The following is a 72,089-nucleotide window of genomic DNA, read 5'->3' as shown; positions in this document are numbered from 1 at the left end:
ACAACAAGTGTTGGAAGGGTGTGAGAAAAGGGGACTCCAATACACTGCTGGTGGGAATCCAGACTGGTGCAACCAGTATGGAAAACAATATGGTGTTACCTCAAAAAATTTAAAATCGAACTGCCATTTGACCCAGTGATTTCACTTCTAGAAATATACCCTATGAAGCCTGAAACACCAATCAGAAAGAATATATGTACCCCCATGTTCATAGCAGCACTATTTACAATAGCTAAGATCTGGAAACAGCCCAAGTATCCATCAGTAGATGAATGGATACAAAAGCTGTGGTACATATACACAGTGGAGTACTATGCAGCTGTAAGAAAGAAAGATCTTTTATTCTTTGAGATGACATGGAGGAAATTGGAAAGTATTATTCTAAGTGAAACAAGCCAAGCAGAAAAAGACAAATACCACATGATCTCACTTTTTTGTGGAATATAATGAACCTAACAGTCTGAGGAATAGGGTAGACCCAGACACATGGAAGTAGGGTACAGACTGATAACCCTCAGAAGAGGGTGTTGTGGGGGGAGGGAAAAGATAAACCACAGAACTTATATGCATGTACGCATAACCAATGGACATGGACAACAAAGCCAGGAATAGGGTGAGGGGGAATGTGGAGGAGGGTGTCAATGTGGTAAAAAAGGAGAAACATTTGTAATAAAAATAAAATTAAAAGAAAAAAGTGTTCACAGATGTGGTTTCCAGGACTGAGCACTCTAAGGTAAGACAATGTTTAACAGAAGTAACAAAGTGAAAGAGCTGGAAGAGTAAGAATTGTGTGCAGAGTGGGACTTCCAGGTTAAGATTTCAGTCGTGGAGAAAAGTTAGGCAATTATAAAGCCCAGGATGTGGCATGGAATGCATGACTGATGTTGAGTGAAGGTGAAAGTCTTTGGAGACAGAAAGCCAAGATGGCACTGGATAAGATTTTCACATATTTTGGAATTTGAAATGGAACCCGAGGTGCAGATGAAAACCATGAGTCAGACACTAAAGGCTTCAGTGAATGAATGGGAGTTACCTGGAAGTCAGCAGATGACAGAGAGAAGGAGTAGAGGTTACTATAGACCAAATGACATCGTAGTAAGTGAACCTGTCCATAGCACCTAGAAGAAACAGGCAGAGGAAAAATCCCTTCAGTGACATTCTTCTCTAGCTTGCCTGCTTTCTCAGATGGAAGCTGATGAATGTAGTAGTTGCTCTCACTTCCTAAGGACTTCTTTGACCTCTCCCAGTTCTCCTGGAGCCCTACTCCAGTGGTTTCCCCTAATCTAGCATTCACAGCTCCTTGGAAATGTGTGCAAGCATGTGTACCTGTGTGCATGGTGTGTGAGGTTATGGTCATTCTCTTATACAGTTTTGTGTCCCTCTTTTGACTCATAGAAAGGATGATCCTTTGGGTCCAGAAGAGAAACAAAGTGCATGATGCACTGAGAAGTCAGCTACGTATACAAATGTAGTCAGGAGTATATGATGGACATAGACCAGCAATAAAGATCGAAAATGTGAGAAATTAGAGAATCACAAAGAGCAGCACAGAGACAAGAGATGTTCAGTCTCTACCCTGTTTAGAGAGACTTCCATCCTTGAGGTTCTGGATTCTCAGGACTTACTGGAGCCAGAACAAAATAAGTCTGCAGGAGTCACTCTTTCTGTTAATGGGGTCATGGGAGAAATGAAAGGATGAAGGGACAAAATAGTATGTATGGAAACAATTATCATGAGAGCCTCTCATTCCAAAAGTAACTGCTGTAAATATGGCAGGTTGTGTCCCTCTTGTTTCTACAGACTGTGAAATTATTGAGAGCAAAAAACTGTGGCTTATTATCTTTTCTTTGTCTTTAGAGGTCCCTACATTTTATTATAATGTTTTGAGGTGAGTATTTATCATTTTCTTGTAGGGATTAATTGAGCTTCCCAAATCTAAATATTGATGTCCTTTACATTTCTGGAAAATCTTTATTTATTTATTTATTATTTTTTAATTTATTTTTTTTCTTTTCTTTCTTTTTTTCTTTTTTTTTTATCCTCATCTGAGGACATTTTTTCATTTTTTTGTTCAGATAGAGTGGGAGGGAGAGAGAGAGAGAGAGAAACATCGACGTGAAGGGACACATCGAGTGGCTGCCTCCCGCACGACCGACCAGGGCCGGGGACAAACTGCAACCGAGGTACGTGCCCTTAGCGGGAACCGAACCCGGGTCTCTCTGGACCGCAGGCCGACGCTGTAACCGTTGAGCCAAACCAGCCAGGGCCAGTTCTGGAAAATCTTTAGCCCTCGTCTCTTTAAATATTTCAGCTATTCTTTCTGGAATGTCAGTAGCTGCAAAGACCTTTCACTCTGCCCTCCACTCTTCCTACTCTTGCTCTCACTTCTGGACAATTTTATTCCCCCCACAGATTCAGTCCTTCTCTCTTCAGCCATGCAAATCTGCTGTGTGATTCTTTCATTGGATTCCTTTAATGTTTGTCTTTTCAATTTCTTAAAGTTCTATTTTTTAAACGAATTAAAGCCAGGACTACTTGAAATTAAAATTTCTGCTCAAACTTTCTTCACACAACAAAAGTGGTGATAATTTGGACTAGAGGCTTAGCTGAAAGCTTGCTAATGGTTATGAATCCTCAGAGGAGGCGTCAAGTTCTAGACAGACAAGTTTCTTTGTTATCCTCTTCTGAGGAGAAAATTTATCTCTCATTCACCTTTACTCTCGGGGTTTGGTAGGCTGGGGTCCAAGCTGTACTCGGGGTTTAGGCTTCACCCCTGCCTCCTTCCACCCAGTCAGGCCATGAGATTGTCAAAAACTACTGATACCAAAGCTAACTTTGTCATTTACCTCCCAGTGTTCTTAATTTCACTTCAGATTTGGACTTTGTTCCTCAATTTTGTGCCAGATTGGTTAAGCATTTAAAAAATCATTTTCTGATGTTATAACTAGTATTTTTGTTATTTTGGCAGGAGCACCATTAGGGGATCTAACTGGAAAGGCTTTGAGTGCACTGTGAAGCAGGAAGAAGTCAATTCTCAGAGAGAAGAGACACCTGGATTTCCTTAGAGTGGCTGGTAAAAGTTTTGGGGGTAAGGGAGCAGAGGGAGTTTCCTAGGCTACTGAAGTCACTAGGACTCTAACCTGATGAGTGCGGAGGTACGATCAAAAGCTAAGATAATGGCCCTGGCCGGTTTGGCTCAGCTGTTGGAGCCTCGGCCTGTGGTACAGAGAGACCCAGGTTCGGTTCCCGCTAAGGGCACGTACCTCGGTTGCAGTTTGTCCCCGGCCCTGGTTGGGTCGTGTGGGTGGCAACCACTCGATGTGTCACTTTCACGTCGATGTTTCTCTCTCTCTCCCTCCCGCTCTATCTGAACAAAATATCGAAAAATGTCCTCGGGTGAGGATTAAAAAAAAAAGCTAAGATAACGGCGGAAAAGAGAAGGCTGGCTTGTGTTTATATTATAATGGATTAAAAAAATTGCTTCTCATTAGCAATTGATTGGGAGATCAGCCCTAGAGCATATAAATTAAATGCATTTTATGTGGTTAAATAAAATGTCCTTCTTTCATTAAAAATCAGAATATACCAAGCATAATTAATATGAAAACAAATGATCAATTTGAATCTTGTCTGTGAATTTAATTTTTATTCTTTTTTATTTATTGAAAAGGGAAAAGAAGAATAAAAACAAAAGGAACAAGAGTGGAAATTAAACTTACCTTGGCAGATAAAATAAAATGACACATTTTGGGGAAAAAGAAGAGAAAGTGAGTGACTGAGGTTATAAGGCAAAAAACAGGGAATGAGGACTCTATGGACAGAACATAAAAATGACATGTGAGTTTATGAGCAAAAAGAAAACAAACAGATAAATGTCAGATACTATAAACTAAGAGAAAATCACACAATAAAGAAGCTTGGAAAACTGAGAGACTAGCTGAAGAAAATACTACATAGACCCAATAAATATATAGAGATGAGGAAAAGAAAATTTAGAAACGGAAAGAGTTCAGAGGAGAGATGCGAGATGGAATCCGGAGAAAGGAGGTGCGTCCAGCTAGTGTGAGTGTCTCTGGGATTAGCTGTGAGAATGTTTATGCACATGTCCGAACACATGATTTCCTGCCTTGGGAAATGGCCTGGTTCTCTATCCACAGGGCCCTGAGTGCTTCTTCCTCGGTAGGATGTGATAACATGGGTAGAGCAGGAATAGAAACCTTCCCATGGGCAACAAAATGAACTTTAATAAACATTTGCTTAGAACTTTTTAATTTTTATAGGACTAGACTTCCTTTCAAAAATTTCTTTAAATTTTTAAAAAAGAATCCTTTAAATAACATGTAATAAGAATAAATATCTAAAAAAACAACAACTGTGTCCTTCTCTTTCATAGACTGTGAACCGGTATTGAGGCTCACTATGTTTGTATCCCTGTATAGGCAGGCCCCGCTGTAGCCCAGTTATGACACGTAATTACAAACCAGACAAACACATTTGACCCATTTATTTAAAGGCAAATAAAACATTTACAATATAATACTTGCATTAGTATAATATACTTAAAAGTACTTTGAGATATATCTTAAGCTTGCAAATAGACAAAAAATTTACTTGACCTTGGCTGGTTTGGCTCAGCAGTTAGAGCATTGGCCTGCAGACCAGAGTCACAGGTTTGATTCCCCGTCAAGGGCATGTGTCTTGGTTGTGGGTTTGATCCCTGACCCTGGTCAGGGTCATTTGGGAGGCAACCAATTGATGTGTCTCTCACATCAATGTTTTTCTCTCCCCCCCACCCCCGACTCTATCTGAAAAAAATCAATAGAAAAATATCCTCAGTTAAAGAGTAAAAAAAAAAATTACTTGGAGGATTTCCCACATACATTTCTTAATTTTTGAAAAATTTATATATCATTTAAAAAGTATGGAGATGATCTCCTCAAAAGGGACTTGAGCCCTGACCGGTTTGCTAGGCGGTTAGAGCATTGGCCTGCAGACCAGAGAGTCACGGGTTTGGTTCCCGCTAGGGGCGTGTACCTCAGTTGCAGTTTGTCCCCAGCCCTGGTTGGGTCGTGCAGGTGGCAACCACTCGATGTGTCCCTTTCATGTTGATGTTTCTCTCTCTCTCTCTCTCTCCCTCCCACTCTATCTGAACAAAATATCAAAAAAAAAAAAAAAAATGGGGGGGACTTGAATTTAAAATGGTAACTTTACCAAACGTCTAACTCCCTCAGCCTTTAAAATGACTGGCCAGTGTGGCTCAGTGGTTGAGCATCAACCCATGCACCAAGAGATTGCTGGCTCGATTCCTGGTCAGGACACATGTCCGGGTTGTGCGCCTGATCCCCAGTGGGGGGTATGCAGGAGGCAGCCAATTGATGTTCTCTCTCATTAATGTTTCTCTCTCTCTCTCTCTTTCAAATCAATAAAGGGAAAAAATTTTTTTAATGACCAATGGATTATTTAACAACAACAAAAATAATAATAATAAAGAAAAAAAAAGAAACCCTTTACCAGGGCAGGTAAATGTGGAATAGTAACAGCCACTCTTCAGAAACTGGGAGATTTCTAATCCATGTAAATCAAGTACAAAAATAATGAAGTATAAACCTAATCTACCACCTCATAGAAAAGTATGGGGAATAAGAGGAGAAGCTCTCAAAGAAAAATTTTTTTATTAATTAATTTATTTATTTTTGTTACAGATGTTTCTCCTTTTCCCCCCCACTGATTCCCCCTCCCCCTCTCTCTCTGTCCTGTCCCCAGCTTTGTTGTCCATGTCCACTGTTCATGCATACATGCATATAAGTTCTGTGGTTTATCTCTCCCCTACCACCCCCTCTTCTGGGGATTGTCAGTCTATACCCCACTTCCACGTTTCTGGGACTACTCCATTCCTCAGACTGTTATGTTCATTACATTCCACAAATAAGTGAGATCATATGATACTTGTCTTTCTCTGTTTGGCTTATTTCACTTAGAATAATACTTTTCCAGGTCCCTCCATGTAGTGCTCATCATCTGGGAAGCCCAGGGACCTTATTTGGTGCCAAAGCCACAGTGGATATGATACATCATCTAGTTTCCACATGTCCTGGTTTATCATGCACAGAAAAATAGTGCCCTATCTTAGTTAATTTCCAGTTGCCAATCAAAACAGAGAAAATAGTATTTTCAAAGAAATAATATGCACCTCTAAATGTATCCCTTTCCTCTCCTTTTGCACCCAAAATATTCCAAGAGGGAACTATATCATAGTCTGATGGACCTCATGCTAAGTATAGCCCTTCTTTAAAGATGGAGTAAATGGAAAAAAAAAAAGGTCATTTGGAGCTTATAAAAATACATTTCAATTCACAAGAGAAGTATAGGTATTTTCTTCTTAAAAGGAATGCAAAAAAAAAAAAAAACAGTAGAAATTTTTAGAAAATGTTTTTTTTCATTTCTTTCCATAAATATGTACAGTTGTTACAAGCTGTCAGAGGGGTGGGAGTTACAGGGCTGGGTGCAAAAGGTGAAGGCACTTAAGCAAAACAAGCAAACAAACAAAACCTCATTGACACAGACAACTGTCTGGTGCTTGCCAAAGGGGGAAGGTTGGTGGAGGTAAAGAGGGAAAAGGGGGGATACTGGCGATGGAAGGAGACTTGACTTGGGATGGTGAACACACAGTACAAAATACAGATGATGGATTACAGAATCATACACCTGAAACCTATATAATTTTATTAACCAGTGCCACCCCAATAAATTCAATGAAAAAAAAGAATAGATTAATAACTATCAAAAGATAAATGCAGCTGGGGAGGAGAGAATGGGAAAGTTGTTGCATAGGCAGAGTTTCAGTTTTGTAAGATGAAAACAATTCCGGAGATTGGTTGCACAAAGAGAATGTATTTAACATGTTGAACTGTAAACTTATAAATGGTTAAGATGGAAAAAAAATTAGAAATAATATGCAGAAAACATTCAATTTACCAACCAAATTATATCTATTTAAAATCATCTAAAAACATATCTTTTTATTAATTCTCTCCCTCCTTGTACTTAAACATATGGCAGCATTTGGAATAAAGTGTGTGGGTTCAAATATTGTCTCTTTAAATTCCATCAGCCTAGTGTTCTTCAAAATGCTTAGTACCTTCATCTATAACAATAAGGAAAAAGTATTCTAAGGTATTTGTTCTTGGAGCAGTTAATATGAACATTAAATGGAGTAAAACATAAAAAATGCCTGTCCCATAGGGAATACTAAATATGCAGTAGGCAGTTAGACAGGCATAAGCAGAGCAGGAATGATGGGCCAGGTGCAGCCGGTCACCAGTGCAGAGAGCCTGGGGCGCCTAGCAAAGGGCAAAACTACAAGCCCTTGCATGACCACTCCCTTAAGCGTTAACCCCTGGAGTTGACATCTAGACTTCAGCTGTGTTCCAGCACCAGGCCCAGAGAAGCAGCAAAATCAGGCAGGATGACTCCGTGGCTAATGTCAGGACCAGCTGCAATGACTAAAGATCCCCTCCCCTAGTGCCAACCAGTCCGTGGAAACCACGACCCTGAGGAGACTGGGGGAGGTGGGGGGGGGGCATGAATATTCTATTGAGACCTTCTTTGAGACCTCAGATAAAAGCCCTCAGGAAAGAGGACCCAGCATGGCTCTCTCCATGGAGTAGGCCTGTGCCTTTCCCCACCCCCTTCCTTCCCCTGGGTGAGTTTCTCTCTCTCTCTCTCCCTCCCTCTCCACAACCCCCCCCCCCCCCAAGCTCCAAGGGCCCTTCTTTTGTCTCTGCAACTTGTTTCCTGAGCCCATTACTTCTCTGGCTCACTTATTCTACCCTCTGGGGCTTTCTAAATAAACTTTCTCTCATAATTTGAGTCTTGGCTCTGAATTCTTCTCTTACCCAGAACTCAAGTATGGAGGTTCCTGAATGGAGGTCCGGCCTAACTTCTTGCTAATGCCTGGTACTGGTTTTCTGCTACTAACAAATGCATTTTAGTTTATCTTCCCTTATCTTACCTTCTTCTTTCTCTCTTCCTTCTTTCCATCAGCCCTTTCTAATTACAGTACTGGTTCATTTTTCACGTTCACGTTATAGTTAAATTTCTTTAGTATACATTTTAAATTTCCGCATTTGCTAACATCCTTTGCATTCTCTACTTAGTAACTTGCTCTCTACTTTGAAGCCCTATCATTTGTTAAATTACTCTCTGCCCAGATCCTGACCAAACCTACTTCTGTTCTTTGTACTTGCCCCCTTTTGACTTCCTGTTGTCTCTCACACCAAAAGCTCATATTTCTCCTTCTCAAAGTGTTTCTTGGCATTATAGGTGCTATCCTGGATCTTGTACCTCCAACTGTAGTTCCACATCAAATTTTTAAACAGTAGCGCACCCAGGAAATGACAAAGAATTGTGGGAGGAAGCATACAATTAGTCAATTATTTAGTCTGGAATGTTCAGTGTAGTGGTTAAGTGCTCAGAGTCTGGGACCAGACTTCGGTTGAAAACATAGCTCTACTACTTCTTTAGTGTGAGCTCGTCAAGTTGTTTCGTTCCTTTGGCCCCCATTTGCTTCAATTTCCTTGAATTCCAAACATTTAAAGAAAATAATGAATGCAATGCAATTAGCACACTGCCTAGTACATAATAGTAGCTAACATTTATGGAACACACTACATGTTAAATCGTATTAACTTAAGGATCTTCCAAATGAGTGATGTGAATTAAGGAAAGCACAGATGAATGACATTACTGAAAATTAATTACTTTGTGTTTATCTTTTAGTACCATACTTTTCCACAGAAACTCCTTTTATAAATAAATTTATTGATTTTAGAAAGAAAAAGGGAGAGAGAGAGAGAGAGAGAGAGAAACATTGATTTGTTGTTCCACTTATTAATGCATTTATTTGTTGATTCTTACATGTGCCCTGATTGGGGATTGAACCTGAAACCTTGGCATATCGGGACGATGCTCTAACCAACTGAGCTACCTGGCCAGGGCACAACTTCTTTCTTTTATTCAGAATCTTGTAAAGTTTCTAACAAAAATTGAATTTTTGTGATTGAGATTCAGAAACAGTAGTACATTTTCAAATATTTATGAACAGAAAAAAAGAATTCTATCTCAGAATGGTCATTTAAATATACCCATTTTAAATCTGAAAACATGTCTAAAAATTATATTTATTGGAATGGATATTATAACAACATGCTGTGATGGAGGTAGCAGGTGAGGTTTTGAGTATGAATGTTTTCTTACTTCCTGCATGTTGAATATTTTATTTTATATCACCTGTTATCAACAAGTGAAAAATTATCTGGCAAGTGTTAATTAAAACTCTCTTGACCTTCAATTTATCTATCGGTAAGGCAGGTCTTTCTGTGGTTTATGTCACTTTCATTACAAGGCTAAAGCTTTAAATTTTAATATTTGGCATTCATACCTTTGTCAAAATTCATTTTAACTCAACATAAACATGTAATTTGCATGTTGATTAACTGCCACAATTTCCTCTGGAACAATCTCAGGTTGGAAGTGCACATAAATCACAACTGAAAAGATTTCTATTAATTCCAAAACTACATCTGAAATAATTTTTTATTTTTCTGAAGAAAATCTGTACCCAGTATGAAAATTATACATTTTATTTATCCGTGCAATCTATAGTTGGTGTTTTAATGATACATTTATTTATACATGAAACAGCTTTCCAAATGAAGGACTATCGATTTATAAATTATCTAGCCAGAGTAATGTGCAAAATTCATGTGATCAAATTAAACAGACTGGCTGTGGGAGGCAGTTAATGAACTGACCCTGACTTCACCTTCTGCAAGGCAGGCGAGGGAGCTCTTCACCTAACCCCCCAGGAGAAAATCAGGTGTGAGAAGCCAACCCAGTCAGAAGAAACACCCCACAAGTTCAAGTAGCATCACGGCAATGCCATTATTTCCAGACCTTGAGAAACATGATTAGACCTAACACAGCTGGGGGCAGTAGGACCTTTCACAACCGTGTCGAGGTTTTCAGAGATTCCAAGTAGCTTTCAAAGGAATACTAAAGTTAAAGTGTCCATTCAGAACTTAAAAAAAAAAAAAAAAAAAAAAAAAAAAAAAAAGAGGGTTTTCCACTCCGTAAGCTTCCATGTATACTCCCAGCCTACCATCTGGAGTGTGCTAGAGTCAAACTAGACCAGCTGGGCGAGTGCCTTCCGACTAGATGCCCTGGTCATTAGGGATGCTGGGTGGCAGCCTTCATTCCCAGGTGAGCTTCTAGAAGGTGGAGGATGTGCAACGCTGAAAATAAAGTAGATTTTGACTTCAGACTCTGGATTCGTCCCTTGACATGTCCTTTAAGCGTTCAGAAATAGAAAATATAAGTTTGTGATCTTTGAAGGGTTGAAGCTTTGAACTGCCACCGCTCCCTTTAAAGAATGTTTCTGGGCCCTGCCCAGTGTGGCTCAGCGGTTAGAGCGTTGGTCCACGGACTAGAGAGTCCCGGGTTTGGTTCCCGCTAAGGGCACGTACCTCGGTTGCAGTTTGTCTCCAGCCTCAGTTGGGGTTGTGTGGGTGGCAACCAGTCGATGTGTCTCTCTCACATCAATGTTTCTCTCTCTCTTCCTCCCTCTCTCCCTCCTGCTCTATCTGAAGATAAATGCAAAAAATAAAATAAAATAAATGTCCTTGGGTAAGGATAAAAATAATAATAATAATGTTTTTAGGTCTATGTTTTGGGAACTCAACAGTTAGAATCCTGCATTCTTTTAGTTCTGCTTTAATCTGTACTATGATTGTCATGAGCCTCGTATCTTTACTTAGAGCATTCTCAGTAGCATGGAAGCATGTATTTGTTTTAGTTAACAATGAGTGAGGATTGCATACTCCCAGGTCTTAAGAGCAGGTATCTACAGAATAACTATATTGATAACATGTAGGCCTATTTTTAATAGAACTATTTGCTTTAATTCTGTCTTTCTGAGTTAGTTTTACGTGTTATACATTATAGAGGCTTGGAGGTACTCATCTTATCACCCCAGTCACTGTCATTAGTGACCAAAGTGGAAGCATTATGTTCTAGCTTTTAGCAAGTCAATGGGTATTTCTTTGTTTCAGCAAAGGGCTGAAAATAAAAACTAGGGTGATACCCATAAGTGATAGGATAAATTAAATAGTTCACATTAAACTTTTTCTCAGAAATAAAACACATCTGCAAACAGAGGTTATCATATTGAAAATACATATTTCAATAGGTTTCTAATGTTCATAGAATAGTGCAGAGTAGATATACTTTCAAGAAAAGTGGAAACCAAATGGCATTTTATTGGCAGATTGAAATCCAGCTATTCTTCAAGAGCAGTCTTCAGCAGGGAGGCAGTGTGGGCCCTAGGTGGGAAAGCAGGAGCGGGAGGTCGCCCGGGTCCTTGGGCCTACCACTGATTAGCTGTCACAGGGCAATGTTTACTTCCTGCTGAGCCTCAGGCGATAGAGTTGTCAAATGTTCAGGATGGAGCACAGCAGATGGAATAGTCATTTGATAAGTTAAAATTATCCACACATATGGTATTGATTAGAAAAAAATGAAAGCATATATAGGGTGCCCCATAAAATGTATTTTTGTGGTTTTTTTTTTTTTTTTTATCTTCATCCGAGTTCATTTTTTCCATTTTTGGTTCAGATAGAGTGGGAGGGAGAGTGAGGAAGAGAGAGAGAGAGAGAAACATGGATGTGAAAGGGACACATAGAGTGTTTGCCACCCGCACGACCCAACGAGGGTCAGGGACGAACTGCAACTGAGGTACGTGCCCTTAGCGGGAACCAAACCTGGGTCTCTCTGGACCACAGGCTGACACGCTAACCACTGAGCCAAACCAGCCAGGGCCCATAAAGTGTACACACAAAAAATGTATAATTATAAAGCCAGTGTTTATTAGAATACATTTTATTTTCAAAATGTAATAGAATCTACAGATACCCTGTATACATTTTTTGGACACCGTATATTTTATATATATGTATCTATGTCTATACATATAACTATAAAGACATTAATCTCTAGATGATCTATCTATGTATCTCCACTTCACGTCACAGCTGCACGTTTATGGAACGGACTCCTTTTTCTCTTCATAATGCTCATGGTATAATATACTCACTGTCGGCCTCCCTGCCTTTTTCTTTCTTTCTTTCTTTTAAAATTTTTTTCTTTATTGATTTTACGGAGAGAGGAAGGGAGAGGTAGAGAATAGAAACATTGAGGAGAGAGAACATCGATTGGCTGCCTCCTGCATGCCCCCCAACCGGGGTTCAGGCCCACAACCTGGGCATGTGCCCTGACTGGGAATTGAACCGGCGACCTGTTGGTGCATGGGTCAGTGCTCGACTACTGAGCTACACTGGCCATGCCTTCCTGCCCTTTTTTTACAGTTACATCCACAAAGGCCCTGGTTGTGTCGCTCAGGACCTCAACACTATTGCTTGTTCATTTGATGGGTCAATGCAATACTCAGAGCCTCAGTGTCTTCATTTCTAAAGTGGGTAAAACAATGTCCACATTGTCCCAATAGGATGGTAATGTCATCAACACAAAGATATAAGGTTTTAGTGACAAATGGCTAGGAACTTTATGGAAAAACAAGCAACAGTTTCATAAAGCGGGCTTACACAGCGAGGTTTCGGAGACGGGTATGGCTTCTCATGTTCCCCTGGCATTCTAGCGGAACGATGCAGCTTGGATAGCATAGCCTGAATGGAGTGAGGGTTCCTCTGGGTTGGAGAAGCTTCCTTTGCCATTTTCAAACTTTTAACATAGTCTGCTATTGGTATTAGGCAGGCTGTTCTGGAGACCCTGGCTACTGCCTCACTAGGTGCAAGTCACCAGTGCAAAACAAAATTAGTACCTTCCTCCTTCCTGAGTGGAGGTGGGATAAAGTGAAGTTCTATTACCCACTCTTGGGCTGCAGTACGCCTGGGATTCTAGCTCTGTGAAGACCCCTCCTGCAAACAACCAGCTCACAAAGATTCAACGTGAAAATGTTTAAAGTAACTAACACATAACAGGCAGAAAATCGATTAAAAACTAGAACTCTGCAACATGTGTAATACTGTCCATAATTCCTTTTTTTTCTTAAACTTATCTTTATCATCCAGCCAGTGTGGCTTTAGTGGTTGAGCGTCCACCCATGCACCAAGAGGTCGCCAGTTCAATTCCCGATCAGGGCACAAGCCCAGGTTGTGGGCCCAATCCTCAGTGGGGGGCATGAAGGAGGCAGCCAATCGATGTTCTCTCTCATTGATGTTTCTATCTCTCTCTCCCTCTTCCTTCCTCTCCCTCTAAAATCAATAAAAAAAAAAAAATTAACAAAATTATCTTTATTGTTGAAAGTGTTACAGATGCCCCCCTCCCATTTTTTCCCTCCTCGCTGCTCCTGTTTCCTTTCTGCCTTCCCCACACTACTGTCTGTGTCCATTGGTTATTCACATATGCATATAGGTTCTTTGGTTTATCGCTTCCTGCCCCGCCCACTTCCCTTTGAAGTTTCTTAGTCTAACAACCAATTTGTACTTCTTGATCCCTTCACCTTTTTCAAGATTCCCCCAACCACCCTTCCATGTGGCAACCAACAAAAAGTTCTCTGTATCTATGAGTCTGTTTCTGTTCTGCTTGTTCATTTTGTTTGTAGATTCAATTGATAGATTTGTATTTATTGCCATTTTATTGCTCATATTTTTTATCTTCTTCTTCAGGAAGACCTTTCAACATTTCATGTAATACTGGTTGGGTACTGATGAACTCCTTTAGCTTTTTCTTGTCTGGAACTCTTTATACGTCCATCAATTCTAAATGATAGCTTTGCAGGATAGAGTAATCTTGGTTGTAGGTCCTTGCTTCTCATCACTTTGAGTATCTCTTGCTACTCCCTTCTGGCCTGTAAAGTTTCTTTTGAGAAATCAGCTGACAGAATTTTCTTTCTTTCTTTTAAAATTTATTTTATTTTTTAATTAATTAATTAATTATTCTTACAGATATTTCTTCTTTTTCTCCATTGACTCCCTCCTCCCGCTCCCATCTCCCCTCCCTTCACAGTATTGTTGTCTGTGTCTATTGGTTACACATATATGCATATAAGTTCTTTGGTTTATCTCTTCCCACTCTCCCCCTCCCCTTTCCTCTGAAGTTTGTCAGTCTGATCTCTATTTCCATGTCTCTGGGTCTATTTTGTTCATCAGCTTATTTTGTTCATTATATTCCACAAATAAATGCGATCATGTTATATTTGTCTTTCTCTGGTTGGCTTATTTTACTTAGGGTGATACTCTCCAGGTCCCTCCATGTTGTATCAAAGGATAAGAGATCTTTCTTCCTTACAGCTGCAAAGTACTCCAATGTGTATATGTACCACAGCTTTTTTATCCACTCATCTACTGATGGGCACTTGGGCTGTTTTCAAATCTTAGCTATTGTAAATAGTGCTGCTATGAACATGGGGGTACATATATTCTTTCTGATTGGTGTTTCAGTCTTCTTAGGATCTATTCCTAGAAGTAGAATCACTGGGTGATATGGCAGCTCAATTTTTAATTTTTTGAGAAAACTCAGTATTTTTTTCCATAGTGGCTGCACCAGTCTGTATTCCCACCAGCAGTGTACTAGAGTCCCCTTTTCTCCACACCCTCGCCAACACTTGTTGTTTGATGATTTGTTGATGGTGGCCATTCTGACAGGTGTGAGGTGATACCTCATTGTTGTTTTAATTTGCATCTCTCTGATGATTAGTGATGTTGAGCATTTTTTTCTTATGTCTCTTAGCCATTTGTATGTCTTGTTTGGAGAAGCGTCTATTTAGATCTTTTGCTCTTTTTTTTTTTTCGCCTGAGGACATTTTTCTATTTTTTGTTAAGATAGAGTGGGGCGGAGAGAGAGGAAGAGAGAGAGAGAAACATCGACGTGAAAGGGACACATAGAGTGGTTGCCACCCGCATGACCCATCCAGGGCCGGGAACAAACTGCAACTGAGGTACGCGCCCTTAGCGGGAACCGAACCCGGATCTCTCTAAACTGCAGGCTGACGCTTTAACCGCTGAGCCAAACCGGCCAGGGCCTTTTGCTCATTTTTTAATTGAGTTCTTTGTCTTCCTTTTGTTGAGTTGTATGAGTACTCTATACGTTTTGGAAATTAACCCTTTATCTGATGTATCATTGGAAATTATGTTCTCCCATACAGTGGGTTCCTTTCCATCTTAATGATTGTTTCTTTTTCTGTTCAGAAGCATTTTAGTTTGATGTAGTCACATTTATTAAAATTTTACTTTGTTTCTCTTGCCCTAGGCATTGTATCAGTGAAAATTCTGCGGTCTGTTATGTCTGAGATTTTGCTGCCTACATTTTTTTCTAGGATTTTTATGGATCCATGAGTCACATTTAAGTCTTTTATTCATTTTGAATTTATTCTTGTGTATGGTGTAAGTTGATGATCCAGTTTTATTTTCTTGCATGTAGCTGTCCAATTTTCCCAATACCATTTATTAAAGAGACTATCTTTACTCCATTGTATGCTCTTGCCACCTTTGTCAAATATTAATTGAGCATGTCTTGGGTCAGTTTCTGGTTTCTCTATTTTGTTCCATTGATCTATATGCCTGTTCTTGTGCCAGTAACAGGCTGTTTTGATTACAATAGCTTTGTAGTATAACCTGATATTCGGTATTGTGATTCCTCCCACTTTGTTCTTCTTTTTCAAGATTTCTGTGGCTATTCGGGGTCTTTTTGATTCCATATAAACCAGCTGACAGTTTTATGGGAGCTCCTTTGTAGGTAACTAACTGCTTTTTCCTTGCTTCTTTGAAGATTCTCTCTTTGTCTTTAACCTTTCACATTTTGATTATGATGTGGGCCTCTTTGGGTTCATCTTATTTGGAACTCTCTATGCTCCCTGGACTTGTCTGTTTTCTTCACCAAGGTAGGGAAGTTTTCTGCATTGTTTTTTCAAATAAGTTTTTAATTTCTTGCTCTCTCTCTTCTCCTTCTGGCATCCCCATGATGAGAATGCTGCTATGCTTGAAGTTGTCCCAGAGGCTCCTTACATTATCTTCATTTTTGTGGATTCTTTTTTCTTTTTGCTGTTCTAATTGGGTGTTTTATTCTTCCTTGTATTCCAAATTTATAGTTTGTTTCTCAGCTTCACTTACTGTACTATTAATTCCCTGTAAATTATTCTTTATTTCAATTAGTGCATCCTTCATTTCTGACTGGTCTTTTTTAATGCTCTTGCGGTTCACATTAAGTTCCTTGAGCATCCTTATAACCAATGCTTTGAACTCTGCATCTGTTAGATTGCTTATCTCCATTTTGTTTAGTTCTTTTCCTGGAGTTTTGTTCTGTTCTTTCATTTGGGACATGTTTCTTTGTTTTCTCATTTTGGCTGCCCTGTGTTTGTTTTTATGTATTAGGTAGAGTTTCTATGTCTCCTAGGTTTCATAGGGTCACCTGTTATAGTGAGTGTCCTGTAGGGTCCAGTGGCACAGCCTCTCTGAAAACCCCAGCTGGGCTCTCGAGGTGCACTCTTCATGTGGACTGTATACCCTTCTGTTGTAATTGAGTCTTGATTGCTGTTGGCACATCAATGGGAGGGATTGACTCAGGCTGATGAACTGCAAGGACTGGCTGTGCCCGCTGACCTGTAACTGCCTTGGAGGATCAACTGTGCAGGGCCCACCACAGAGAGCAAGACTTACTTCAGCAGGGCTCTGGTACCAAACTGAGTCCACTCCTTGAGTGTGTCACTTGTGGATGTGATTAGGTGGTTGTGCTTCGACATCGTCTGAAGCTGTCCACTGGGTGTGCTGGCTCTGGGGCAAGGTCAGCCACTGCCTATGTTTTATCTGGGGCTACCAGGCATAGACTACAAAGTGATCTTCAGATGGCTGCTTCTTGTGCTGGGCTTGGAGGTGCCCAAGCAAAGCCAAACTGTGAACCAAGGCTGGCTGCCTTTAGTACCAGGCCTGGGGCCACTTAGGAAGACATACGGGGCTTGCTGAGGCCAGATGCTGCTTGTTTGAGAGAATTTAGGAAACTCTGAAGCATAAGCCCAGACAGGCCATACCTATGGTTAAGCCACTACAAGCAGCTTGGCTAGGCCTGAAATTTGGGTGGGGCACAGCCTCAGGGAATCACCAGGGAGCGGCAAACAGTGTGAGCCAGGTTGCTGGAGTCCCAGATATGGGGCCTGGCTGCAGGCCCTGTTGGGGAAGGGCTCACTAAAGGAACAAAGGCCTCTGCCAACACCTGTCAAAGAGAAAGCTGCCTCTCCAGCTCTTGCCCTGATGCCAAATAACTCAGTTCTTCCTCGTCTGTCTCTGGTGCCTTTTGAGCTGCCTCCTCCACACTGGATCCTGGAGGGAGCAAGTCCCAGTAAGTCCATTTTCGGGCCCTTTAAGAGGAAATGCCTGGTGCTCCAGAGAACTCAGCCTCCCTCAGCCTCAGTTCTTGCTGGTTTTTACAGCCAGAAGTTATGGGGGCTTCTCTTCCTGGCAATGGAACCCTGAGCTGGGGGACCTGGTGTGGGATGGGGACCACTTGCTCCTCAGGGAGGACCTTCACAGCCAAGGTATCTCCCGATTTTTTTCCTTTATTGATTTTAGAGAGGAAGTGAGAGGGAGAGATAGAAACATTAATGAGAGAGAACATTAATCGGCTGCCTCCTGCATGCCCTGCACTGGGAATCTGGCCCACAACCTGGGCATGTGCCCTGACCGGGAATCGAACCGGCAACCTTTTGGTGAATGGGTCATTGCTTACCACTGAGCTATACCGGCCGGGCCCTATGCTGCCATCTTGACTGGAAGTCTCCTGTCCATAATTCTATAGTAATATTACTAAATTAATTTGAAAAGATAATATTCTATAAGTTGGGTCCTCCTCATTACTAAAGTCAGTCATGACAGCAAGTGTTATTATTACTAATTTGTATATCATCATTCAATGTACTAATTAGGGTATATTCAGATCTTTTATATTCCTAACCTCTTATACATGTACTATATCTAAATTTTCTAATATAGGAACACTGTTCACCTTTTAATGTAACCAATACTGGTGGGTACTTATTATTTTACTAATTATTTTTCTCAGGAACAATAGTGTATATGCTAAAGTATTTAATGGGTTGTAGTCAGAACAAGCTTTTGCTTGATTTTCTTCATGTTAAATACAAATTACACGATAGGGTGGGGCAAAAGTAGGTTTATAGTTGTGAGTACATATAACACAGTTTATTCTTGTATTATTTATAAATTATTGTGTTATTCCATAGGAACAACTGCAAACCTACTTTTGCCACACCCTGTATTTTGGAATATATACCATACATTTAAAAAAAAGCCATTCAGTTACATTGTTACAAGTGAAAACATGCAAAACTTGTGATTGATGCTGGTTTAATATTATCTTTATAAATGATGCTATATTTGTGCTTTCCAGAGTCTAGATATAATCCATTTTATATTCAACTCCAATTACTCTTACTATATGGAGAAATTGTGAACAAGGACAGTTGTCTGTTGGTAACATTAGAAAGTGCTTAAGTAAAGTTTAGAGTATGAAAGGAAAATGGAGCATACCATGCCACTCAACCAGCATGACACCCTCACCACCTGCAGACACACACCACACAGAAACACACATACACACACACTTCAAACACTCCATTGATTATATATCTCTCTCAAGACAGAAGCAAAAGCACATATCACACCTGTGAGGTCCTTCATGCTCTGGGTCCCTTGTCTCTCTTTCAGATCCACGCCACAACACCTTGGCACTCTGCGTTAGCCACTGACTTCCTTTCAGTCTCAACTGATCATAGCCTCTCTTGGCACCGTGTCTTAGAAGGTGGATATTTCCTCTGCCTAGAGCATCCTTTCCTCCCTTTTTGAGTAATTAACTACTAAAAATCCTTCTGAACTTCTTATGGAGGTCATCTTTGACCTTCTGAATTAGATAAAACCATAGATTCACTATCACATTTGTATCCACTGCAATTTCATATTTGCTTGTACGAAAATGTAATTGCTATGTCTGCCTCCCCATCCCCACCCAGTGAACTCTGGGCTTGGTGAGGGAGTCCTTGCTGGTTTCTGCTCACCAGTACATTCTTCCAGTGCCCAGCACTGTGCTTTGGAGTAGTAGAACCTTGATAAACATTTGTAGAAAGAGTGAAAAATGAGTATTAGCAGTGTGTGAAAGCATGTGATGTTGGCCAGATTTCAAGCCTGTATATTTGTGCAATTAAATATCAGAAGACATAAAAGACGTTTTAATTTATGTTTGGAATATTAAAATCAAAAGATTTCAATGAATGAAGTGCTGTTTTTTTCTGCCCTTGCTTTTGATTCCTTAGGGCACCTACTAATTTGCCAAATGCCTTTGATGAAATGTTTGCATTTTGTTTGATTTTTATTTGTTTTCTTGTGGTCCTTAGGGAGCAGAATGCCCATCTGACTCACCCTGACAGATCAGCTATGACAGGTCTGCTGCTATAGAAAATTCTACACTCCAAAGGCTGCAGCTCTCCTGTAGAGAAGGCTCAGGAGCAAATGCTGTCATTAACAAGTGTGCATTGCTGAAGACACGCAGTGAGAAAATATTTCAGGCATTGTTTTAGTAGAAAACTGTGATGAATAATCTGCATGTTGAATGCAGATTAAAACAACTATAAGCTTTCATCTAAATCTTGAGAGCTTCCCCTGTTATTTTTATTTATTTTTCTTGCCCACTGTTTTAAATTTAATGCATTTGTCCTCCTGCTATTCAGGGAAACATGCTTTTATCAGAGAATTATTTTAGCTACACTATTGACTTTCAATTCACTTTTTACGTAGTCTATTTCATACTTTTTGTTGAAAATCATCAAAAGAAACTTTCCCTAAAGTGAGGACAATAGACATAACAAGCTTCCTTATAAAAGATATTTTCCCCTTTCTTTCACGTATATATAAGCACACTGCACTGTCTTGTGCATAACAGATAGCAAGTATTTGTTGAATTAATAATCATGTAAAATATATATCTGTGTATTTTTCCCCTTACAAAACATTCTGGAAAATAGTAACACTTTATTTAATTTGTTCAAGAGAATATGCTGTTTTAAAAAACTATAATAATAATCCTCCCTTCCTCTCTCTCTAAAATCAATAAAGAAAAAAATTTTTTTTTAAATTCAGACTATAAACTATAGTAATAATCCTTTGCTCTGTAGGAGACAACAAAGTTGGGTGAATGGACTGATTTGACCAAGAAACAAATTCCCTTAAAAATTGTAGTAATTAGAATAATAGTCAGAATTAAAAGCAGATTGTTAATGGGTACTTCTGGGATAATCTTGTTCAGGCTGTTTTCTGTAAGTTGTTATGGATCAGGGTGTATCTGTGCTTTGTTGACAATGAAAGGATTTTAAAAGAAAGGCAGGTCTTGAGGCTCAAGTATAAGACAGAAACAGTAGGAAAGGAGCCACAGAATCATTATTTAACATACTGGTATCTAAATAAATAGTTATAATGGAAATATTCAAGAGTTTAAGCATTTTTAAATAGAATTTATTTTTTAAAAAGTTATAATGGAAATTCCCTTATCTAATTCAAGGAAAAAAATCTATGGTTGGTTACATAAATGACAAGACTGAATGTGAGGACTCATTAAACAGTGATTAACACATACCTTAAATACTTTATTTACATATAAAACATATTCACTAACCTTTTAAGTAATGTCTTCTGGTGGAAAGTCCTTATCATTTTTCTTGCATAAACCACACCCAGAACACATTTACATTTCCAGTTTGAGTCATTACAGTAGAAAAAGGACTTATCACCTGTACAGCAATCTAAAAGTATAAAAATTGTAAGTTTTTATCATAATATTTCACCTTGTCTCACCACCACCTAATTTAATAGCATTTTAGTAATTTCCTTATAAAATATTCAAAGATAACAACTCCTTATTTTCATAATTACCTCATTAGATTTTATATAATGTTAATTTAAATAATTAGAGTGACAAGTATAATTGGCTTTCACTTGTAAAGAAACAAACCCAACTGATTTGACTTTGTAAGCAACACAGTTCAAGGAGCAGGGAGGGAGCAGCAGGGTCTGGTCTGCTGAGAACAGTTAGTGATTGGGTAGGTGAATGAAAAGCATTAATGAATTTAAAAATGTGGTTAATTCAAACTGAACAATATTTTTTAAAAAATTTACTTTTTCTTCATCCTAAAAATAACGTTTATTATAGAAATTTGAAAAAAATATATACAAAAATAAAACCATGCACACGATGTAACACTTGGAAAATCACTATAAATATTTTCAATTATTTCTTCAGTTATTCTCAATCCATAAATGCATGGGCTACATGTAACACAACAGTGTAAAACATGGTCCATGTTTTTAGCTAATAGTATATATATCATATAAAATTATAGCAACATGTACTTAAAATGAACCACTATTCATTCCTGTTATAACTCATAAATATTAGTAGTGATGTTGGTGCACCCATATTAGAGTTCTAATTTTTTTCTTTTCCACAAAACTCTTGTACCAAAGAGAAATTTTTATAAATAATATAAAATCACTGCCCTGGCCAGTGTGGCTCAGTGGTTAAAAGGGTTGCAGGTTCTATCGCCCACCTGGTCCGGGCACGTGTAGGAGGCAACAAATCGATGTGTGTTTCACATCAGTGTTTCTTTCTCTCTCTCTCCCTCCCTCCCCCTCTCTTCCTTCTACTCTCTCTAAAAATCAACGGGAAAATATCTTCAGGTGAGGATTAACATAAAAAAATGTAAATCACTAATATAGAAATTATATGAGCATTTGAAAATTTTATTATTTTTTTGCAGTATTATATTTTTTAAATGTCTTAACTATTTACAAATGAAGATACATGTGTATAGAAAGATTAGAGACACTCCCAAGATTATCCTGCCAGGTAGTTAATGAAACAGTCAAGATTAGAACCCTGATCTCTTTTCAATACTGTAATATGTAGGTACCTGATAAATGTCTAGCATTTATGATCTGGGTGAACTGTATGCCATAATGGTCTGAGAATATGTTTTCTGTCTTTTTTTGCTTCTTTTTTTGGTACATGCCCCAGCAGGAATCAAACCTGGGACTCTCTGGTCCACAGGCCAATGCTCCAACTGCTGAATAAAATCAGCCAGGGCGAGAATATGTTTTCTTACAGTATTTTCATCTATTAAAAGAGCAGATTTCCAACACTTTAAAAATATTTCATACTGTCCAGCTAGTGTGGCTCAGTGGATTGAGCATCGTCCCAGGGACTGGGAGGTCCTGGTTTGATTCCCAGTCAGGGTACCTGCCTAGGATGCTGGCTCGATCCTCAGTTGGGAGGCACCTAGGAGGCAGCCAATTGATGTTTCTCATATTGATGTTTCTATCTTTCTCTCACTTTCTCTCTCTTTAAAAAATCAATAAAAACATTAAAAATATTTCTTACTAATCATTTAAAATTTTAGTATTTTTATAAGCAATTATAGAACAGCAACAAAATATCCTACAAAACACAAAATTGAATTGTTTTTCAAAAATGGCACCGGAAGTTAAAAGAATTTCAGAATGTGTTAGAAATAAAAATGGCCCTGGCCGGTTTGGCTCATTGGTTAAAGCGTCAGCCTGTGGACCGAAGAGTCCTGGGTTCTGTTCCCGCTAAGGGCATGAGCTTTGGTTGCAGTTTGTCCCCAGCCCTGGTTGGGTTGTGTGGATGGCAGCCACTCGATGTGTCCCTTTCACGTCGATGTTTCTCTCTCCCTCTCTCCCTCCCACTCTATCTGAAGATGAATGCAAAAATGTCCTTGGGTAAGGATAAAAAAAAAAAATTAGAGTAGAAATAAAAATGCTCTGTTATTGGTTCCATAATTTTGAAGCCCACTTTTAGATTGTGAACAACACAAAATTAAGAACTACCTTGGCACATAGCACAGTGCCACAGAAAGGTGGTGAATAATAGATACTTGTCTGATTGCCTCCAATCATTTTTCTTTCTGTAATATGAATCCACATCTTTCTTAAACTTTGTACTTGTTTCATTTCATTTTTCTTCATCTTGAGCTTGAAGAGGAGAAATGCATTTTTTATACATGTCCCATTTTCTGTGCTAGAGTCAGATAAGCCTGTTTTCCTTAGCTAAAGATCGAGGTTACAGACCCCATTCATTTTGTGTGTCCTCAAGGACACCCAGAGTAAAAGGGAGGAAATATGAGTCAGCTTTCCATAACAGCTCCACAGACGGGCTGTGATTCAAGGTGATCTGTGGTGATTCAGTGGGTAAGGTGTGAAAGGGATACCACTTTCCTTCTCTTCTTCCTTCCCCTCCTCTATAGGCCTACAGAGGAAATCTTTCTAGGTACAAAATCCTCCCTGGATTGTGAACACAACAAGTAAGAAAAAACCTCATACAGATTTTAAAAATCCAAGATCTAGAAAATCTAACAATTTTGTATAAAATTCTGCTATTGTTTAAGGTTCCACATATAGTTACTCTCCTAGATTTAAAGTGTGCATTGTAAGTCTTTGCAGTGATGATCCTTAAGAGTTTTTTCTTAAAGGTTGGACACTTTGTACAGATAAAAGTATAATAAAGTGCTTGAGAACAGGGAATGAATGTTAGCAATGACAAATTTGACTGCATGTAATTAAACCACAATTGGACCTAAGTGAAAAAACACTGGAGTATTTTGGGAGTCCAAGGACTGAGAGACAGCTGGATGTCAGGAACAGAACCAGGGTCTGGAGCTCTGCTGAGTTTCTCTTTCTGTCTCCTTCACCGGTCTTCCCAGCTACGGTGTGCTTTTCGATGTGCCTTCCTCCTCATTGGAGTCATGGCTGCCAACAGCTCCCAGGTTCTATCCGAAGTGGAGCCACTCTCCACACCCTCCTTCTGTGCCGTTCCCAATGAGCAAAGTTCCAGGCATGGGCGATTGGCCAAACTTAGGTTGATTTGACAGAGCCAGTAATGAGACAATAAACTGTGTGGGCATACTTCCCAGAAAAGTGTGTGTGGCTGTTGGTAAAACAAAACAAAGGATCTTTGTAAAAACTTCAATCTCTTCATTGATAGTCAAGCAACTAAAACAAATCAGTTGAAAAGCAGTTACTTTCTGAGTACCACTGCATATCAAGGTACACTCTTATCTTACATACATTATCTTTTCAATCATTACAACAATGAAGTGAAGACCTGAGGCTTTTTATATTGTGGGGAAATGCCTCCGCAATATTTCTATGACCTCACTTCTCTGTAACTTAACTTCAAGGTGTCTACACATGCTCTCTGGCCACATGTGAGGTCCAGGTACGGTTATCTGACCGTGTCCAGCCCTTTCCTGGGGATATTAGAACTAAAAGGGAAGTCAGTATCTTTCTCTCTCTAATGACTGAATCTTTCAAGCACAAAGTCACAAGGTGTTGTCAGGTGTACTTTATCATATGTTTCAGGTGCAAAAGAAGCAGGGATGCTGGAAGAAAGGAAAAAAGCTACGGGCAGCCCTGGCCGGTTTGGCTCAGCAGTTAGAGCGTCGGCCCATGGACCAGAGAGACCCTGGTTCGGTTCCTGCTAAGGGTATGTACTTCAGTTGTAGTTGGTCTCCGGCCCTCATTGGGGTCGTGCAGGAGGCAGCCACTCCATGTGTCCCTTTCACGTTAATGTTTCTCTCTCTCTCTCCCCCACTCTATCTGAACAAAAATGAAAAAATGTCCTCCGGTGAGAATAAAAAAAATAAAAAAGGCTATGGGCAGAAAAAAGCTGAGATAAAGGATGGATCATGGTTTAGATAAGGTTCTTGTACCTCCAATGACTACCTTCTTTCCCTCAAGCCATCCTTGTAGGTAGGGGATGCTCTGGGGAAATCACTGGCTTTTTTTTTTTTTTTTTTTTTAAACTTCTCACTGGACGATATTTTTCCATTTATTTTCATATAGAATGGAAAGGAGAGAGAGAGAGAGAGAGAGAGAGAGAAATATCAGTGTGAGAGAGACACATCGATTGGCTGCTTCCCACGACCTGGACCAGGGCCTGGACCCAACAGCAACCGAGGTACATGCCCTTGACCAGGATCGAACCCGAGACTCTGCTGGCCAACACTCCAACTACTGAGCCAAACCGGCCAGGGCAAAACACCACTGGCTTCTAATGTATTCATAATGTATCCCTTTATTGCCTCTCTGACCTGCCTCTCCCTATTTTCACTTTCCACTCTGCTCCCAGCCACACTGTCCTGCCGCCACTATTGTGATGTCTATCTTGTTGAATTTCAGCTCTGCCCTAGTTTCTCTGTGTGTCCAACTCTCCCCTCCTGTCTCCTGTCCCATTCACTTGTAGGTCTCAAGGGCATGTACTTTAACCCTGATTATACAGTCTGCCTAAGACAGCTCTTTATATTTTCAGGAGCAACCCCACATTCCCTATTCTAGAGCTAACTTTGTCACTGTAGATTCTACTTCAGTGCCTACTTCCTTGATTGAATTCTCAATTACAGTGTAGTTCCCTGAGATGGACCCTAGCTGTTTTATTCACCACTATAGAGGAGGTAAGCAGTAAGCACTGTTGAATAAATAAAGGATTAATCAATATTTAAATATTGTTAGACTCAGGATAAAAGGATCTCCAAGTCAAATATCATGTAATTATTGTCTATATTAAGGGCTCTTAAAAATAAAATAAAATCAACAATAAGCTTTTTAAGGATAAAAATTATCCTGCATTATTCTAGCAACACCGAACTGCACCTTGTTCTATAACCCTCCTTTTTCTCTTCTCTCTGTCTTTGCTGGGGTTGGTTCCTCTGCTTGCAAAAAAGGATTCTTCGTCCTCCCACCTCAATAACTAATTCCTCCCTTCCTGCCCTGTTACCATCTGCCTCTTTCAGGAAGACTTTCTGACCCACTGACTGATCGCCTGCCTCCCCGCTCCCAAAGAACTTGTTCTTTAATTCCAGGTCTATTTGTGCAGCACTGTATGATGGAGAGCAAACCACCTCACCCACGTGGCTCTGTGTCCTTATTTCTAAAATGAAGAATTTGCATGGATCATTGATCTTTAATTTCTTTTTAGCAGCCACATTCTCTTATTTTATAAATAAATGTTTTATGAAGTCCAGTATATACATTAATAGAAGTCTGTCATAGAGCAAAGGTATGTTCTTTTCTCCAGTGAGCTAAAAAGCATCATGGAAGCTATGCTTCTCTACACTGCCAAAAGGGGCCACCCTTGTGGACACCCTGCAGTCATCACGGTCACCTCCCCTAGAAGGTAGAGCACCACAAGGGGCCTCAGTCATATTAGTATATGTATGTCCTTTCTCTCTCTCTCTCTCTCTCTCTCTCTCTCTCTCTCTCTCTCTCTCTCTATATATATATATATATATATATATATATGGGAGAAGGACATACATATGAACATATGATATGCACTGATTGGCTACTTTGTTATCTGAGAGTGGAAATGAAAGGCTTCCCTACTCGTAAAGGTGGATGCCGAGGATATTGAATTCATGAAGGGGTGACCATGAAGCTGTTGGTGGTGGCAAAACAGCACCAGGTGTTAGACCAGTGGAGTCACAAGAGACCTCAGTTCAGTAACCTCAATACTTGAGTTTTAGCTAAGAAATAATGCAGAGCCAAGACTCAAACTATAAGAGAAAGTTTATTTAGAAAGTCACAGAGGTAGAAGAAGTGAGAGTAGAAAAAATGGGCTCAGGAAACAAGTTACAGAGGCGAAAGGCTATGTGGAGCTGAGGAGAGAGCAGGGTGAAGTAATGCACCTGGCGGAAGTGAGGGGAGGAAAGGTGCAACAGGCGGGGGACAGCTGTGCTGGGTCCTCCTTCCCAAGAGCTTTTTCAGGGTGAGGAGTTTTAGGGGAGGTCCCAGGGGAGGAATTGATAGAATATTCATCAGCTTTTCCAGGTGTGTCCTTTTAGGGTCATTGTCTCCGCTGATTGGACAGTCATTAGTCAGTGCAGCTGGTCCTGGCGTCACTCACTTGGTTTTGCTGCTTTTCTGTAGCTGGAGCTAAAGTACAGCTGAGACCTAGGAGTTATCTTTAGGGAGGAAAGGTTACTGGGGTCAACCCGCATGACTAGCAATATGAAAAGATCAAGGGGTCTAACGGGCATGACCAGGGATATGCCAGAGGAGGAAAGGCCACCCTGGGGTGAGGTCTGGCACCATTTTGCCCGTCGCTAGGCACCTGGGGCTCCCCACCCCGGTGGACTTCTGTATCTGGCTGTAAATTGCTTGACCAGTTTGTTCAGCTCTCTGTCTCAGTTTCCCCATTCCACTTGCCAAGGAATTTCCCTAGCTTCTCACAATCCTGCCTCAGCATCATTTATATTTCAACTACTAATCAAGAATGCAATTGCTAAAAATGCCGGACTCAAGGTTTAGATATGGCCATTGAATCAATTTCTTTGCTGGAGCTCAAATTTAATAGATTGCTGAGAAAGCCAAATCAATGATGTGCTCCTCCTTTAAAATCCTTCTATCACAGCTTTTCAGTTTTCTCATAGAAATGTATAATCTTCGCTGGTTTTGTATAGAAAAATTACATTCTAGTCATTTGCTAAAAATTTAAATTAACTAGTATTTAAAAATTTTTAAAAGAATGCTTCTGTAGTTTGGCTTGATTTGTTTTTACACTTGAGTATTTTTCAGTATCCACATTGCACAGAAAGCTGTTTTAAAGTATAACACTTGATCAGAGCCAGAGCAATAGTAGAATAGGAGGATTTGTCTTGGAGGGTCTTAGAAGAAATCTTATTGAATCAATATACACGGATCCAAACAATAGAAGGAAATAAAATATTTATCTTTACAATACTACATTTTTCTTTGGATACTGTTGAAAAGTCCTGCTTATTATAATTATTTACAGGATTTAAAACTAAAGTAAAGTAATAACTTGGGAGAATATATTATTGGAGAAGTTAAAGGGCCCAAAGCCCGAGGTGCTCTGGTCTCCAGCTATATCTTTAATGGCTCAGTGGCAACTAGTATCTTTGCTTTTCGGTGGATTTTCATCAAAAGATGAGGCTGCATTCCACAGGGCATCTACTTCCGTGAAGAGCTGCTGAAGTTTGGAATGTATGGTTGTATGTGTGTTAATTTATCTTTAATTTTACCCCATTTTGCATTTAAGTTTCTTTCCAAAGGAAAAAGACTTGGCTATGCAGTGTGCTGTAGTGGTTCCAACATATTTTATGTGGCCCAACAGACACATTTTTTTTTCCTGTCATAAATAAAAAATCATTTTAGTTATTGTTCCTTCATATTAAATGTTATATAATTATATATTAATATGAATTTTGAGATAGACATAACCATATTGGTGATTTACCCTTAACAGTACGATTTTTGCCATTAATTCTAAATGGGCTGTTATATGTGGCAAAGGGAAAGGATAGTCAATGGACGCTTCCAAATTAACAATTAGTAATTTAGGGACTGAGAAAGTTTGCAATCACAATCTATATATATATAAAAAGACATGCCCTGGCCGGTTTGGCTCAGCGGTTAGAGCGTTGGCCTGCTGTCCAGAGAGACCCGGGTTTGGTTCCAGCTAAGGGCATGTACCTCGGTTGCAGTTGGTCCCCGGCCCTGGTTGGGTTGTGTGGATGGCAGCCACTCGATGTGTCCCTTTCACGTCGATGTTTCTCTTTCTCGCTCTCCCTCCCACTCTATCTGAACAAAAAATGGAAAAATGTCCTTGGGTGAGGATAAAAAAAAAAAGACATACTTTGAATCTCAGAAAAGAATAACCAACCTAATGGTTTCATGTTATAATTTCTTTTAGAGAAATGATCCTTTTGGATTCTCTGAAGCCAAAATAAAAGAAAAATTATTTGAGAAGTGGACTGAGTGCTGAGTAACTCTTTTCCTCTTCAATGATGTATCTTAAAACTTAAAATAGTCATTTCTCCTATTTTGTAATATGTCCTATTTCAGCACACCAAACACTAAATGAAGTTAATAGATTATATATAAATGCCAAGACAGGTAATAATTTACATGTTCTCTTTTGTATATAAAAAAATCAATGTTGTATATTATAAACCCTACAGAATGCTGACACAGAAAAATCCATGTTCAAATCAGTTTTTGTACAGATAAATGACCTCTCATGTAAACCAGACAATAATTAGCCAACATATTTTCTGATTTATATTTCTAAACTAGAACCTACAGAAGTAGATAAGCTGTGACAATTTTAATTTAAAAAATATAATTACAGATGAGATAAGCTTTAGGAAAATATTTGAAAGACATTTTTTGTTTTGCACTGAATACTTTCTAACTTAGAAAATAAACTCATTACTTTAGACTAAGTAAGCAAGGCTTATATGTTCTTGATAGCATTTAAATTTTGCTAATAGCAAGAAATAGTTGAATTACTGAAAGCAAGAACAAATATTGTACACTTATAAAGTCTTTTCATATATGCCTAAATTTTATAACAACTTGGGTAGGCAGAGCTGAGACCAGGTATGAGTATCCTTGTTTTACTGAAAAGAAAATTGTGTTTCCCAAAAGATAGATGATTGACATTGTCCCAGGTTCCAACAGAGTGGAGTTCTCTGTTATTTAATTCACGGTCACTAAGTCTTTATTTAAGATGACAGAGCATGACATTCAAGTAGGAAGGCATCATTGTTCAACTTCTTATGAGTTAACCACGAGGTATCATCTCAGACAAGCACAGGCAACCCTGCCTCCAGGATTTTCCTAAACCACTCCCCAGGTTGGAGACCTCATTTCTGCAGCTGATCACTTTGGGAATGATGCCCAGCTCAGGCCAAACATGTGTCAATTACAATGGAGTTTCTGGAAAGGATGCAAGAAAATTTTTCCTGTTGAGCTTGGAGTTCTCTCTTGGAAGAGGTAGAAATTACTGACATAGTAATGTTATCTAGTAAAAAGGATATAAAAATAGCTTACATATATAACTTTGTAGGTATTAACAGATTACTTGCTCCTCCAAGAGGAGGATATGAGAGCTCCCATTTCAAACTAATGAGATGAGAGGGGAGGGGAGGCAATAGCCCCGGTTTTATTTTGCCAACTTTTTTGTTGTATTTGTTTTTCTGCAATTAACCCAGATTATCCCCTCCTGAATTTTTGGTTTAAGAAATGAAATACTACAGTTACAGCTTTCTCCCATTTCATTTCCATCCCTCTATCTCCAGGAGGACTAATATTGTGAAGCTGATGTGTATTTTTCCCATTCATATATATATCATTAAAATTAGTTACTTGATTTTCCTCTTTTGTGAAATTTCTGATCCTGTCTTTCATCCATTTTCTTTCCAGTTAGTCTTTTTTTTTTTTTTTCCTTCAGTTTGTACGTGTTTATGTAGATATTAGATACTAGTCCTTTTTTCTAAGTTGCAGGACAAAAAGCAAATTCCAAAGATCTCTGTGGAATGTGGTTTATTTGACAGAAAATGATAAAATGGTGGTAAAGAACCTCAAGTTTACAGCAGGCTTGTGTGTTCCCACATTACCTGCACCTCTCAGTCCCAGACAAGTGTGTCCCAAACAGGTATACTGCTGGGGGGCATCTTAGCAAGCCCCCTTGAGAATTTTATCAATGTATGTGCACATCAATATAAATAATTACTTTGTTATGATTACTTATATAACAATAACTCAGCTCTAAGCAAGTGGTCTGGATGCGTATTTTATATTTCCAGTAGACAGTTGTACCACAGTAGACTAATGTACCATAACACCAGTGTGTGTCCTTAACAGACTGACTTGAGCTAAGCTTTCCTCTCACTAGTAGCCAGCTTCCCATCTCACTCCTCCTATCCCACAGTCTGCTCCCACTTGTGGCTTGATTTTAACTTTGCTGATGTTGTCCTTATTGATTCAGAAATGTAAAATTTTAAGATAGACATACTTATCATTATTGTTTTTTATACTTTTGCTTCTTGAGTCTTACTTATGAAATATTTCTCACTCTAATGTCATAATATTTTTCTAAAGTTTTTTCTCAAAGTTTTAAATGCTTAGGATTTACATAAAGGTTTTTAATCTGAAATGTTTTTTATATAAACTATGAAGAAGAAAACCTAATTTTATTTTTTCCTATATGGATTGTCAACTTTTTCAGTTACATTTTTTTCAGTACAATTTTTATGTTCTTTTTACTCTAGTCCAACCATTTCTATCATGTGAGGGCAGTTCTCTTGTTAGATCAAATTTCCACATCAGTTTATGCACAATTCCCTCTTTTCTGTTGTATTTCCATTTGTCTATTTGGCCAACCCTACACCAACATCAGGCTATTATATTATTGTAGCTATATAAGCCTTAAGATCTGGTGAGATACAACCGGTAGCTCTACAAACTAAAGTCTCTCAGATTTTGTTTGTAGGTTTATCTCATCGACAAATGACACCAACTTTATTTCTTTATGTTCATTTTTTCTTGTCTTATTTTATTATTAAGTACTTTCAGTACAGTGCTTATAGAAGAAGTAGTCCATGTTGTGTTCTAATGTTTGATATATTGACATTGTTTGCTGTATTTTATTAACATTTATTACATTAAGGAAACTTCTCTATAGTTTGCTAAGAGTTTTAGTAAAGAATGATGATTGAATTTAACCAAATGTTTCTCCTGAATCTGTTGAGATAAATATCTTTGTTTTTCAATATCTCAATTTCATAAATTATTTTTAAAGTGTTGTAAATGTTAAGGTATCCTGGCATTCCTGGGACATAGCCCTATTATGTGCTATATTTAAAAAACAACAACAACAGGTGGTGTTGAATTTGTCAGGATTTTCTTTGGGATTACTGAATATAAGTGTATAAGTACTAAAAAATCACTTTATTATAAAAACTTGTACTACCATTTCCACAAAGGGACAGCCTTTCCCTATTAATTACTGCATTCCCTACTCTATTCTTTTCTTCATAACACTTATCATCTGACAGTAGATATTTATTTGTTTATTGCCTATCTTCCCAAGAAAATATAAATTCAGTAAGAGCAGACCTTTATTTTGCTCACTAGTCTACCCTACGTTATTTGGGCAGAATATATGTTTACTGAATTAATTCATGTAATATAATTAATTAGTGTATATAAATGAATAATGTAATATATAAGTAAATAAGCCTATACTTTTTCTGTCATTGTCTGATTTTGATATTAAGGTTATTCTGGCTTGATAAAATAAATTGTGTAACTATCAAACATGTTGTATAAATGTATATTTATTCCAGATATTGTGTATATATGTATACGTATTTCTTTGGATTTGTTATGGCCTAGTGTTTTTTTGTGGGTAGATCATGATAAATGCTTTGATTTCTTTAATGTTACACTTCTATTTAGGTTTCTAAAAAATTTCTTCTTTAGTTATTTTTGGTAGTTTGTATTTTTCTATAAAATTATTCTTGTGTACATTTTCAGATTAATTGGTATATTAGTTTACTATTGCTGTTGCAACAAACTGTCACAAACTTAGTGGGTTAAAACAACACAAATTCATTTTCTTACAGTTCTAGCGGTCAGAAATCTAAATGAGCAAGCAGGGCATTTTCCTTACCTTTTCCAGCTTCTGTAGCTTGCCAACAGTCCTTGGCCCGTGGCCCCACTCCAGCCCTCTTGCCTTCCCCTGTGACTTCAAGGACCCACCTGGGTAGTTCATGCTAATCTCCCCACCTCAAAAATCTTTAACTAAACCACAACTACAAAGGGCCGTTTGCCAGTTTCACAGGTACGGAGAATTAGGATGTGGACACCTTTTGGAGGGCCATTAGTCTATCGACTACAGCTGGCATCAGATTTGTCATTGTATTTTATCCTCTCTTAGATGTTGCCTTTTTACATTTAAGAATGTGTTTATTTCTTCCAGTGTCACTTTCTCTCTCTTAATTTGTCTACAGTAATGACTACACCCTGACAGCTGTAGCAGGAGAGTGGGGTTTATTATAAAGGTTGGAAAGGCATGGTCAGCTATGCTGAGAATTTTGTTCAAGTTAATTTTCCCCTACTTATTATTTCCCACTACTTCATCAAACAAAACTACTTTCATGTGCTCTGGATGGTTCTCAGTTAACCCCTGGTCGGGTGCTTAACTCAGCATAATGGTGGATACTGAGCATTCTCACTCTGCATCCCACTCTCGAAACCGCTCGTTCTCTGATGGAAACCTCCGAGCTTCCTTTCTCTCCCGGAATACCTAAGGAGGTGAGCGCCTCCCTCACCTCGCCCTGGGGCCGGGGGCCGGGGGCCGGGGGCCGGGGGCCGGGGCCTGCGCACCGGCGCGGCGGAGGCGTAGCGCTCAGTTGGGTCTCTCCTCCTTCTCCCGACTCCCGGACCGGTCCGGCTGGTTCCTACCTCTGGGGAATTAACACGTCCCGCCCTTCCCTAGCCTCCAGCAGCGCAGGCTCTGCGCCTCCGCCCTTGCTCCCTCCCGGCTCCCAGCTCGGAGGAGTGAAAGCCGCTACAAAGGGCTTGAATGAAACGTGTGTAGGATTAGCGAGTCGTAAACCACCCGGGGATGCGTCTCCCACAAACCAGCATCTCTGCGAGGAGGCCGAGGAGGGGGAGGAGGAGGGAGCGGAGCGCTCGGTGTCGCGGGCGCGCGCAGCGGCTGGAGCTGCGGGGAGAGGCCAGGCCACCTCCCCCTTCCCGGCCTTGCACCGCCTCACCCGCGGCGGTTCCAGGCACCACACTCTCCGCCCGGGCTGCACCCGCTGTCGCAGCAGCAAGCTCCTGTGGTCGCCGGCACCATCCGCGGAGAAGCAGCGCCCGCCCTTCCCACCCCCTCCACCGATTCCCTTGTTTGCGGGGACACACCGCCCAGCAGCCCGCGCCTCCCCCTGGTCAACTTTGAGCAGGAGGAGAAGCAACTTTGACAGTGGCTGCGGTTTTCGAAGCCCGCTTCTCCTCGGCAGCGGTAGCCTCGCAAGTGGCTGGGGTCAGAGAGCAAGAGTTTCCTGGGCGCAGCTGTACAGCGTCTGGCTGTTTTGCAACCTGTTTCCAGGGAGCGCGGAACGGGCTTGCAGCTCCTAGTCATCGTAAGGAGGTGAACTTTCCCCTCAGCTCACCTCGGCCAGCTACTGGATAAAGCAGCATCGAAAGGATGTAAATAGGCAGAGCAACCGTTACCAAGAAGGCAACCACCCAAAGGCAGGGAGGAGCGTGGGGCTTTTTCCGGGCTTCTCCCAGTCGCAACATTAATCAACAGTCAGGTGTTGGTTGCAACTTTTCAAGGTCAGCCACCAGGAGCAGAGAGTCCCTTTCTGAACCTTGGGGATACGCAGCGCTCGGGCTGGATTTGGCTGAGAAATGCACAGGACGCCAAACGAGGAAGGACTGTAGCGCCGGAGGGTTGTGACCCCCAGGACCCATCCCCCAACCTCCCCGTAATCTCCCGTCCCCCGCTGCCCCGGCGGCGGTATGTGACATGTGTCTAACTCTCAGCAGCAACTTAGGCAGCAGGTGTCGGTCCTAAGCAGGAGCCGCGGCGGCCGGGTGCATCCTCACCGAGTCATGCGGGGCCAGGGCGCGCTTCTCGCCCGCACATCGCGGTTGCTGCTTCTGCTTCTGCTCCTGCTCGAGGTGTCTGCCTCTCCTGCTCTCGGGTCCACCTCTGCTCCCAGGAATGAAACTTGTCTGGGGAAAAGCTGCTCACCTACACTGAGCCAGCGTCGCAGCAGGGACGCTTGGGGACTGGGTAATTCTTCAGGAGACCTGCTAACCCATGCATCTAGGGAGGGGGGGCAGGAAGCAGCAGCGCGCGCGGTGCCCCTGTGGGACCTGCCGACGGCAGGGAGCGGTGACCCAGGTGCTGGCAGAGGGGCGCAGGCGTCCGCAGCGGAGCGTGCGGGACCTCCAGCCAGGCCACCTGGCACCTGGAGTTTGAAAGGTACCCAGGATCAGGAACCCCCTGGAACTTTGGAGAGAGGGAACCCCACAGCTCTCCAACTCTTCCTTCAGACCTCAGGGGAAAAGGAGAAGGGTCCTAGAGGCGCTGGAATCTTCGGGCGCAGCCAGGAACCCAGTGTGAGGACGGAACCTGGAGTCAGCGACCTTTATTACTGGCCAAGGAGAGCCGGGAAACACCCGGGTTCCCACCACGACGCTCCACCCAAGACGGTCAATGGACCACCGAGGCACGAAGGGCGGATGATTGCACCCCCCGGAAGGGCGCTGGCCCAAAATGGGTCCTGGGGTGAAGGGGTCAACGAACGCGGGGATCCCCGCCGGGGAAACAGCACCAACCGGCGCTTGCGACTGAAGAACCCCTTCTACCCGTTGACCCAGGAGTCTTACGGAGCCTATGCAGTCATGTGTTTGTCGGTGGTGATCTTTGGAACCGGCATCATTGGCAACCTGGCGGTGATGTGCATCGTGTGTCATAACTACTACATGCGGAGCATCTCCAACTCCCTTTTGGCCAACCTGGCCTTCTGGGACTTTCTTATCATCTTCTTCTGCCTTCCATTAGTCATCTTTCACGAGCTGACGAAGAAGTGGCTGCTGGAAGACTTCTCCTGCAAGATTGTTCCATACATTGAGGTAATGTTTTCCAGGGGGATCTCAAGCTACTGGCTTTACCCATTTCTGGGATTTATAGTATTAGAACTGGCTGCTGAACCCCTTTGATCCCCTTCACTTTTTCTGTGGGTCCCTCCTTCATTTCTCTTGCCAATTATGTCTGTCTGTCTGTCTGTCTATCTCTCTGTCTATGTATCTATCTTTCAAGAGGGGTAGCTTTGTTCACTCACCTTCAAACTCACCTGCTCCAGATTGTGCAATAATTATGATCTCATAATGTGTAGAATTATTTAGATTTTAAATTTATCTCTCTGAATATAGTGTCACATATATTTCTGATTGGCAGCCAGCAGAGATGCTACAGTTAATAAATGGTCAGTGTATGGTTGTCATTATCAGAACCCAGCAAGAAAAAAAACCTGTATCATTGGTCTACTAGATTTCCAGGTTCCAACATGATTTTTTATTTTTACAAGAAGGTTATTGCATTTTATCTTAAATATTAAAATAGGAGTAATATTTTATTTAACAAAGGAAATCTGCCTTTCTTTGTTTGTCAGTTGGCCTCATGATATATTAATAACCTCCTAAATTAGTTTAAGTGTCTTTGGCTGTCTGCCATGTGGTGCCATCTGAATTCTCATGCCACTTCTCGTTTCTTTCTGTTGCCTTTTCAATTCCTCAGCAATTTTATTATTTTGTATGAATGAGCTTAAGCAAAAATAACACTTTGGCCATCATAGAACAGAATTTATTTAACATTCTCAAAGTATGTAATATATGTTTGCCATTTGTATAAGGGATTGGCTATCATAAGGGATTGACTCTAAAACTAGAAAATTTCTTAAGAAGAAGGGCATATAATAGGTTCTAAACTTTGAAAACAAAAATCTTTCTGATATAATTTGACTGTTTCCTCTTACAGCTAGTGTCCTGCACTATTATTACGGCACTTGGAATTTGCTCTTTAAATGGCCTCTCTTTAAACACCAGCTCTTGGAAGGAGCCCAAGTGCTTTGTTGCCAGTTGTGTTTTTAGCCAGCTGGCCCTTGATTTCCTCCATTCATACTGCTGGTTTCATTTATGGAAGCAGAAGAAGGGGAACTGTAAATATTTCAGAGCCCCTGATCCTGTCTGGCACCAGGGCCAGTGACACTATGTTCAACATTGTTCCAGGGCCTAAAGCTAGGGGGTAAGTCAACAGAAACAGTACCTACTTAGAAAGACCAAGGCAAGAGATAGTAAATAAGAAGCTCTGCTGTCCTGGCAGGGATTAGATACAGAATCATTCCGTGCCTACTAAATCAGCTGTTGTTACTTTACCAGGATCCAAAATTTCTCTTGTTGCCAAGCTCCAAGTAACTCTGACATATCTAACTTATTTGGTAGACAATTCAATTTTGAATTTCAGAGGAGGTAGTTGAATTATGCTAGAGAATATATGTCCACCAATTGCTTTAAAACTTCTTTGATTGTTTGAATAATGCCAAGTAAATTGACATGTGTAAAGCAGATGCAAAAGTAAACTATAAAGTAAACAGGAGAGCTACCCCAATAAGAGGGGCATGTATTGAATTGTATTCAATGTATTGGACACATAGAAACTTTTATCATTAGAGAAAAAAGCAATAAAGAAGACATAAAAATAAACTGGTAAAAGAAAAAAATATTACCAAAGTTCTTGAAAAAAACTTTAAAAGAAAGGTTTTCATCCAAATTTAGAAAAAAAATTTTTATTTTTTTATCCTCACTCGAGGACATTTTTCCATTTTTTGTTCAGGTAGAATGGGAGGGAGAGAGAGGAACACAGAGAGAGAGAGAAACATTGATGTGAAAGGGACACATCAAGTGGCTGCCACCCGCACAACCAACCAGGGCCGGGGACAAACTGCAACCGAGGTATGTGCCCTTAGCGGGAACCGAGCCCGGGACTCTCTGGACCGCAAGCCGACGTTCTAACCGCTGAGCAAAACCGGCCAGGCCCAAAAAAATTTTTTTTGGTTAGTTAAATGAGACCTATAAGTTGTGAGTGATGGTATTTGTAATGTTTGGGTTTTAATTTTAATCCTAATTCTAAGGAGTTTTAAAAAGTCTATACTGTGTTTTCATTTGTATTTCATCTTCCAACTTAATTCTCTGCTCCTTAAGAATATTTTGCTTTTTACCTCTTAGTATTATCATGTTTATTTTTTGCTCTCTGTATTTTTTCCTTATTTGTAGACCTGCTTTTTTTTTTTTTTAGTTATTGGTACCAGGCTTTATTTTCCCTAGAGAAGCAAAGATTTGGAAAAAAAAAAAAAAAAAAAGACTTGCTCATTTTTTTTCTTGAAAAATTAGACTTATAATATATATTTTTACTGTTAAACTAATGAATGAAAATCTTAAATCTAAAATGTAGACTGTGTTTCTACATTCCTACCTAGTTTTATTCTTGTGAAATAATTTTGTGTTTTATCATGCTTTGTGAAAATATTTATTGGACAATACTAACAGCTTCATAATTCCTGATTATGACAATGAGAAGTATAGTCCACATCTCAAAATAAAGCATTTCTACCTCCAGCAGGCACTATTATTTTCACAGATGTCACAGAGATTTATTTAGTGACTGTTAGGTTCCCCCCAAAACAGACCCTAATGTGGAGATTTGCTGTAGTAGGTTTATTCGGATATGTACTCATCCTCAACACCTACTAGGGAATGAAGCATGCAGGACTTGGCAGAAGGAGTTGAACTGGGATGCAGATGCCACACTGGGAGCCGTAAGATGGGGGTGGCCCTGCAAAGATACCCTGAATTGAGGCATGAGAGCCCAGACTTTATGTCCCCTAGTGGACCAATCACTGGATGCAAGTGGCTCCCAGAAAGGGGGCATAACCTTGAGCTGAGTGGATTTCTTTGGTCAACAGCAATTTCTAGAGTAAGATGCAGTTAAGAGCTGTCAACCACCAACAGTACTAATGTTTGGGGCAATCAGCACTTCATTCCTGACAGAAGGACTTTTGTGGGACCCAAATCTGGCTGGAGAACCAGTCTCCACTACGGTAGCTTTTGAAGTATCGTGTTAAATTAAAATTAGATGGCACGTTAATCCAACCCCTTGATTTTAAAGATGAAACTTGAGGCTCAGAGAAGAGAAATGACCATTCTAAGTATATTTACCTAGCCAATGGCAATCAGACTTCGTTTTCAACACTTGATATTGATGTTTACTTATTATACAAACATCTATAGGGCAAAGGGGATTCATTGAGTATCTTCTTTTTATTTACATCCCTTGGCATCTTAAAAAAAAACTCTAAACCCAATAGAGAGTAATAAAATAATAAGCATCAATTGGTATGTGATGACATTTATAGCTTCTTATGTTCTTAAGTTTCACCTTGTTTCGCATAAATTGACAGTAAGTTCCACAGTTGGTAGTTCATTACATTTTTAAAAATTGCAATAATCTGAGACAACTTCACTTTTTAAAGTGCCAAACATAATTTAATGATCAAATAAAGTTATTTTATGTTCTTAAAAATCACAGAGTGTTTTAGATTAGTGAAGAACATTGCATTTTCAAACAAATTAGAGGTGAATAAACAAAATCTGCCTCTTTCCAATCATTTTCCTCTTGAGCACAAGACTTTTAAAAATTATTTGAGATTTTTTCTCTTTTTATTAGCAACATTTTGCCTTTACTTTTTTAATATTTATTTTATTTGCTGGCTAATCTTCCTCTTTTCTTCTTTTTACCACACACCTTCTTATTGATTTATAATGTATGATTTACCAGTTTTTGTAATGTGTTTTGCTGTTTTCAATGTTTCTATTTTTAATACTTCTTAGTTATTTAAAAATTTTATCCACAATTAAATTTTTTTTTATTTTTACTTTCATTGAGGTATAATTGATATATAACATAATATTAGTTTTAGGTGTACAACATAATGATTTCATATTTGTATACGTTGTGAAATAATCACAACAGGTCTAGTTAATATCTCTCACCTTACATAGTTATAGATTTTTTTCTTGCGATGAGAACTTTTAAGATATACTTTCATAGCAGCTTTCAAATATGTGATACAGTATTACTTCCTATTGTTACCATGCTGTACATTATATTCATGACTCATTTATTTTATAACTGGAAGTTAGAACCTTTTGACCCCCTTCAGCCATCTCTTCCACCCCAGCCCCCATTCCTGCCTCTGGCAATCTTCAGATCTTTAATTGGTTTGGTTCGCTGTATTCATTAGCTTGGTATTTTTAATTTTGTTTGTTTGTTTTGTTTAGATAGCACATATAAGTGAGATCATGTAGTATTTGTCTTTCTGTCTGATTGATTTCACTTAGCATAATGCCCTCAAGACCCATCCATGTTGCATATGAAAGATTTTATTCTTATTTATGGCTGAATAATATTCCATTGTATATATGTACCACATCTTCTTTATTTACTCATCTGTCGATGGGCACTTATGTTGTTTCCATATCTTGGCTATTGTAATTAATGCTGCAATAAACATGAGGGTGCATACATCTTTTCAAGTTAATGCTTTTGTTTTCTTTAGATAATTTTCCAGAAATGAAATTGCTAGATCATATGGTAGTTCTATTTTGAAAAATTTGAGAAACCTCCATACTGTTTTCCATGGAAACCACAATTCATTTTTATTGATCTTTACAAATCTTCTCATTTGCGTTCTTTTTCTTTTTTTACCACAATTCTTTTTTCTTCTACAACTTGAGTATTATCATAATCTAAAGAGATAATGGAATTTGGGATAGAGTTGGTTTTGTATAGAAAAGTAGGAGACATTGCTTCACCATAAATTATAGATCTTGCAATTTGCATTCAACTCTTCTTTTTAGTTCGAGTTGTTGATGTAAGGCCTGAGGAGAGTACCCAGCTTCCAGATCTATCACTAGAAAGGGGTTTTATAATATTTGATATTGCTTTGAGTGGAAATGCACTGGAAACTGTTGTAGTTAATGACTTATTTCTTTTTATTCCAGAATTATGATGCCTTTGTGGCCCAATGATAAGTCCCATAAGGACCAAGGGCAGGTGGAATGGTATGACAGGGGGATAGGAGAGAAGGGAATCTGGGTGGATGGTAGCCATCCTAACATACATATGATTTTAAACTGGTTTACGAGATAGTCATCAGATAAAGACTATACTCAAAGCAAGGATTGTATGTGAGGAGGGGAGAGAGAGAAGGTCTGGGTGTGGATTACAGTAGAAGAATGGCAGAAGAGGCGCACCATCTAACAAATAATTAAAGCCAAATATTCAGGCATTTGAATGTGGCAACTAAAACAACTCTTTGCTCATTACTTGATGGAAGCCAACCAGAATCCATGTATCATCTGATCCAGATCCACTGCTAAATATCTATTTGTTTGGACCTTAATTGGAGGTTTTGAATAATATAGAATCCTTCTTAGTTTAAAGAAGTCACACCTTCATGGTGGTAGGGCAGAAGACATCAAAGAGTTCTGAGATCATTCCAGCTCCAACTGTATTGTTCTGTTTCCATGGGCTACAGATTCCTGTGTGAGAGTGGACAGTAGCAAAGGGGATGCACTTCACTGGGGCCTCTGGACTAGGAATGATTTGTGAAAGGTCTAGAATCTCTTGTAATAAAAAGAGCCAGATTCTCCAGTGGCTTTAGAAATACTGGTTTTAAGCTGAATGAAGCAAATGACCCTTTCATTGTCTTAGATTGTAGTTAGCATTTATGGATAAGAAAGGAAGGTGCTGGAAGCTGAAGATGATAGTACCACCCAGGCATGCAATTCTACACAGATCTCCCTAGAATCCCTACATTCAAGTAATAGCACATTTAGCATGGCAGATGGTACGTTTGCTTGAGTGCTGGATTAGCCATTAGGTATTCTAATGGACTTTTAAGTGGAAACATACAGTTTTATGAGCAGTTTGAAAGTTACTAATAATATTCTCAGGGAAAATAGACTCAGTGTGTGAGAATGGTGCTTAAAAAATATTTAGACTTCCCATTAATCCCTTTATAATTATTTTCTGCATTCCTATGCAAATGAAAATATTTAGCTGATAACTCCTGCAGAAAGGAAAAAAATATTATAGAGTGTGCTCTTGTTTATTTATAATTACATGAAGAGTGTATGTGAAGTTTACTGAATTTGGATTCCATATAAGAAATAAAAGCTTTGTGAAATTCAAATAATTTTCTTAGCTATTGATTGTAATAACAATGTCATACTTTTCTACAGCTTGTCAATGAGGTATAAACAGGAACATAATTTTTCTTTACATAATTTTACTTTCCTTGTAGAAATATTAGTCGGCATTCAGCTTTTAAGTATTGTATATAGAACAGCAACACCCAATAACCGATTAAAGAACAGTTTGAATAATTCACTTTCTATCATCCTTTTCTATAGGTGTTATCATTCATTCACTTATTCACTTATCAAACATTTATTGGGCTTTTTTTTCTTTCTATGATGGAAAATATGTTAGGAGAGGACAAAAGTGTAAGGGGGAGGGAAAGAGCTGGAAAAGGATCCAGAGATGAATGACATAGGTGAGTTACAGCTACTAACTTTATGAGGAAGTAAAATAATACATTACATGTGATGAACACTATAATAAAGGTTTAAACAAAGTATTATGGAAGTTCAGGAATGGCCCTGGAATCATCAGCTCACAGTTGTACTTGATTGTGATCAAAGACAGAAAAATTAAAGTTAAAACTGTGCTCCCTCTAATTCTTTTTGAATAATACTTTTACAGTTGGTCTTCATAAATGCCGTACAGCCTAGGTCTGTGGTGATAAGTTACATTCTATGAAAATCTTTTAATTCTTTCATTCTTCTTTTCTCAACCTTTCTTGGGATAGGAGGCCTATAAGAATAATTAGCAAAATAATTCAGTAGATATGACAGTCTTAGACATTTTGATTAGGAAGCAGAATTATTCTAAATATTCTTAAATATTTAATTATTATTTAGAATATAATGCCTGAGATAACCATCTCTGCTTTGGAATTATTAGTCCTTATTAACCATAAGGACATTAATTAAATCATCAAATTTTTAATTTTTAATTAGATGATTGGCTTATGTAGCAGTGTATTAACAGTATGTTAAATTGAGTCCCTTCCTTCTGAAAATCTCAGTGACATACCTATTATTTCGTTTGACCTTAGAGAACCTAGGAAGAAAGGCTGACTAGGGAGGTACTTTAGACCCTATCATTGAGTGGGGGGAAAGGAAACATGAAGAATGCTTTCCCAAGAACTGGTTTATTTTCCAAGAACTGGATTATTTTCCAAGAACTGGATTAATCTCTCAAGCACACATTCAGAGTGATGACTTATCCTGAATTCCTGAGGGCTGTCAAGGTATCCAGTTGTGTCAACAAAGCATCATTCAACAGCAAAAAGGAATCAAATATGTCTGCAGAAGCAAAATAGATCTGAGCTTATACATCTACCCAAGGCCTAGTAGGTGTGGGATCTACCTTGACCTTTGCCCTTACATTACCTGGACCTTGATAGACTGTTTCCATCTTTAATAGCTCTTCCTGTGTGCTGCGACTAGATTTAATAGTGTTACATTGGACACACAGGGATCTGTGTCTGGGATGTGGACTGTTGGGAGACAGATGGATGGGCTCCTACGCAGTGAGGTTTGTCTCTGTCCCTGCTCCTCTGTACCTATCCCCAGGGTTCCTCCTGTCATTTTATTTCCTAAGAATTGACCTGCCAATGTCCCATAATTAACTCAATCTCATTGCCAAGACTAACTCTTAAGTATCCTAATTAGAATGCTATTCTTTGTGCCAGAAGAGATGATCTCATCTACAACTTCAAGGTGGCATGGAGAAAGGGATTGTGGAAACCTCAAATGTGGGGTCTTTCCATTGCAAAGTAGATATAGATACTTTCCATTAAACACAGAATATAATCACAGTACCAGGCTTATTCTTGAGACAGAATATTTTAGTTTGTGAATTTATGATAGATTTCAGTATTACTTGTCAGCACATTTGGGTGTTTCATAGCATTAATGAGGCCAAGGTTATTGATTTGATCTCTGCCTGGAGTGAGTCATTTTTATTATGTCTCTGTGTGTACTTAGGGCCACAATTTTTATCCCTCCTCGTCATTCTCTACCTTCTGCTTTTTCTCTTACCTTTACTGTCTTCTCCTTGGGTCAGATCTCTCCTGTACGGGAAACACTTCCTGTTAATCAATTCATGGCAAGATGTGAGACATAGAGACATTTGCCTTTTGCAAGAAGATTGGATGAGATTGAATACTACTTCTTTAACAGACTAGCAAGACAATTTATAGAGACATTTTGTCTTAAAATATGATTTCCCAATATCATTCAAGTCATAATTACCCAAGCAAAATGGATGAGGCCAGCTCTAACTTTGTTTTCAGTGTAGGTTCACCATCATGCTAATCAATGTTGTTAGGCACAGGGGAAATAGGTGAACATTTGTTACTATTCTTTGGAAACTCATGAGAACTCCAAGGTAAAAAACAGAAATTCTAGGTAACTTGAAGATTGATAAGAAACAGCATAATGATATCAAGCATTGAAAACTAGACTGTGGGTTGGGGGAAATATTACATTTTGAAATGAATTTCTAATTATTGAGAATGATTATGGGATATATAACTCCATGAAGATCTGTTGTTTCCAGTTGATGGCTTTTCCATCTTAGGACAAGTGATATTAATCTTTCTTCATTTGCATTTTTATCTTATTGAGCATTGACACATTTATAATTAGACAAGTTGTAAAATGCTTTTTTTTTTTTACTACAAAAGAAATACACTGTGTTATAAAAGTCAGAAGTCGCAGTTGGTAGGAAACCTTATATCAAGGTGGTAAGGAAAAGTGTATAGAATCAAGACAAGTTTGGGGATGATATATTGGCTTTTAAATAGTCTCAGTTGGTTTTAAAATAAGTAAGAGCATCCTACCGAGCTTAAGCAAGTGAGAGGGAGGTGGAGAATGAGGCAGTATTGATAGTTAAGGCCTTCAAAATAGTTTTCCCCCATGACATGGAGAATCACGTGTAGATGAAATTAGGCTGGGCACAACTGAAATTAGTGGACATTTATGACATGTGGGTGTCCGATTAAATCTCAGTGACACCGATAAAGATAAGCTTCTGGCTGGAAGGGTGGCCGTGAAGAGCTGTCCTTTGGAGCTTGGAGCGGTGCATCTTGCGGAGTGAGGCACGCCCCCTGCTCAGTCTGCTTGGGTTGGAAACGCTGGCGGATGAGCGCCACTGCCACAGTGTCGCGGTCTGCGGCCCTCGGAGACCTCTGGGCGAAGGCCACCTCGTCCATCGCTGACAGGCAGCAGCTCTGGTGAACACGCTGTCCCCACTGGTGCTCAAAGAAGTGCCTTTTCATGGGGAAGTTGCCCTGAAGTGCTGTAAGGAATAGGATTGTGGAAAATGCAAGAGGAAGCCAAAGGCACAGAAGCTCAAGCCATTTAGAGTTTTCAAAGGAAAACTCTACCCTGTGCTCCTCCTGCTTTTTTCCTGACTGATTGTTAGGCCTGTAACCACGGACTCATAATAGATAATCATTCATGGCCCAGCTGAATGGGTTTTCTTAACAATAATGCCCTTGTTTGGAAATGACTTGTAAACAAAGGATGGCACAGAAATAGACCCACTTAAAATGTTTTTGAGGTACAATATGTTAGGGTAGAGCACAGCTGTCATGAATTTGGTTAGAAATTTTCCTGTCTTATAAAAATCAGTGTATCCCAGTGGCTTCACTGTACTTGAAGCATGAGATTCAATTTCACATGAAAGAAATTTTGCTTAGAAATACATTGGTCTATTTTTCCACGTAAGGGTTATCACTGATTTCTAGGAGAAGGTTTAGAAAAAGATACTCTTTACTTGGTTAAGAGTTAGACCTCACCCAGCCAGTGTAGCTCAGTGGTTGAGCGTCAACCCATGCACCAAGAGGTCGCCAGTTCGATTCCCGGTCAGGGCACATGGCCAGGTTGTGGGCCCAATCCCCAGTGTGGGGCATGCAGGAAGTGGCCAAATGGTGTTCTCTCTCATTGATGTTTCTCTCCCTCTCCCTCTCCTTCCTCTCTCTCTAAAATCAATAAAGAAAAAAATTTAAAAATAAAAGAGTTAGATCTCACGTGATCTGTGTTATCTGTTTTACAGTTTCTTCTCATTCATAATACTTTCTTCTTCTTTTATAAATCCTCACCCAAGGACACACTTTTATTGAATTTAGAGAGATAGGAAGAGAGAGGGAGAGGGAGAGAAAGAAAGAAAGAAAGAGAGAGAAAGAGAGAGATATTAATCCATTGCCTCCTGTACTCACCCTAACCTGAGATCGAACCCAGAACTTGAGTATGTGTCCTTACTAGGAATTGAACCTGTGATCCTTCAGAACGCAAGATGGTGATCCAACCAACTGAGCTACACCAGTCAGGACTACAATGCTTACTTGCTTGTCTGCAATGGAACTTTGAGAAATGGAACAGTAGCTAACACAAGATCTTCACAGATGACTGTTTTTTTTTTTTTATCTTCACCCGAGGACATTTTTCCTTTTTTTTTTTTTTTGTTCAGGTAGAGTGGGAGGGAGAGAGAGGAACAGAGAGAGAGAGAGAAACATCGATGTGAAAGGGACACATCGAGTGGCTGCCACCCGCACGACTGACCAGGGCCGGGGACAAACTGCAACCGAGGTACGTGCCCTTAGCGGGAACCGAACCCGGGTCTCTCAGGACTGCAGGCCGACGCTCTAACCGCTGAGCCAAACCGGCCAGGGCCAGATGACTGTTTTTCATAAAGTATCTGTATGCTCTTTGTTCATATAATTTTGAATGAACAAGGACTGAATGTAGTACAAAGTGAATATGTGGCCCAGGTTTTCTCGTGATGTGAAGTTTGTCTTGCATTAGAAACTTCACCAGTGGGGAGGACATTGGACACAGGAACTGCCGCTTCCCCACCCGAGTGCTCAGGTCTCGACGTTCCCTGCACCTGTCAGTGCCTTGAAGCAATGGGGTAGGTGGCTGCAGCCCCTCAAGCCTCCCTGCTCTACGTGCTGACTGCGCAGGGGGAGGAGCTTTACTGTTGTGACTCTGGGATACAAAGAAGAGCAGAACACTGCTGTTTGAAAGACAGATTTTTAGAGTTGTTTATTTTGATTCTCTTGCTTCTGTATTTTGATGCCAATCCCTTCCAAGTGCTCAATATCTTATTTTCCCCAATAGTTAAAAATTTCTACTTCCAGCTTCCCTCTGCTGTTGAGTCTCACAATTAATAGTCTTGTCTATTAAAAGTGTTTACAGTTCTGCTTTTGTGGATGTTAATTATTCCTCCCATTGCAGTTTAATTAATAAGAGATTGCATCTTACTCATTTCATCTCTCAGGATGTTGCTTCAAAGAATTAACCATCTAAGCTAATGCTTAACAGCTTTATTCCCAAGAGCATATTTCATAGTGATATTGAATTTTAGCAATCAGATATGGTCATTAAATGCAGAAGATCTAACATTCATGATACAGTTTTATAATTGCATATAATTGCACCATTCATCTTGGTAGAATTTCTAATGAGCTGTGTGTAAACAAGTATATTTAAAAATTGTGATAGAAATCTCTTCATGTTACCCCAACATTTAGCAATTTTAATTACCTGGCTATATTTCATATCTGAGTAAGCAGAAATGAGCCCATCATCCATTTTCCAGATGATTTTTATCAATTTATATCTGCAGTATGCGGTTCATTCTTTACAGATATTTAAAGCTCTCTGTAAATGATTTGGGAAAGTACTGAGCAGGGACTTTGTCCCTTTCTGTTTTCTCTCATATAATAAAATTAAGTGCATAAGTGAATTTACGGAAAAATATCTGAAGTAAAAACACTGCAGGCAGTGATAGCAGGAGGGAGTAGATATCTCAGACTGGCAGTTGGGCTGCGGTTGCTGTGGCAACTGTATTGTAAGCCCTCTCTGCATTGGGGGCAACATTTTCCTTAGAGGCTCCTTTAACAACCCTCTCTGTAGCTCTTGTGACCTTCCTGGACAGTTCTCCCTCTTTCATTGGATCTGGATGGCAGAGAACACTATCGGAGAGAGAGAGTCCAATCTGTAAACAGGAAGCTGGGTGCAGGCGCTTCCTGAAATTAGTCTATGAAAATTGGGAAAGTTCTCTCAACCCATGAGTCATCGAGAGGATCACAGATCAGACACGTCTGAGGTTCTGACTCAGTACTAAAGCTTTTGGGAATATGGCTGAAGAACGGATCATCTTCAAATGAAATACAGTCGAGAAGAGTAGCTGAGCGAAACGTTGGAGCACATGTAAATATTGCTTAACATTTGTCCCAGCTTTTGTTATCATGTGAGATGAAATGTATAGAACCGAGGAAACCCTGTTTTGCTGTTTGAAGCAGTGAACATCTAATTAAGAGTGAATGTGTAGCACAGCTCATGCTATCTAAGGAGTGGCAATTTAACACGCCTTTCTTAATACATGTCCACCCACATTCATTTGCTCTTATTTCTCAAGAAATGCTTTGCAACTGACTTGTGTTTAGATATGCAAATGCTAGCTAGCACTTGTGATAATTTGGTCCAGATTTTAACTACCTAGATTTAAAAATAAGAAGGTTAACTGGGGAGAAGATGCTATCCCTGGTGTGTTCTTTGTAAGTAATGATAGAAAACTACCAAAGAAAGAGATGTTTCAAGTCTCTAAGAGATTGCTCTCCTTAGAGTTGCTAGTATTTTTATATCCTCAAGCTGTCCCTTTAATAGAAATGTTATTCACAATTCAGAAAGAGTGCACAGCATCAACCTTGCAGCTTTGTATCTGTGGACTGACTCAGGACACAGTGTGACAGGGAAACGTGCACACAGATTTGCCTTAGTGAAGGCTGCCCAGAAAGCCTTGCTGGGGTTTTGTATATATTTGAGAATTTGAGAATGTTTTTGTTTTGTTTTACATTCTTATAGAAAAAGAAATCAAAATATTTCAAAAATTAAAATACAAATGTAAAACTTCAAATATCTCTAAAATGGAATATGTACTGTGATGTCCACATAATACTGTTTGATGTAGACTTTCAGAAAATGCCAAGTTCTCAGATTTACATTCCACGTGTGGCCATTACTGATGTAAAAAAATATATATAATCTGACCATAAGATAGTTGCACAGTGAGGACCTCAATTTAAAAAATAAATTTGAGCCCGGCTGCTGTGGCTCAGTGATTGAGCGTTGACCCATGCACCAAGAGGTCGCTGGTTCGATTCCCGGTCAGGGCACATGCCCAGGTTGTGGGCCTGATCCCCAGTGGGGGGCATGCAGGAGGCGGCCGATCGATGTTCTCTCTTATTGATGTTTCTATCTCTCTCTCCCTCCGCCTTCATCTCTCTCTCAAATCAATAAAGAAAAAAAAATTTGAGCTTTTAGCATAGAAGCAAAATACATTTCCATCAAGGTGAACAACTTATTAATTTGAGGGTTAATTTTCAAAATGTGAACATAAACATGTCTCTTTTTATTATTCATGTCAGATTGATATTTCTTATATTGTTAATGTTATTTTCCATATGAGAAGTAATAGACACTGACTAAGGTGCAGTGTGTAGGAAGCGGGGAGACTGACGTTGGAACTCTCAGAATCCACAAGGCCTGCTGATGCTGGGGCTGCAGGAGGAGACCATGAGTTCTCTCCTGCCCAGCATTCTGTATTGGAAGCCAGGCCTCCTCTCCAAGCAAGGATTTCTACCACCTGGTCATCACCACAACTGAGGTTATCTGGAAGTCATGGATGATTTCTCTCTGTCTGGAACAAGAGAGGTGAGGAAACCCCACAAATTTCCTGCTAAGCAAGTGACTGCCGGGCAGGTGCAGGAAGTGTTTGGGAAAGAGCTGGATTATTCTCTGAATCTGAGTCGGGGAAATCTAATTTGCTGGTTCACATGCCTGACAACATAATCCTGCAGATCTTCTCTTTCTTTAATTTGGATGACATTGGACAGCTGTCAGAAACCTGCAGATAATTCCAAAAGATGTGTAACAGTGAAGAACTCTGGAAGAAATGTATAGGAGAAAAATGCTTTTGCTACAAAGATAAGGATATCCATTTATAAGAAGCTGCTAGTTTTCCACCAAAATGTGGCCCAACAGAAGATCACACAGAGAAGACGGATGGCATTTTTCTAAACTTAACTGAAGTAACAAAATATAAAAATAAGAATTTTTCCCTGGCCAGTTTGTTCAGTGGTTAGAGCGTCGGTCTGCGGTCCGGAGAGACCGGGGTTTGGTTCCCGCTAAGGGGGCGTACGTACCTCAGTTGCAGTTTGTCCCCAGCCCTGGTTGGGTTGTGCGGGTGGCAGCCTCTCAATGTGTCCCTTTCATGTAGATGTTTCTCTCCTCTTTCTCTTCTTCTCTCCCCTTCCCACTCTATCTGAACAAAAAATGGAAAAATGTCCCCAGGTGAGGATAAAAAAAATAAATAAGGATTTAAACTGAACTTTTATATAACAGTTATTACCATTAGATCTTGCTTGTAGCTGAGACTGTGGATTTAAGTTGGATACTTTAAGAAAAACCCTCTTGATTCTGATTATTGTTCTGAAAATAACCTTATTTTCTCTCTCTCTCTCTCTCAAAAAAAAAAAAAAAAAAAAAGCCACAAGTAGAGTTGCCGTTATTCTGGGGAGAGTGACAGCTTAAATGTATTAACATAACTCATGTTTGTTTTTTGTTTTGTTTTTTGTTTTTGTTTTTATATTTTGTTCAGATAGAGTGGGAGAGAGAGAGAGAGAGAGAGAGAGAGAGAAAGAGAAACATCGATGTGAAAGGGACACATCGAGTGGCTGCCACCCTCACAACCCAACCAGGGCTGGGGACAAACTGCAACCGAGGTACGTGCCCTTAGCGGGAACCGAACCCGGGTCTCTCTGGACCGCAGGCCGATGCTCTAACCGCCAGGGCCATAACTCATGTTTTGAGAGCTAAAATTGTTATAATAAATGGTTTTCCTTTTGTCAACATGATCCCTTTGAGTTTTAAAAAAATTAGACATATATATATACCTGTATCTCTCTCTCTCTCTCTCTCTCTCTCTGTGTGTGTGTGTGTGTGTGTGTGTGTGTATCTTTGTCCCTTTGCCAAGGCATGACCTATAGCTGAAACATTTCAGCTGGCAGAGATAAAAGTGAATGCACATACCCAGGTGTCTAGGGTGCAGCCCAAAGCGTCCTACCCAAGTAGGGAGTTTTCTTTTATTCTCCTGTTTTCTCTTAATTCTTGTGACTATTTTACTTTCAATTTCAGTGTCCTCATTTAAATATATAAATAATGACCACATTTATTAAACATTAAATCACTTTCATTTTCCCTAAAATAGTTGAGTAAATTCGATGCTCCCAGATGGTCACTGTGAGAACCACCTTCCCCTCTCTTGGTTGACTATGACCTCCTTGAGTAAAAAACCTTCTTCTTATTCCTTTCTATATCCCCAATATCTAGCAGAGTATTGGGTATAGAGTTGTTATCAATAAATGTGTGCTTGTGTTGAATGTATGCTTTTGTACCCTATTAGAGTGTATGTATGATGTTTTATAGATTATTGAACGATAGCATGTCTACATTAGGAACATGCTTTTATATTCCAAAAAAAAAAGCCTCTGTGTGAAAAAAAAAATATGTCTATGTTTTTGGTTCTTAACCTTTAACTTGATTTATTGAGAGGTCTGGACCATGTGTGTGTAAGAGTAATTCCTCTTTGAATACAGTGCTCTACGGTCAGCATCAGGATTTTCTGACCTGAAGTTTTCCTATTGCTGGAGTATTTAGACATTCTATATGGTTCCTTTTGCATATTTTCATGGTTATTTTTTTTTATATCTCCTATTTTTGACTTCCCTCTATCTCATATTTCTTTAAATTTGATGAGCATATTTATTTCATGATAACTATACTTATGTCTGATTCTGTAACTTGTTTTCTTTGGCACATGAGCTCATAGTAGTGGATTGTTACATATTGTGATTTTTATCGTCTTTTATTTACTTTAATATGTTTTTATTGATTTTAGAGAGAGAAAGGAAGGAAGAGGGAGAGAGAAACATTAATCGGTTGCCTCCCACATGCACCTTGACTGGGATCAAACCATAACCTGGGCATGTACCCTGACTGGGAATCGAACTGGTGACCTTTCAGTGCATAGGATGATGCTCAACCAACTGAACCACACTGGCCAGGGCCATATTATGATTTTTAATTGTGAATCCATGTTCCCTGGAATTTTATCTGTGCAATTTCTTTGAGGCCTGGTTTAAAGCGTCTTCTTTGTGTTCCCTTGTTCACTGCCTGGGATGATTTTAAATTGCATTGTGGATTTCTGAGCCACATGTTTGATTTCTGGCTCTAGTCCAGTGTAAATGCAGGCTTCTGGCTGGAATTTGCCCTTCCCCTTCAATTCCCTCATCCACCCAGATCCAAATACTAAAACCCATACAGGTTTCTCCACTATCTCACTTGATTGATTTCTTTCTCTTTATACCCATGAAAATGTCACTCTTTGGGGCTTTTCAAATCACAAGGAATCTTTGATCGAATCCCCACTCACAGTGGCTGCAGCTTTATGTCCTATCTGTGTACCCCGGCACCTGGTCTCATCCTTCTAGTTAACACCGATTTGGGAAATCTCACCAGGATTGGCAGATGCCCCTAGGGCAAAGGTACAGCATGAGATGGGGGTTCGAAGTAGGAGCCTATGGTGGTGGGGAGTGGTCGCTGACCTGTTTGAAATGTGTTTTCTCTTTGATTTTGATCTCTGGAGAATTTCCTTTTCTTGTTTTTCATAGGTATTTGCAAAAATAATATTAAAATTCTTTCATTTGCACTTAGGAGAAATCGGAAGGGGTCTCTACTCATCTAGTTTGTTGGAAACGATAAGCTCTTGAATGTTTGCTGTGTTGTAAGGCATGCTATTGACCCTCACACTAGAAAGCATGACCATCCTTTTCGATAATGGAAAGGATTCTTTCAATTATCCTTACTCTTTATCTAGGTCGTCTGGTGGCAGGCATTTTCATGGTGACTGAAATTCTTGGAGTGTCTGTATTCTTATCTGTAATAAAATAGTATTGGACTAAAGGATCTTTATGCATCCTTCTGCTCTAAAGTTTTTTTGACTCCATGACCCTGAACCACTACATTTTTTTTTTTTTTTTTTCTGATTTTCAATTTTCGTCCTTAACGATGATTCAGCTGAAGTCACCGACCCAGTTACCATGCCTTATAATTCCAGGAAATTGTTCTCTGTCTTTGTGTGTGTGTGTGTGTGTGTGTGTTTTCCTACTCTATATTGCCTTATGTCTTGATCTTTTTCAGCTTTCACCCATATTCTGTGTTCCTCCCACAGGTTGCTTCTCTGGGCGTCACAACCTTCACTTTGTGTGCTCTGTGCATAGACCGCTTCCGGGCCGCCACCAACGTGCAGATGTACTACGAAATGATTGAGAACTGTTCTTCCACAACTGCCAAGCTTGCTGTCATATGGGTTGGTGCTCTCCTGTTGGCGCTTCCAGAAGTTGTTCTTCGCCAGCTGAGCAAGGAGGATTTGGGCTTGAGTGGCCGAGCACCTGCAGAGCGCTGCGTTATCAAGATCTCGCCTGACCTGCCAGACACCATCTATGTTCTGGCCCTCACCTACGACAGCGCGAGGCTCTGGTGGTATTTTGGCTGTTACTTCTGTTTGCCTACACTTTTTACCATCACCTGCTCCTTAGTGACTGCGAGGAAAATCCGCAAAGCGGAGAAAGCCTGCACGCGAGGGAATAAGCGGCAGATTCAGCTAGAGAGCCAGATGAACTGCACAGTCGTGGCTTTGACCATTTTATATGGATTTTGCATTATTCCTGAAAATATCTGCAACATTGTTACTGCCTATATGGCAACAGGGGTTTCCCAGCAAACAATGGACCTTCTTAATATCATCAGTCAGTTCCTGTTGTTCTTTAAGTCCTGTGTCACCCCAGTCATCCTGTTCTGTCTGTGCAAACCCTTCAGTCGGGCCTTTATGGAGTGCTGCTGCTGTTGCTGCGAGGAGTGCATTCAGAAGTCTTCCACAGTGACCAGCGACGACAATGACAATGAATACACCACGGAACTGGAACTCTCACCTTTCAGTACCATCCGCCGTGAAATGTCCACTTTTGGTTCTGTTGGAACTCATTGCTGAAGGACGTTTGGTTTGGGTAGATTTCTTTGTTTGATTTTCATACCCTGTGAAAGTTTTTACTTTATATTTTTCCTTACTGGGAAATAAAAAATGCAAAAAAAAATGAAAATAAAAAGAGGGAAATGTTAACTACTGTAGAACTGATTTTGCAGATTAATATTTGTGCTTTGAAAAAAAATGTTTATATTTAGTTATTTAAGAGGTATGAGGAGGCCAATAGTTTTAGGTCATTTTATCTGGTATGGTGCTAATATTTTATTTTTTAAAAGTTATTGCACCTTAACTAACTGCTAATTTTTTTTTTTTTATAATCATTGTATATTGATTATAGCCATGTGGTTTTGTAGGTTATATTATGTTTGAGATGTGACTGAAAGTATATTGTATATAGTATAATGAGATGATTTGTAGAAAAGAAACATTCACAAAGTAGCACCAAATAAATTACACTTTATTCTTTAATGTCATTGTCAATCTACTTTTAACCAATTTTCAATAAATCTTTTAATTGCCTTAAATACAAAATTACTGGTTCTATGCACAACTTAAAATTGGCCTTATTGTTTTATAATTTTATTTTCCTTTAAGACAGGTAATCATTGTGTTATAAAGTCTTAATACAGTAGTACTATTTTATGTGCATGACTCATAAAACTATACCATATGTTAAAACAAATTGTATTTTTAATATTTAGATACAGATGTAAAATTACTTCCAAACATTTATAAAATATGAATAAACAGACAGCAGAGTAGGATGAAACTTTTTTTTATTTTTTTTATTTAACCTTTGAATTAGCATGTAGAGTTGATGGATTTCCTACGAGGAATAATGATCAGAATCAAGCACTGAAATACAATGCACTTGTCATCTGCTTTCCTCTGAACACTGACCTGTGCAGCACTATGAACCTTATGTGATACTCTCTGAATTCTAAATTTTCTCCTTGATTAAATCTGTGTGATTTAATTTTTTTAAGTAGAATGAAAGTACAGTAGTGGAGTAATAAAATATTTATGTATCTTTTTGTGCTTGTCTGTTAATCCTCACTGGAGGATTTTTTTTTCATTGATATTTTAGAGAGAGTGAAAGAGAGGGAGGAAGGGGAGAGAGAAAGGGAAACATCGATGTGAGAGAGACATACTGATTGGTTGCCTCTGCACACATCCTGACGAGAGCTAAGGATAGAACCTGCAACCCAGGTATGTGTCCTTGACTGGGACTCAAACTCATGACCCTCCAGTGTACGGGCCCATGCTCTAAACACTGAACCATGCAGGCCAAGGCTATTTATGTATCTTGATTAGAACACTTGAATATTCAAATGCTACCTTTAAATTGGTATTCCCTGAACTTCCAACAACAACAAAAAACCCTCTCTATTTGAATAATTTGAATTCCTTAAGGAGTTCAAGTTGTAGCAGCTGTATAGGATGCCTGCCATGTGGGGCACACGTCTAAACCAGATGGCAGAGGCAGTGACCTAGTGACCTAGTGTGGCAGTGTGGTTTTAATGTCTGTGTTCAGAAAGCATATAGGAGAATCCGGTGTTCTGGCTGGAAAATGCCTGTGTGTTTTCTGCTTGTCAGTTTCTGTACTATTTGGCATAACTGAATAGCAATGTCTTTCTTCCACATTATAACATGATGTTATTTAAACTCATTATTTTTAGTGCTAGAAAAATAAAAATATTTAATCCAGACTATTCATCTTTCACATGAAACCTGGACTATGACAGTGCCCAGAATATTTCCTTTTTCTCAGCCAGTACTATTCAGAATGACTTTTCCCCCTTACTATCTGTGTTCTAAGGGATTTGAAGGAAAATAACAAGGCATCATTGCCTTCTTAAAGATCCCTGTAAAATGTCTTTGGGAAACTTCTCAAGGATGCCGGAACTAGGGTTTGGCTGCTGAGCACATCAACAATTGTGATGCCCTAGGGTCTCTCATAATATTTAGTCAGCTTTATAAATAAAGTAACATTGACTGAGCACATGGTATAGGAAAGGTTCTATGCTATTACCTGCTGTGAATAAAAGTAAATAGAGCTTAGGGCCGGACTTTACAAAACCAGGCAGTGGTGAGATGGGAAGGAAGGAATAAGACAAATAAATCAACAACTGTGATATAAGGTGGGACTTGTTAGGAAGGTATGAAGTTCTAGGATAGTTCAGAGCACATCAGCACCAGGAAAGGCTTTAGGAGGTAACTGGATGATAGGCCATCAGGAGTTGATGGAAGGTAGTAGGAGGAATGGACACTTCAGGACAAGAGAGCTAAGCAAACAAAGGACTAGAGGAAGACATCATGTGTGGTTGAAGAATAAATGAAAAGTCCAGTTTGGTTCCTATGCCATCTGTGCATAAAAACCTCATGGAAAATACTGATGAAAATATGCATTGAGACCATATTACAAAAAGGGATGGCCTTATGTCTTTGGCATTCTAGTTCTGTGTTCATGTGAGAGGCCCTGCCCTTCCTCTGCTCCATACTATGTGTTCCTTCCTTAGCGTCAGGTATGGAGCTTCCTCGCCCCTACGTTCACACCTGGTCCTGAACGGAACACATTTGCAAGGAGCTTGATTCCTCTGAAACACTGAAAATACTTCTGTTCAATAACGTTTTTCCTCTAAACCTTCCCCCTCATTTTAAAACCAAATGGACTTTTTTTCAGTCTTCCACCACTCTCCAAGGTAACATGTTAAGGTTTCTACTTCACATTTTGAATTCATCTTGCATTTTAAAGTATTCTTCAATTACTTTCTGTTGGTTTGGCTCCCTATGTTATTTTTCTAGGCAGCACATTCCAGTATATCTGATTGCAGCTGGTCTTTTTCATAAAGAAAGAAGGGAAAGCATATTAAAAGTTTCTACAATTTTACAATCATGTTTCATGAATGTCCCTTCCCTCTTTCTGTAAATAGAAAAAATATGTTATATTTTCTTTGTCCTGGTCCTTTAGTGAATGCGACTGAAGAGTATTTATTGAACTCCCCTTTGCCCTGCTACCGCCATTGTCAGCCTCTGAATTTGAAATCACTCAACATAGGACCTATAATAGATGGAAATTACATTACTGTAGAGCTGAAAGTCATCTCAGAGTCTTCCAATATTACTCAGATCTTTATATATACAGAGCTGAGTCTCTGAGAAGTTTACTGACTTACACAAAGTCACATAATTTGACCCTGGTTAAATATTGATTTAGCATAAAAATTCTAATAGCCCTGGCCAGTTGTCTCAGTTGGTTGGAATGTCACCCCATACACCAAAGGGTTGTGGGTTCGATTCCCGGTCGGGGCATGTATCAGAGGAATCTGATTGATGTTTCTCTCCTGCATCAATGTTCCTCTCTTTTTTCACTCTCTCTCAAAATTAATGGAACATATGATCCTCGGGTGAGGGTTAAAAAACAAACAAACAATTATAAGAATAGAAGATCTCCTTCTTTAGGAACTGTAAATAATAATTCATTTTACTTGACCAGTACACTCACAGCAATTTTTGAAATACTATCTTGATTTGGATAACACATACTAGGTGTTCAATAAATATCTGCTCAATGAGAGAATAAACAAATATTTAAACTGAAAGAACATGGAGAAAATATTGTTTAGCAAACTATAGATGGAAAACCAGGACTGAGTTAAGAAGCCCTGACAAAAGAAAAATAAGAAAGTATAGTTTTCTTGTAACAGTGTTCAGACCATAAAATTAGCAGTCCAGCAATCAAAGGATATGCATATCTATGGCCATATACATGGTACATGTCCGAGACAAATTATAGCATCTGGGTGCTACAATGAAATCTTCAGGCTTCTCTGTCTCAAAGTCAAGTCCAGGTACCCTAAAACCACTTTAGTTCTTCGCTCATTTTCTCCTGTCCCTCATTCCCTCCATTCACGTAGTTAAACCCTATACGCCAGGCACTTTGCTAAATCCCAGGGACATAACAGTGTGTGAATTAGATAAAATGCAGTCCCTTTGGAGTTAACAGTTTGCAACTGTTAAACATTATTTCATCCATCAACTATTTAGCAAACATGTGAGTAGTGTGGAGAAAGAAGGATTCAGAAAGAAAAGTGCTCTGAGAGTATGTGATAGGGGAACCTGACCTAGTGGTGGCCTCAGAGAAAGTTTGAGGAAGTGCCAGGAACGGATTAGAGGTGGCCAAGGGATGAGCCACACAGGGGAAGTACTTATTAAGGCCCTTTGTGAAGACAGAGCAAGTTTGGCAACCGGAAAGGCCAGGGAAGGCTGGCTGCAAACAACCAAGGCAAGCATGCAGTGGTAGCGTGAGGCCAGAGTTTGAATGGAAAGAATCTCTGTTCAACTTCAATGGATTTCTGTTGCGTGGAGGTAGAATAAATTCAATTTATCAGTGTTACACTGACCTTCTATGGTTCATGGGAGACCACTTATCACTGTTATTAGAAAACCAACTTCTTATATATTTAAATCTAACAATCTCAATGTTTAGTCTTGATTTTTCATTATAATTCACTGAATGTGCTTCCACACATATACCTCGGATATCTCAATCTGAAATGGAATAACAATTCATTGATTGAAGAAACTGTATTGCTGTAAGTAGAAGATAATTATTTACTATCATAGCTATGAGATCTTTTGATCCATAGAACTCTGATGCTAAATCAATTTTCCATTGCATTCTATAAATCTGTAGAGGATTAGAAGTCTTTTGGCTCATTTGAAGATTGATTTAAAAAATAGTGCGGCGTAGTCAATCTTGACATGATCATTCTCTTGTACTAGTAATACTGGAATCAACCACATGGCTGTTAAATGACATTTACATTTCCTGTTAGTCTATTGTTGTCAATTCTACAAACTGGAGTTGATACAGTCGGCCCTCGTTTATCACAATTAATCAGTTTCAGACTCTACTGCAATAAATGAATTTTCATAAAATAGGATTCTTAATTTATAAATTAAATATTTTCACACTTAGAGCATAGAAAACCTGTTTGCGACCTTCTAAATATGTTTTTTAACATTACTAGAGCCCTCTAGACATGAAATAACATGCTTTAGTCACCATTATACTTGTATTACCCAATATATTATACAAAATACGAAAATAAAACATATTAGACATTACAAATATCATATTATTATTATTGTACATTTAATTACACACACACAGTTCTTACACACAACCACTAACCTATGAAAATAGTGCAACTTGTTCAGTGATGAAGCGATGAAAATGAAGAGATGTACTGCACAGCAAAGAAGAGCAAGGTTACTGCTCCTCTGAAGGCACGACCTCAGCAGGAGAGTCTTCAGGTGGTGCAGTATCTTCAGCAGGTGCGTTGTCATCTTCTTCCGCTGAAGGAGCACTAGAATAGGCAGTGGGTGTCTGGGTGCACAGCTAAAGAAGATCGTGCGTGATAGGCATTTGCTGGCGCTGTCTTTTCATATGTGTGAGGAGGCTTTTGTAGGGTTCTATGGCTCCATCAAGTGCATTCTGGAACCGCAATGCATGCATCATTTGTGGGTCCCATTTGCCAATCAGGTCCTGTACTACCTTAGTAGTCCTCATGACTTGCGAGAGACGCTCAAGTGTAAGGCCAGCTTCCTCCTCCTGACCCCCAGGAACCTCTGGCTGCTCTTCCTCCTCCTCACTCTCAGACTTAGTCATCTCCACCAGATCCTCATCAGTTAAGGGATCCGAATGTGTCTCCAGAAGCTCATCCACGTGTTCTGGATGATACTTTCCCTCCTCAAGGATCTACTGGAATGTGTTGTTCACATAGTCCTCTGCTGCAGGCTGGTCAGCAGAGGCAGCTTCTCCAATGTAGAACGACACACTGCAGATGATACCTCTTCTGGAACTTCTCAAACCGACCCTTGCTCACTATGAAATCCATGAACATTGCAGAAGAGGGTCTTGGTTGAGGTTCGTCCGCTCTAAAGTGCTAATAGAGCTGCCTCACCTTCTCCCGGATGACCAACGAATCCAATTGAATGTTTTTCTTGCGGCTGTCGCTGATCCAAACGGCTAGGGCAGACTCTGTTTTCACTATGAACATATTACGACTTGTCATGATGTACTTTGCGTGTTGAAAGAGACAGTAGCCATTGCACGGGTGTTCTTGTCATCTTTACGGTTGGAGCGAATGGTAGACTCATTCAAGTCACAATGGAGGGCAACCTCCATGATTTTCTTGCCATCTTTGATCAGAGCCAAGAGTTTCACCTTCTCCTGAATGATAAGCATCTTCCTCCCATGCTTAGTTTCATCATCAAAAGGCTTAGAAGAAGAAGCACGTTTAGGAGCCACCTTGAGGCTTAGAAAAAAGTTTTCAGAAATCGCAAACACTTACAAAAGCAAAGATGCTTCCGATGCCTAGAGCGTGTATGAGAAAAACAAACTTGCATGAGGCTGAGCCAATCAGTGGCCAGCATAGGAGGAGGATAGGATAGCCACTCAGTGAACAGCACGCTCTGATTGGCTTGGTTTCACCACACCCAATTTTTGTAAAAAAGTTATTGCCCAGCCCTGGCCGTTTTGCTCAGTGGTTAGAGCTTGGCCTGCAGTCCAGAGAGACCGGGGTTTGGTTCCCGCTAAGGGCACATACCTGGGTTGCAGTTCATACCTGCATACCTGGCTGGGCTCTTGTGGGAGGCAGCCACTCGATGTGTCCCTTTCATGTCAATGTTTCTCTCTCTTCCTCTCTCTCCTTTCCACTCTGTCTGAGCAAAAAATGGAAAAATGTCCTCGGGTGAGGATAAAAAAAAAGTCTTTGCCCAAACACAAGGAGTGGTTGATCGGTTGCACCTGGCATTGACGGATTTGTGGGGGTGCTCGAATACATAGGCCTACAGTCCATACATACAGTAATTTTAATTTTAATTGTAATATGGGGTATATAATTGACTCAGACAACCGAGTGCGCTGTATCATTTCCACTGTCTCGATCAACTTTTTAATGAATATATTTGAAAAAAACGTGATAGAGTGAAGCCATGAAAGTTGAAGCGTGAAGTGGTGAGGGACAACTGTATTTTTCCTTGAATTTTTAAGACACATAAATAATTAATATGCAATACATTCTATGAAATCCATAGAAATCTGAGTTGAAAGCTTTGCTATATGAATAGGCATGTGATTGATTTGTTTTACACATTTTATATACACTGAATTTAAGTATGACCATAGACATTTACAATTTTTCTATTTAATCAAAATTTATTTTTCTAACTTTTTAAGATAAACGGTCTCTTATAATCTTATTCCTCATATTTGTATTTGTATTGATATTGTATTTAGAAATTTAGATTCACTAGAATTTCTTATCCCTAATTAGATATTTCGAACTTGCTAAACTGCAAAAATTTGTCTCAGACAGAATTTGAAAATTTAAGGGACTAGTGTCTCCGAAAGAGAGAGAGAGAGAGAACATTTGGAATATTTAGAAGATATTGTAATGGTTGTGAGGAAAGCTTTCGAATGAGTTTTTAAAATGACAATCATATTTTTCCTATACTCTCAAATGACTTTTGTTTCTGAATATTTTATTGTTTCTAGTCCATTTAGAAAGAAAAGGACTCTGATCAACAGTGCTTTCAAGGCAATGGCCCCGGGCCGAACATGAAGAATTTGGGTAATGGGAAAGTTACGTTGGAATCTACAGTTAGTGCTTTAGTCCTAAAAATACACCCATGCTTTTGTTCAAAAACATGAAGAAGGGGAAGAGATTAGCCAGAGGCCATATGTGCATAACCCATAGACACAGAAACAGTACTGTGGTGGCCGGAGGGAAGGGGGCGCAGGGGCTGGGTGAAATTGGGCAGAGAGTGAAAATGGGGACATCTGTAATAACGTCAACAATAAAAATGAAGTTAAAAAAATAAAAACATGTTTTAAACATGTTGACATATTTCAAAATTTTCCATAGCTTATTTCTATTACATTAACATTTCAAGTTCAAATGCTAAAGAATTTGAGGAAAGTTTGTAATGATTTTGTGTGCGTGAATTTTTGGTTTATGGACAAGAGGGATATCAGGAATCACACTTAAGTCCCTGAAAGTCATGTGGATCAAGTTTTCTTTCAGTTGAAACGATGCTTGTGTACCACAGTTCGGCTAATGCGGGCAGCGTTCAGTTCTATTGTGTTTTAATCTTGCTTTCACTAGCTGCTCCTGGAAAGAAGACTTTTGTTTGTTTGTTTGTTTGTTTGTTTATATTTGATTAGCTTAGTGGCTTGGTATTCAGGCAGCATTCTCTCCTGCTGTACTCTGATCTGAATTCCAAATTGATTTAACAAACCCCACATTAACGGGTTTGCATTATTCTATGGGCACAATACAGTGATTGTTAGAGAAGTGTGGCTTCAGAGTCCACCCAGGGTGTCAGACAGTAAATGGGTCTTTTGTTGGCTTTGGGGTTGGGTTATTTTTCTTTGTCTTGCTGATTTTGAGATTGTTGGACAGAAATTTAACATTTTACTTTTTTTCATTTGGCAAGAGATTAAAAAAAAATCTCAATATTTCTTGAAAAGGCTTCATTGATTTCCATAGACCTTTGTTTCTGAATTAACTTGTATCTCCAGAAAACCTTGGGGCAACACAAGCCAGGCATTTACATGGCATTTGCAACAATTAGAAAGTTCACAGGTTGGGGCTGATCCTTGGTCACCGAGTTGAAAAAGATTGGATGCTGTAATGTCAACTGATGGTGCGATTGTTTAGACCTTACTCATGAAGGGTTTTAGCTGGAGTCTTTGTCTAGAGCAGGCTGTGGAACCCAGCTGCATCGGTGCCTGAGATGAATGCCTTTGTGTGCATGGTCAGCCCCGCTCTGATATTTGATCAGCCCCTATTTGTATCTCAACCTATTTCTGCATCAGCAAAGTGTGCACAGAATGCTGGGCTTTGTAACTGGATGAGAACATGCACGGATGTTCAGGGGTTCCCTCTATACTGCCGCTTTTGGATGATGAAGTCTAGTGGAAAGAAACATTATGTGAATAATTAAAAACACAATGACTGACCAGGGCCATGCTGAGTTAGGATGGTGACTTTGTTTCCAATGTTGCAGTTCCCTGTTGCCAAGGGAACTATCTGGTTTGGCTTCTTTGATTGATCAAATTAACTAGAATTCACTTCATTTCCTACAGACCCAAGGAGTATGTAATCAGGTTTCAACCATCGAAAAAGGAGAGAAAATATTTTTATAGTTAGAGCCTGTTAAAGAGTAAAGAAACTCATATAAAGCCAGCTACACACACACACACACACACACACACACACACACACACACAGTGTTACATATAATGGTATGGAAGAGGTAAGTTAAACTGCTATTCTTTTTGATATTTTCTGATCTAGCAGCAGGAAATGCGGCTAAACCTCCAGTGTCTTTCTGTTTTGAATCATAACCTCAGAAAGTCACAATCAATCCTTGCATCATCAGGGACTAGGAACAATGTTTCTCAACAGAAATACGATTGGCCTTTAGGAAAACACAACTCTTTGTTGCTCATTGTTATGGGTGATTTTTCCTGATGTTGCAGCGTGTTACCAGTCACAGCTCCTAGTGCCGGTGATGACAGAAGGTTCCTTCCTTTTCATCCCCACCTCCCATGTTCCCACAGGTCCCTGGGAAGCTGCGGAGTAGTGCCAGATCAGGCAGATTGAGAACCACAGTCCAATATTAAGGTCGTGGAAATAGTTTGAAAAATACATAGACATAGTCACCATTCATAGTTTACTGTGTTTTATAAAAATTAAAATATGAAAAGAAATATTCAACTCGAAAATTATAGCACTTATATAGGCAACTCCTGACTATTAAAATATTATTACAAGAGGGTTTTTAATTTTTCAATTAATTATTTGTAACACACGTTTCCATAGAAACTGTTAGGTTCTATCTCCAAGGTTTATTTTAACAAGTTGTAGATTTTCTTGAATGCAAAATCCAAAGGCTTGGTGAGGTGTGGGGATGCTGTCAGGCAAGAGATCCTACTGAACTGAATTTGCCAAAGTCCAAAATCTGTTTTTGGCCTTGAACTCCTTCAGTATAACACAGGGGCAATGCGACCAGGTTGACAAACTCCCTGACTAAGATGTAATAAGAATACCAATTAATTTGTATATTTTGGGGCGTAAAAGCATATGTTCATATCCTCTGTACAGAAGGTTGTGTCTTGATATCAAAGAACCAGAGGATCTGCATTAGTAACCACATGGCTGCTTGGTGAATGAAGGGAAATGACAGGTTTCAAGGGCTAGCTCGTTTGGGCCCTGGAGACACCCGGGCAAGTGTCCATTCATGGTGGAATTGCCACTGTCTGAGTCTCTCTCCCTTCACCAGTGGTACCTAAGCTGCAAGAGTTTACTTCTGTATACCTCTCTGTTAATTTCACTGATGAAATTGAACACTGTTTCTAACCAAGTTTGCTGTTCCCACATGTCTAGGGAACGATCTGTGGCGTGCTGTTGAGGGTCGACGTTAATTTTACCTTTAGTGAGAAATAGCCTTCCCCGTATTTCAGAGTTACTCAGAATGAACCTCACAGTCATCTCATATTCCGAGATGCTTATTACATAGATAAATAGCATTAATTACAACAAACATTTATATAGAATTTATTATTGTACACCAGAAATAGAAATAAGTATAAAAGCTCCAAAACAAGTCTTAATTAATATACAAACATTTAAAGAACTCTTGAAAGACCTCAGTGTGCTAAAAATTATATAATAAACAGATTGCTGCAGTATTTCTCATGAGTTTATGCTCCTAGGTTGTTCTCTCAAGGTAATAAAAACATCGTACCCTCATAAACAGTCATAATTGCATCTTAGCCTCATTTTTCCTCCACTGAGTCGTACTTCCCTACACCAGGCGTTGAGTAAGCAGTCTCAAAGCACTACCCATCACTCACCTCATTTCAGAGAGGCCTGGTGACAAATGACAGCCTCCTCAGACATTAAAAATGTATCAATCAAGAGAAGTTATAAGACAGAGAAAACAAACGAATCCATACCCCTCATAAATAACAGAAGAAACCACATTTCTGAGTAACCTTTGAACTGAACAGACCACAGAGTCTTAAAAGTATCCACTAGTTTCACATCTTTTCTGAGGTGAGTGCTGACAGTACAGATTCCAGACTGCCCACCCCATGCCACTCCCTACTGAAGGGCCGCCTTGACCGGTAACTGCTTCTCCCAGCTCTAAAGGTAAGCTTGTTGATTTTCATTCCAGCTTTCTCTCCAGAACAACCGCTTTGGTTTCTTAACTGATGTCTCGGCCAATCAGCTCATGGCATTTCTCTTGCCACTGTGACATGTTCAGAGATGGATCTAAATGTGTCCAATCTGTATGAAATCCAGTGTATCAGTATTCTATGGTTATTGTAACAAATTACTGCAAACCTAGTGACTTAAACAATATGAATTTATTCTCTTATAGTTCTGTAGGCCAGATCTCTGACACCACTATGCCAAGGATATTCTGTTTTTGTTTTTTTTTATCCTCACCTGAGGACATTTTTCCATTTTTTGTTCAGATAGAGTGGGAGGGAAAGAGAGGAAGAGAGAGAGAAACATCGAGTGGCTGCCTCCCGCACAACCCAACCAGGGCCGGGACAAACTGCAACTGAGGTACACGCAGTTAGTGGGAACAGCAATGGAAGCTTTCTCCCACTAATTTAAGTGACAAGATAAATTTATTAATTGGATAAGGGTGAATCACATCTGAAAATATAAGAATCATGGTAGATCTGGATCCAGACTAGGAACTAACGTAAACACCATGGAGATGAATCGGACCAAAACTTTACCCGTGCTAGCACCATTCTGGTCAAGATTCAGATCTTCAGTAGAGTTTGATTAGCCTTGGTTGGGTCATATGTCCACCCTGTGGCTTATGGTAGTGTACTATGATTGACAGCTCTGCAAAGATTGCCATAATGGCATTTGGAAGGTGGTAGATAACTCTCTCAAGAGAATTGGAGCTATTATGAGAAGGCAAGGACACTGGGGAAGCTAAAACAACAGATGTTCCCGGTCCTACATTCTAGGGTGGTTGGGGAAATGAAATACAGTAAGAAGTATGAGATGGTTGGGACATAGTATTCCAAAAGTAGTAGTTACTCTTCAAACCTTCTCTTAAGTAAAACCAAGAGTCACTGCTTTGAACATCAAACATGCAATTTGAGAAACATCCTTAACATTAATCAATTTTCTATCTGGCAGAAAGACTTACCCCCAGGGAGCTGATGCACACACTCCTGCACATGCAGAGTTGTTAGGCAGGGAGCCATCCAGATAAGCACTCAAAGTGCAGAAACACCAATGATTAACTCTTCTTCCTTCCCAAGTTCATGCCTAGACTAAGACAGGCTGCCCTCCTAGGGAAGTTGGCAGTGACTATAGCTTCAGAGCCAGTGTTCCTTTGGGGACACATGAACAGGACAATGGTTGGGTTACTGGATGATCTCAAAGGCACATAAGGGTCAAATGGGGAGACTTACTTTCAAACACCTGCAGGTGCTAAGAAAATGGTGCATGGTCATAAAGACAATAAGAGTGATGTTGACAGCAATTTGGAAAGGACATGCTTGATCTAAGAGGGCACCTGCTACTCTGTTTTAGCCAATGTAGTGAGGAGGGGGAATGCAGGCCCGGTGCTGTCAGATTGCTTGATTTTCAACGGAACTAGCAATGTTGATATTTAGGTGAAGTTATGTGAGAATGAATTTAAAAAGTTTTAAAAATACTTTCTAATTTAACATTATGCAAGCCAAAAAAATCTTATTTCCCAGTTAAATTTGTCCCTTGGGTGGTCTGTTTGTCATTGCTGTTCCAAAAAAGGCCATCATCCCATCACTTCATTGCCAGTAAATAAGTTCACTTGATTTACAGTTGTGCACTCCACGGTTGCTGCATTTTCCACTTTATTTCTCCACGCATGCTGCCATTCATCGCTATTCATTTTAGCATAAATTTAGTCCTAGATGAGAAGTATTGGGGACAAGATGAGCATTGAGGATGATTTTTCTCAGGCAATGACTCTTGGCTGTACTCAGGACTTAGACTATCGAGGTAAACTATGTCCAGAAATGGCTGCACATGGTCTTGGAAAAAGGAGGAAAACAGACTCTTCACCCCACCCTCCCAAATCTCTTCACATGTTTACTCCATAAAATACTTGTGGAGTCGGGAGTTGGGGTAAGAGACACATGATTACATCCAAGATTTATCTTTAGTGACATTTCTTTTCTTCTTTCTTTGTTGGGCATCTTATGCAAAGCTATTCTGGGGAACTTCTGCCCGCTGGATGCGATCTCTGCTGGATTTTTGTGCAGTGGTTATCACCAAGGCTGCCATTGGACTGTGGTTAGGTTTTACAAGTTGCAAGCTTGGGTCTCTGGGCAATTTCTTTCAGCAGCTGGGCCTTCCCAAAGGACACTGTGCTGTCTGCAAGGCCCAAAGGAAAACCAGACATTTTTTGGTAGAGCTTTATCTTATGCTGTAATGCTCCACAACACCTAGCTTCATACTGGGCATCGAATAAACGCTTCTTGATAACAGGAGTGACCTTACATAAGGCAGAAACAGCACCACATCAGTAGGTGCTTCGAAAACTCCTCAAAATATCTACCAGTAAACATCTTTTTTTTTATTAAGATACTTAATTTTTATATCATTCATCACTCATTTAGACTTTCTCCTGAGGATAACATGTAACTATTACCAAGAAAATATGTGTTGTTTTATTAGCTAACATTATTATAAATTATAAAATAATTGTAAAATAATATGTAAAACTAAAAATGGATACCAAAGCAACCCATTCTAGACAATGGCTGCTTAAGCTACAAGAAGGACCTTGGGACTCCGAAAGTAGGCCTAGCTCACGAGGAGACAAAAAGAGGCTGTCTGATGAGAAATTACATCAATGAACATTTATCTTCTCTTAAAATTTGGTCAAGATTTTTGGTCTCAGCTTGGTTTCCAGTGGATCTCGAAGCTTCAGAACACTCAGCAAGATTCAGGTTACATCTCCGGTTATTCCAAGAGAACAGTCTGAAACCTGTGGAGCAGGTAAGAATGAAAGAATAATAAAATATTTATCGTCCTTTAGTGTGTAATCAGTGTAGGGTGGAAACGTGAGGTTTGTAGCCTCTTTCACTCTTATTACCTTCTGTAAACTCCAGATACAAAGGAGGCGAAGGGTGAAGTGTACTTCTGACTTTAAATGGTTTTCTTGAGTGTTTTGAATTTAATAGAGTTTCTAAGGAACATTTTGAGAAATTTTAATAGACAGTATATTGTAACCAAATACCACTTGCCACATTCCAATGGGAGCCAACTACCTTAAGTGGGTTTATTATAATTATCAACATTAGCAAATCTGTTACCGCTCATTATTAATTATTGATTATGTTTTATTTCCTCAGTTCTTTTTTTTTATCCTCACCCGAGGACATTTTTCCATTTTTTGTTCAGATAGAGTGGGAGGGAGAGAGAGAGAGAGAGAGAAACATTGACGTGGAAGGGACACATCAAGTGGCTGCTATACACACAACCCAACCAGGGCCGAGGACAAACTGCAACCAAGGTATGTGCCCTTAGCGGGAATCGAACCCAGGTCTCTTTGGACCGCAGGCCGACACTCTAACTACTAAGCCAAACTGGCCAGGGCTATTTCCTCAGTTCTAATACCCATGGGAGGTTCCTTACTAACCCTTAGAGAATTAGTGACCATTTTCTGCTGTCATGTTTCTGTCCTCTTCCCAATGAACATGCAGCTCTCACCTTGGATTCATTTAATCTTTAAGATATATCAAGTGGATAATTGAGTCAAATCCTTAAATTTTATAATATTGTAAAAATATGCATTCAAAGAGTTAAATAATTTTACGAATGTGTACTATTTTTAAGGAAACATCTCAGCATTTCAGAGCTGCACTACTGGGCTTTACTGGAGCTGAATGGTGTGTAAGCTACAATCTCATTTCAATTAATAACAGAGTTGTGCTTTATACCTGGAGGCTTGTTCATGGAGACAGAGGTCACAAATGAGGTCATTATTGCAACAGCTTGACAGAACTGGCCAGTATTATTAAATTCACTTTACAAATGCAAGCTAACAACTAATAAGACAGGTATCAAATATGTGTAATAAGACTCGATCAGGGCAATATGTTGTTGGACAGAACACGCCCCATCTGATAACATGAATATAGGCACAGGTTCGACCAGTGATGAAGATCCCAGGACTACAGAGTATACACTACTGAAAAAATTATTCTACAGTGAAATTTATTCTACAATGAAATTTATATATATATATATATATATATATATATATATATATATATATATAAAACGCTCTAACCGCTGAGCCAAACCGGCCAGGGCGAAATTTATATTTCTTTAATGACAAATATGAAATTGTGATTTATTAATTTGTGTATATAAATTAGTGAACTAAAAATGATTAATTGCAATTATTATTAACTATTATTATTAACTATTATTTTTAAATATCTTTTAATCAAGAAGTTTTCTCAGAGGAAGTAAAAGAAATGAGAAATGCACTTATACTATGCCCAGAAGGTTACAAAAACAGAATGATGTAGCTATACAAGATGAATTATGAAATTGCCAATTTTGTAGATTAAAAACCACCAAATATTGACAATTTCATGTAACTCAACCTAGTAATTGAGAAAATCAAAATTTTGAAGGATTGAATAATTTGAACAAGCTCAGGTAGCTCGCAGTGGCCACGTATGTCTGTACAAACCTCTTGGCTACTCTGCTTCCAGCATTCAGACCTGCTCAGTGTCCCCCTGACGTCCCCAGTTTATGGCAGTCACCTGCGGGCCGTCCAAACAACTTGAACACAGAAGCTCGTCCACGTTTTGCTGGGACACAGGTACACATTACAGTCTTCTTTTTTCTACACCATTTCGGTCCCCGTTGTCTATGTTCCTCCCTTTGAACAGGTCTTTTCCTTGGTTACATCCTGAGTGAGCAGTGAAGCAGTCAAGAGAACTTATGCCAGTTTCCTTGGAAACCAACTAACCAGTGCATTCAGAAATATATGCAAAACAAACTAGCCAAGAACATGAAAAGACCAAGTTCTTACATAGATCTTTTATAAGCCAATAAAATTGATTTCATCAGTGTTCTGGATGTGCTCACTGAGGCACTGCACTATTGTAGGGTACATACATCTTTCCCCCACATACATGTTATTTGAAGCAGGTAACAAAAATATGCTCGTGTCTTATCATAATTTATTTCCTTACATAACTATGTGCTTGAATTTATTTGCTATAACTGGCTTAATATTATCATTATTATTCTTATTACTATTTTGGGCTTCTTTGTCCAAGTAATTCAAAATACAAGGGTTGGCAAAAGTAGGTTTACAGTTGTGAATACACCAGTTAATTATTGTAGTATTATTCATTTATTTATTAATTATTATATTATTTATTATTATTATTAATCCACTTTCCCCACCCTTACATATTGCATTAAAATAAATTAATTTAAGATTTAAATTAAAGAGTAAAATTGATTTTTCTTCTAGGAGATTCAGGTATAGATGCATATCCCCCCACCCCCGTTCTCCTTTTTCTCCCAACAGTCTTCTATAGATGTGGCATCTATAGACATTTTATTTTGAACTAATAAATACAGACCTAATTTAGTATGAGCTAGTGTTTTCTTGATAGAGGGATGCTAGATCATGTCAGCCGTGATTTCATTTTTTAAAAAATAATTTTTCTTTATTGAATTTTAGAAAGAGAGGAATTGAGAGGGAGAGAGAGATAGAAACATCGATGAGAGAGAACATCAACTGGCCGCCTCCAACTGGCTGCCCCCCACTGGGGATCTGGCCCACAACCTGGGCATGTGCCCTGACCGGGAATCGAACTGGCACCTCTTGGTGCAAGGGTCGACATTCAACCACTGAGCCACACCAGCTAGGCCGTGATTTTATTTTCTAAAAAAACTTTTATAGATTCATTTCTTTTTTGCAGTGGCTACTGTTATGTCTTTTTTTCCTTTATCTCAACAAGATTTTAATCTCTTGGTGTTTGTATGGAACAAAAATAAGTATGTTTCCATAAAAATTCTATTTAAAATATAATATTAGGGATAATAGGCTTCTGAATATTCTACAAAAATATAATATTTAGTTTAGTTTTTTCATGTCTAGTCCTACAGAACCAGTATTGTGAGAAATTATCTTTTATAAAAGGATATTAAGCCCAGAGCATAAATGGAGTATGCATTTTATTTCATGATTATGGATAGTGTCAGACAAGTTGTCCAGATGGAATGCTGATTTAATTAATATAGTCCCAAATATATACTACAATGATAAATGATAATATGTAATTATATGGATGTGGCTTAAACTGGAAATAATATCTAAAGCAGGATATGGCAAACTATGGCCCAGGGGTCAAAATCAGCCTGCTGCTTATCTTTATAAATAGGCACACTCCTTTGTTTCTGTATTGTGTATGGAAGCTTTCCTGATACAATGACAGGACTGAGAAGTTGCAACAGAGACCATGTGACCTGCAAAACTGAAATATTTACTATCTTGCTTATTTATCTTTCTGATCCCAGAAAGTAACAAAAGTATTTAGAAAGAAGTCTTATGTAATGAATATAGGCAAAAAATGAAGGTACATTCTATGTACAACTAAGGAAGGTAGGGGAAAATCTTCTTAAGGTCTTAGACTAATCGGGCATTCCTACAAAGGACTTGCAGCTTGAAGGAAGTTTGGCAAGTAGAGGCTAGTGGGTATATGAATAGATGGTGTCAATTAGGTGGTTGTTTTGTAACTAACTTTACTGGACACACGATATTCAGTGAATAGTTGCACTGAGCACTATGCTTAATAAAAAATGTTAAAAGGTAGTTAGCCTTGTAAACGGCAGTGATAAAGTTGTAAACATCAGTTATAAAGCTCCCTGCCAACATAATTGTCTACCAGTTTTGACACAGAATAATTAATGTATTTTTTTTAGTTAATTCTGAGTCTTTGGGGAATCTGGAACTTGTCTTAGGACAGGCTAGGTTGAGGTACAGTAACAAATAACCCCCAAATGTCAGTGACCTAAAAACAAAGATTAAAATCTTGTTCAAACAAAGTGACCCTCCACTTGTCCTCCATGTGATGACTCAGCTTTGCATCTCCAGATCGACACAGGCGTCCATGATTGCAACAGCCAAGG

At 39.3% G+C, this 72,089-nt stretch overlaps 1 protein-coding gene across 1 annotated transcript; it reads left to right on the top strand.

Annotated features, from left to right (window-relative positions):
• Positions 1 to 33,865: 33,865 nt before the first annotated feature.
• GPR37 (G protein-coupled receptor 37) lies at positions 33,866 to 54,301 on the top strand. The gene is made up of 2 exons (XM_036246849.1): positions 33,866 to 35,600; positions 53,014 to 54,301. The coding sequence occupies exons 1-2, from the start codon at positions 34,572 to 34,574 to the stop codon at positions 53,830 to 53,832; spliced, it is 1,848 nt and encodes a 615-aa protein (XP_036102742.1). The 5' UTR covers positions 33,866 to 34,571; the 3' UTR covers positions 53,833 to 54,301.
• The last annotated feature ends 17,788 nt before the right edge of the window (positions 54,302 to 72,089 follow it).

The sequence above is a fragment of the Molossus molossus genome, unplaced genomic scaffold (genome assembly GCF_014108415.1).
Source record: "Molossus molossus isolate mMolMol1 unplaced genomic scaffold, mMolMol1.p scaffold_m16_p_7, whole genome shotgun sequence".
Taxonomy (NCBI): Eukaryota; Metazoa; Chordata; class Mammalia; order Chiroptera; family Molossidae; genus Molossus; species Molossus molossus.
Note: the sequence above shows the minus strand (reverse complement) of the source record. Positions and strands in the feature narration are given on the sequence as shown.

Coding starts and splice junctions, on each gene's coding strand:
- GPR37 (XM_036246849.1), top strand. CDS start 34,572: ATGCGGGGCCAGGGCGCGCTTCTCGCCCGCACATCGCGGTTGCTGCTT. Junction 35,601..53,013: donor AGATTGTTCCATACATTGAG/GTAATGTTTTCC, acceptor TTCCTCCCACAG/GTTGCTTCTCTGGGCGTCAC.